This window comes from Gopherus flavomarginatus, chromosome 7, assembly GCF_025201925.1.
Source record: "Gopherus flavomarginatus isolate rGopFla2 chromosome 7, rGopFla2.mat.asm, whole genome shotgun sequence".
NCBI lineage: Eukaryota > Metazoa > Chordata > Testudines > Testudinidae > Gopherus > Gopherus flavomarginatus.
In genome coordinates, this window is record NC_066623.1 from 20,366,343 (window position 1) to 20,438,431 (window position 72,089).

Genomic DNA, 72,089 nt, shown 5'->3' on the forward strand with positions numbered 1-72,089 from the left:
TATCATGCACCACTGCAATGTGCTTTCCATCACCCATCCATAATGCCAGCTATCCCATACCTATTGACCTTGTGTATTAGCCTAGATATTGACAATAATATGCCAAACACTGAATCATGTTTGCCACTTCAATTGTCTGCTCTGCACATTAATTTTTTTTTAAATAAGAAGAGGGAAAGGGAAGACAAAGATACAAACTCCATAAGATCTAGTGACTGAGAAAAGTGGTTGGCAATGCCACAAGGCACTCTTCTTTGGGAAAGAGCACAACCCAATGTTGAGAAGAAAGCTTTTGACAGCTCTCCAGGTGCTTTAATCATGACAAAAGGTGCCACAGTTGTTCATTAAAGACAGCAGGCCAAATTCATGCCTGGTGCAGCTCCACAGACTTCAACAAGGTTGCACCAGGTGTGGATTTAGCCCCACATATGAGATTCCACAGAGCTGTAGGCCAATGTCATGTCACATTTCAATAATCATGGCAGATAAAGCAGCAAAGCATTCCCATTGCTCATAAACTGGCAAAGACCCTCTATTGGCAGTGTTTTTGTTTATTCTCTATACGGAATGAAACACAGGAACTACCATGCTGGAACAGACCCAGTGATCCACTTACTCTTACATTCTGTCTCAAGAAGTGGCCAATACATGATGCTTAAAAGGAAGGTAAAAAAAACCAAACCCATAATGCACCTTGGTCAACTGTGCAATATTATATCCTGCACCTGGACAGTTCTGCAAAACTATACCACAATTACTGTAATGTTGTACAATTTTAAGTAAAATCATTTCAGAGAAATGTCCTCTTGACACCAGCAGGTGATCTGCTCATGCCCTGAAGCCTGAGGATTGATATCCTGTGTCATTTCCTTTTTATTCTGACTAATCTAACTGCCGAAGCTATTTTTATTAAAATACATGTCATATCATCTTTGGATCCTTACTGTAGCCTGCAGCACTGGGTTCCATGAATAAATTTAACATGGAATTAAATGGTAGCTCCCTTTATTTATCTTCTTAAATGTGTTGCTTTTTAATTTCATCTGGTATCTTCTTTTATTATAGAAGAATTAACATAAGTTCCTTTCCCTGAGCTATTCATTATTTCTGTCCCTCTTTCCTTGTCTTACTTGTCTCCAAAATAATCCTGATCCTTTTAATTTCTTCCTAGAGAACCTCCCACCCCAAAACCTTTAATCATTTTTTTTTCTTTTCTCTTCCATCTTTGTTTCATGGTTTCTTGGACAGACGTTAGGGAGTCAAGGAATTTAAACAGGCAACTTTGCTTTAAACCAAGATTCTATTAATTCCTTGAAAATTATGATTATGTCCCACTAAAGTTAATGACACAAACCAATAAATCAGGGAAAATAATAAGACTAGAATGATAACATTTGGCTTGCTGTTCCTGAAGAAGGCCTGTGAAAAATTGGCCCCAAAAGCTACTGATACTAAAGCAATTAATCAGGTTCTCTCCAAACTGTAGATATTTATTTTATGGATGTGTCACTTTCCATTATCCAGAGGAGAATTCACAGGCAAGGGTTATTGGGTTTTTTGTTTTGTTTTGTTTTCTTTTGCTTGTTTCTTCATTTGTTGTTGTTTTTTGCAGACAGTGATTTTGCAACATATCACTTGATCAAAAGAAAATACAATCAAATCCACAATTTGTCCAATTTCTGCCATCCCTATTGAACAAGCACTGCATAAACTCTACAGCTCTGAGCCTAATGGAACATGGCAACCCCAGGACTTTCCATCAGTTAGTTAGTAAGGAATTTTTCCCCCTTTTTCTTTATTTTAAATCACTGGAATATGGAAACATTTAATTTATTCCAATTTTGTACTTATTTATTTTTAAAAAACCATTTTCAGATTAAGGAGTTTGGATTGCTGAGAGAGAGAAAAAAGAGTGTGTCCAGCCCAAAGCTAAAACATTTTAAGGACTAACTGCCTTTTCTGGCAACTGCACCATGTTTGTTGGTGATTAAATAGCATTCACACTCCTGTTGTGTTCTTTGCCAAGCTAGTTACCAGCCACAATGTAGCCTTGTGCAAACTGCACCCACCCTCTAGTGGGATGAGGAAAAACTGCCTCTTTCTGATGCAGAAAGATACTTTGAAGCTCGAAAAATATTCACTTAAGAGTAGAATGTGTCCTAACAAACACCCTTCCTTTCTTTCCACCCCCTCTCACACATGCGCCAATAAGCAATGCTAAGCTCTGAACAGATATATTTATGGCCCAGATTCATTTCACTGGCAATCTTTTGCTGCAATCTCCTCAGGCCCCTGCTTTGCTCACACTGATCAGATAAGGTGGATTTTAACCAGAATTTCATAGATGACCAGCCAGTGACTAGTCCAATTAATCACACAAAGATGGCATCGTATTTTTTTTTTAATTTCAGCAAAAGTTGGGCTGAGCCCATTTTTCTTCAATGTATTCAGTAGCTTGATGTCACTGAAACTGAAGAACAGAAAGTTAACGCTAATAAATTCTACTGTGATTGTAGTACAATCTGTGAAAAAGAAAGCAGGGGTGTAGCTAGATTCAAAGTGCGTTCTAAGTCAGCTTTATACAAAATAACAAGCAGGCAGTGCTTCAAAGGAATGTTTCTTGAACAGAAAAGGCCAGATTTTGGTCTCAGTCACATCCACATTAATTAGGGTGACCATGTGGCCCATTTTGGCCTGGACACTCCCTTTTTTAAGCCCTGTACAGGCCGCCCCAATTTTTTTGGCAAAAGTGGGCATTTGTCCCATTTGCTTTTGCTAACTTTATCAGTTGGCAAGAGCAAACCGGACAAATGCCCATTTTTGTCAAAAAAGTGGCATACGGAGGAACGTGAAGCAGGGGTGAGCAGCTATGCCAGCCCTATGCGGGAGGGAGGCAGGGCTCCGGTGGGGCCAGGCAGGGTTCGAGCAAGCAGTGACGCCAGCCCCAGCCTTTGGGAAATATGGTCACCCTATTTAGTACGTGTCTCACTACTCACCCAAGCCCTGCCTGCCGCCCGCATGGGGAGTGGGGCTTAAGCCAGCCCTGCGTGTGTGTGTGGGGGGGAGGCAGACGAGTGGCTCGGGCCAGCCCCATGGGGGAGGGGAAGAGGTGGGGGAGAGGCAGCGTGCAGTGTCCTGTTTTCCCTTTGAGAAATACGGTCACCCTAATGTTAATCCAAGTAACTCCAGTGAAATCTGCAGAGTCTGAAATCTGGCCCAGAATGAACAGGGAAAGGTAAGAAGGAAGACATACAATTAAGTAGAAATACCAGGAGCCATATCCTTCCCTCAGTTATGTCAGTGCAATTCCCAAGTAAATCCACTGACTTTGATTAAAGTCCTTAAGGATTTTAATCTACAAAACAGTGACGAAATATTCCAGACATTTTGTCCATGACATGAGTGAAGGAAGAAATAAAACAGCCAAGAGCACTTAAGAACAAGATGTGACCTGAAGCAACTGAACAGAAATGAACTACGATCTCCTCCTAAAAAGGATGCAGCCTCCAAACTCAGAAACACTGCAAGTCCACAGGCCAGAATGGGAACGTGCCAAACAAAAGGGGGAAAAATAAAGCCAACTTTCATAGATTGCCACCAGAAAACGAGGAAACGATTGGCTTGATCTCTCTCTCCCTGCCCCCCAACCCCATTTTCAGTCTTCTACAGAAAGTATAGTCTGTGTGCCCAGTAGGTGACGAAATCCCTAATACTGTATGGCACATGAGGAATTCAGAGGATTGCAAAACAGGATGCTTCATGGAGGAAATACAGCCTCAACAAGGAAAAGGTTCAAGTACGGTACATCTCACAATGATGTAAGGGCTTGATTATGCACCTCATTTAAAGCCCAGCTTACTGTGTTTAATTCTAGTAGAACTAATAGGCAACACCTGCTGCAATGAAAACAATTTCCGTCCCACAACTGCAACAGAAGCGTTTATCTTTTGAATCAGAAAATGTTTCTCTAATGTCTGAACAAGACTCCAGAGGCATGAACATATGCTCAGAATTGACATTTCTGCACATTAGATAGCCTATGAAAATGAGAATTAAAAAAACCTGGTCTGGTCAAACAGATCCTCCAATAAAGCCATTAAATACAAATTACAGTGAGGTCCAATTAATGTATTCATTTCTCTTTCCTTATTGCCTGTGCTCTTCTTTGCTGTTTTTCAGTAGCACAGCAGCAAAGCTCATTGGGCAAAATTCTGAGATCCTTACTCGGAATTTACACAGCCATCACTCAGGCAAAGTTACTACTGACTTCAATGGGAATTTTGCCCAGGTAAGGGCTTCAAGAGTTGGTCCCTTGATTTTAGTTACTAATTTTTTTATTAAAGGTTAAACAGACCTGTTGACAGCACAAGCTATTTTCTTATGTAAGCAGTGAAAGGGAGGGTGTCAGATATACAAGATAAAACAACATGGCAAAGTTAAGGTATAGGTCATGGGTTAAAGTACAGCTGGAGTACATACTGAACCAGCTCCTGAGCTCTTCCTCAGGCAGAACTTCCATTAAAATCAGTTGAAGTTCTGTCTGAGTAAGGACAGAGTAAAACCTGAGTAAGGACCTCAGGGCTGAAACCTGGATGCTCTTTGATTATAAGGAACTGTAGCTATTCAGCCCATAGCAAGCTGTATCTTTACATCTCTTACTTGGTAAGTCAGCAATCATTATAAGGTTCCTTAGGTAAGGCACTCATTGTCTTTCACTGAAACGATAAGGGACACAGGTCTCAGGCCTGATCAACAAGGCTGAACGTGTGTGAAAATTTATGCAGCTGAGTGATGAAATATTATTCATTTTGAATATGCGGGAATTGAGTTTGTTAAAATAATGTATTTGAATGGACAGTACAGATCTGTCCAATAAGAACAGGCTACTCAAGGAGTAATTAGAATAAGCTATTAAAGTTTGAAAGTGGTTTACATACTGATTGTACAAGGACCATCAAGTCTGATTGTTCAGTCAGACCCCCAGCTGTAGCTTATACACAGTCTTGAGCATTAGAATCCATTTGTTTTCGAGAACGGGAATGTCAGAAAGGACAGGTGAGGGTTTTCCCCATATTTTCTGAACAATGCTATAGGATTTTTTTTTTTTACTATCCACCTCCTCAGCCACTGGAAAGCTGGGTTTAAAATTTCAACCAAAAAGACATTAACCTAAAGTCTGATGTGAGTTTTCAACTTGCACATCTGATCAGAGGTGAAAATGCTCCCAATTCAGCTACAGCAGAATGGCACATTATTGATTTGGGGATCAGCCTGTATCTTCTAACTAAGTCAACTTCTTGGGAAAATCTGTTTTTGTTATATGAAATTACGCTTCAAGAGACACACGGTAGCTCCCTCTTAAACAGCAACATATATATATGGCACTCATCCATCTCAAAGATCTGAAGATTCCTTTTAGCTTGGCCTATATAACAATTCAGACACTTAACATGGACTAGATCATCAACTCCACAACAGTCAGAGTCCAAGACTTTTTACATAAGTGTGCTATGTCCTACACATTAGACAAATGTAGGATTTGATCCAACTTCCTCTGAAGCCAGTGGAAAGACTCCAGCTGACTTCAGTGAGAGATGGATTGGGCCGCAGGGATTCAGCTATATTTACTGTTAATCATGTAGCTTATCAGTCAATTAGAGGAACAATCTTCCTTATGAAGTCAATGTTTGTCTGTTCAAGGCTTTGGAATAGGTCCACTAAATATAGACTGCATCCTTTCTTCCTTAACCATCCTTTTTTCCTTGCATAAATAACTTAAAAGGACATTGTCAAGGTTAGTAGGCCTCAAACCTGATGCATTTTTGTCTTCTATTCACAAAAATCCACGTACTTTTTAAATATTTTTTTCCCCTTTAAACAAATGCTTCAGTGCTTTCCAAACAAACAAACCACTGTCAGTAGCTCAGCACTCACAAGCAACCCTACAGAAACAAGCCACAGGCCAGCTCTATTCATGGTATAAATAGTGTATAATAATGTCAGCAAATGGTCCAGCATATCTAACCCAGGAGTGCCCAGGACCACCCAGAGGGGGGGACAAGTTGGGCAATTTGCCCCAAGCCCCGGACCCCGCAGGGGCCCTGCAAGCTCTGGCCCAGCAGTGGTCCGAATCTTCAGTAGCATTTCAGCGGCGGAGGGCCCTTCAGTGCTGCCGAAGACCCAGAGCGACTGAAAGGCCCCCTGCTGCCGAAATGCCGCCGAAGACCCGGACCACCGTCAGGTGAGTACAAGCGCCGCAGCTTCCCCACTTTGCCCCAGGCCCCCTGAATCCTCTGGGCGGCCCTGGGTGTGTCTATTCAGAGTGGACGTTTAGTATGGCTCATTTCACTTGCAGAGCAAGAGTTGGTTCTGAGCTGATCTTCTTGGGAAATATCAGCAATAACAGCATAATCTCCCATCCTCCATTATATGCATAACATAAACCCATCACAAAAAAATCTGATGGGATTGACAAACCCTGTTCAAAATTAAAAAATAAATAAAGTTCTATACGCACAAGTGTCTGAGCTTGCAGTTTAAAATAAAAATGGAAAGCAGAAAGATAATGAAAGAGAGAGAGGTTACTGATATTACTGATTCTTGCTGCAGATTTGGGATGCTAAAGAATTAATGGACATAAGGACACAAACCTGAAAATACACACACAGACACTAGGATAGGAGCCCAAATGAAAGCTAGTTTTTCCCCAGACAGTTATGGGAGAATATAAAGTCAGGGCTTACATAGCAGAACAAAGCCTTCAACATGTTCCTGTTACAGCAGAAAGCGTAAACCTGGGAATAAGCAGAAAGAAGGAAACACTGGGCTTGATGCTAAGCCCAATGAATCAATAGAAAGGCTCCAATTGACCCCAAAGCCCACCCCTTCCACACACACACTTTTATTTTAGCATATGTTTGCACCTCTGCTACAGACTCTGCCCAAGGTGTAAGGAGACTCTTGGCAAAGAGGGGTGGGAAGGGATCGGTGCCTTGTGCAGAGCTCTCTGCTCATAGAGATGGGAAGGCAGCCCTTAGCCTTCCCAGGCTGGTTCCTTTTCCAGTCCCTCTGCAGAAAGTCCTATAAGGTTAGGATCGGTGCAGTTGGAGCAGCAGGCACATGGATTTGTGTTTCCCTCGCCCTGCTGTTCTCCTTCAGCAGCTGCATTGCAGAGTGATCCCCTTTGCAGCTGAGCTCTGGCTGGTCACTTCACTTCCCACTTCCTTCCCAGCGAGAGGCTCTGCTGAAAGAAAGTGCCATTGTGTGCAGTGCGGCACATCCTCTTATTCTGCATTGGTTAGATCCGAGGGGAGTGTCCCAAAGGGTGGGCTCAGTGAGGAGGAATGAGCTTCTCTCTGATGCTCCCTCCTGGGCAGATGCTTGCTGTATTGCAGAGACCTCAACTTTATGATTTGTGTAACTTGCTCTGCCAATACAGTCTACTTGAATTTGAGCCTGGGGAAGAGATATTTGGATCCTGATCTAGGAAAGCCCGAATCTCTGTCAGCCAGAGTTTTCATCTAACCACCTGGAAAGGTGTGAAAGTGGTCTGGGGAAGGAGGGAGGGCAAGGACCACAGAATAGGTGAGGAACTGTAGTGATCAGCCATGCAAAAGGGATTTCAGAGTCTAAGACTATGTCTACATTACACACTTTTCAGTGGGACAGCTGTACCACTGCAACTGCGCTGCTGTAAGGTATCCCTTGTAGCCACTCTATGCCAACAGGAGAAAGCTCTTCCATTAGCATAATTAGACCACCCCCAAGGAACAGCAGCAGCTATGTTGGCAGGAAAGCATCTCCTGCCGACATAGCACTGTCCACACCTGTGCTTTTGTCAGCGAAACTTAGGTCAGTCGGGATTGGTTTCCCCTACCCAACCAACAGAAGTTTCACCGACAAAAGCGCCAGTGTGGACAGCACTATGTTGGCAGGAGATGCTCTCAGGCAGACATAGCTACTGCTGCTCACTGGGGAAGGTTTAATTATGCCAACGGGAGAGAGGTCTCCCATCAGCACAGAGAGACTACACAGGAGACCTTACAGTGGTGCAGCTGCATTAGTACAGCTGTGCCTCTGGAAGGTCTGTAATGTAGACATAGCCTAAGAAACTGCTGAGGCCTGCTCATACCAACACCAGCGCTGATTAGTAATGAGACTGCAAGCTCCAGCTGTTATCAGACATAATAACCTAGTACTGAAAAAGCAAAGCTCATTAATATTCCCATAGGAAATGACAGTCTCCTTTAATGAAGAAATTGGTTTTTTTAAAACATCTAACTAAAATAATCAATATGGTTGTAAGTTAAAGTTTATAGGAGATTCTGCTTTACAAAAGGGAATAAACAGCTACTGAAAATACAGTAAGAGAACATGCTTCTCAGAGAGGGCCAAGTCCAGGGAATCGGCATGCAGCTGGAGCATCTGCAGTTCTCCCTGGGGAACCCTCACCCACCAGCCATGGACACACTCCGTGGCCACAACTGCAGCACCAATGCTGCAGTAACTCCTCTAAATCTTCTGACCTCAGACAGCACTAGACAGGGAATCCACAGAGGGTCTTTGGAGAGTTATGGCCCACAGGACCCCACACACACACACACAAAAACAAACAAAAATGCAGAACTGTACTGATTCTCTGAATTTAGGGAACTCTACTCCCACCTGAGATTTTCCTCTGAAAGAAAACGGCAGACAGGGTAAGAGTGCATGTACATGCACATGTACAAGAGAGACAGAGAGAAATGGTCACACCAGATGCTCTGGTCCCAACCAGCCTCATGTGCTAAACAGGAATGGACTGAGTCCATATTTGGATGGGAGGCCTCCAAGGAAGTACACCCGGATGCTGCAGAAAGGGCTGTGTTGGGATATGCCATGCTGCTAGAGTGGTCAGATCCTGAAAGAGATATAAAATCAAAGTCTTGACCACCGGTGGTCAGTAAAGATCCCATGGCACTTTTGGTAAGCACAGAGACATTAACCGAGTACTCTGGAAAATTCAGCCTTGGGTAGTTATGTTCTGCCTACCTAACTCCAATGTCATTTGGAGAGAGTGTACGGTTCCAAGTGGCTATGTTATTCTTCTTTTCCTGTGCTAAACTGTTATGAAATGTTGCTCTTTGCTGTTCGGCAGCTTCTTCCCCCCTCAAGAAGGTGGCTGCCTTTCAATGGTGGGTGAAGTGATCACTAACTTACCTTACAGGGGTGGTTTGCAGGTTAACCTGTGACATTAATGGGTACAACTCCCATTCACGTAAGCAGAGCTTGAAGCAACTTAAACCAGGGCTGAGTTTGGTTGAAGGCTTCTGAAGCACTCTGAGATCCTTTGATGAAAGATGCTAGCAAAGGGCAAAGTACTATTATTATAAAACCTTTCAGCAATCTTATCCTAAGGCCACCCAGAGACCAGGCTGACCACTAGTACACCTTACACCAGCTTCAAGTCTGTTCTAAGCTGTGCCCAGCTGCAACAACCCTCAGAAATGGGGTTTGGCAACTGGAAATTGCCAGGGTGCAAAGGTGCTGTGCCCAGCCTCCAGCACACTGCCAAAGCCTAGGACTGCAAGAGGACTGGCACAAAGCCATCATACTGGCCATACACCACCTGGTGAGCACTGAGTTATTCAGGTGCTTGAGCTGGGTATCTGGTTGCTTTGTGCCATTGGAGAAGGATCTGGCTCAATATTTCTAGTTCTTCAGTCAAGGGGCAGGTTGTTTGCCATTTTGTATATAGCATCCTGTGTATCATAAGAGCTGGGAAGTTTATCTGAATTGACCCTGCCTGCTGGGAATGCCACTTTTAGTCTCATTGATCAGCCTGAGCTAACACCTCCATGAACACCCCAGAGCTATCAGAAAAACTGCTGGGGAGAAAAAAAAATATGAAGGCAGAGGTGGCACCAGGAAGATCTGACTCAGCAAAACAAGCTAAGCACTATCTGTCCAAATAGGACCTTCTAGACACAAGAGCTCTGAAAGGAAAAGGGAGAGAGAAGGAAAAGAGGCCTGGGAGACAGGATAAGCCTACGGGCGTTGATGTTCTCATACCACACATTCCACCCCTGCGGTCAACTCTGTCTGAGCCACTTACCCAGCATCCAGTTTGTTCTTGTGGATTATCAGGAAATATGAACCCTGAAAGAATATGTACTGAAAGCCTAGCACACAATATTAAAGCTAATATCTATCATGTCAATTACTCTGTGTCTTCTTTATTCATTGTCAGTTATGATCATCTGACTATTAGCTACTTACACAGGATACCCTTACGCCTGTCTCCATCCCTGTCTGTCCTATCAACTGCTGTCATGATTTCATGAGTCTATCTAAAGATAAAATACCCAAAACATCTGTATTTTGAAACAATCTGTGTTACATAAGAATAATACAATATGCACTAATTAATATAACATATGGCACCTGATGATTGGTTGCTGAATATGGAACCATGATCAGTTGTATAAAAGACCATTGTCAAAGTATTTTATTATACACACACTTTTATCATTTTTATTTAGATCAAATGTAGGGCTTGATCCTACAGGCCACATGCAGGCAAAATTGCCATTGACTTCAAGATCAGACAATTGATGGTACATTTTATAAGATTAGTACTATGCAGCAGATTTTATTCTGAATTAGCTTTTGCTACTCTCCATGCCTCTGTTTTCCCATCTATACAAAGGGGATAATAATACTTATAGCAGGGAAGGAGGGTCAGATTGCTTACATTGGTAAAGCACTTTGAAGAAGAGAAGTGCTGTAAATTCACAGGGTTAAATCCTCTTCCTGCACCAACCCTCAGAAACTGAGCTTGTCACAGGGAGTGGTCCAAAGAGTTGGAAAAGAGACTCCTTATGCTTCAAGGCATGGAGCCACACAGTGACAGATGCTGCTGCCACAAGGCAACCCTTGTCACTGTTTGGCTCTTACTCCATGAATGGTAATGGAAACTGCAGAGTGGTTGTTTGCCAAGTTTCAGCCCTACTCCTTCTCCATCTTCCAAACCCCACTGCACGGGCACTCCCCTCCTCCCAGAACTCTAAAGTGCTTTAAACCAATTAGATGGCCTGTGAGGTGAGGAAGTTTTCTGGAACCCATTATACAGATGGGGAAAACAGAGGCACAGTGCAGTCAAGTGAGTAGGACAGTTAGTCTGTGGCAGAGCAGAGGAAGGTACTCCCCAGGTTTGGCTAGAACAGTTGGATTCAAGGTTACTGTTCAATGCTATTAACCAAATCCAAATGATGTGACAAAATTGGTCTTTTTGGATCTTTGTTCCAAATGGCTATAAGATGCATTCCTGTGCAGAAGATTGACCTAAGACCTTCAATACTGTACCACTTAAGGTGTGCATGTTGGGATCCTGGGCAGAGCAAAATGCAGAGAGGTCTTTGCACCACCTGTGCAACCTGGAGTGTCTGGTGGCAGGGAAAGGGAACTGCACTTACTCTATATAAGCACTCCGGAAGAAGGGCTACGTGAATTGTGACTACACAGGTCCAGTGGATCACAGCCCTTCATAGGGTGGGTGCTTGGATTCCAAGCCACAGCCTATTCATGGCTGGAGGGGGGGAAGGAAAATTGAATTGCATTCAAACCCACTTTCCCTGCATAAAAATCTCATTATTTCAGGGGAGGCAGGGGAATGGATTTCATCTTTGGAGAGTTCTCAAATGCAGCAACATTGGAATGTTCTCGTCCCATTTTGGGGACGGATTTGTAGTAGTTTACATTAAAAAAACCCTGAAATTACCATTTCTAGAAGTGATAAAGAACCATGTATGGTCCTGCACCAACAAGCCCAGCTGTAATCCAATCTCTACTTTCTGCTGACTAGCTGAGCTCTCGTGGTTTGTTATGGCAGTGGAACCCTTCAATACAATTATAGCCTTTCATTCAGCCCTAAATCACGTATTATTATGAATATTAAACCAGTTCAAATTGTCCATCGGTCCTGCCGTAACATTAGACAAAGCCTTTAGCAATTACCTATCTCTTCAAAGAATGTGTTTTCATTGGCATTAAATCGCACTGAAAGCAAGCATGCATGTGTGTTGATGTACTTTGCATAGAGTACTCTGCCATGTGCTTGGATAATGTATAATCAGTGTTAACTAGCACCACCATCACTTTAAGCACACTGAAATAAAAGGTCACCACAAATAGCTAAATGCCGTCATGGCCAGATGCCTCAAAATAAAAAAGTATCACAATGCAATTAGGAATATATATGGAAATTGATAAAGCAGAAAATGTCTATAGGTACAGCTGAGCTGCAAGCTACTATAACACTGGCAGCAAACAATAATTTGGACTTGATTATCACACACACACACACACACACACACACACACACACACACACACACACACACACACACACACACACACACACACACACACACGTAATTAATTTAAACTGCAATCTTGTAACTGGATCAGCAGGGGCAGACCCCCTGCATCCACGCTAAGCCCCAATGAAGCCAATTGATCCAGTTGCAGAATCAGGGCCTTAGATTTTGTTGTTTTTTAAAAATGTAAGACCTGTTCTGCTGTTGGTAAATGCCCATTCTGCATCCAGAAAAAGCAAGAAAATTCAGCAATGAGGCCTTAACGCCATGATTTTGCTCACCACATTCTGCTTTGGATTTTGCAACATATTGTCTGCAATTCCTGACCACAACTGACAAGACTAAAGAGATTCCCCCAATCCTAACTGCTAGTGCTTAACCAATAATGCTCTACCTATTTCATACTTGTGTAACTTGTATGCCTGGTTCTGGATTTTTTTAATTGTTGATTTCAGTTAACAATAAATCAATATTCAAACAGCAATACTGGTAAAAAACCCAGGGTCCGCGCATCTAGGTCATGGATGGACCTATGCGAGTGTTCTCCTAGCAGATAGGGTGTGCTGCATGACAGAGCTTCTGCCTTGACATCAGAAAGTAAGGAGCAAGGTGACTTTCAACATGAAACTGTGGCAAGGGCATAAGAGCAGTCAGCGCTGAGGGCGAGAGCAGACCTCACTTGCACTTAAAAATTCTGGGTGTGGAATACAGGTTTTCACAAAGGAGAGTTATACCAGTATAACTATACCTGTACATTTCCCCACATACACAAGCACTAAGGCTCAAATTTCTAAAGGTATTAAGGTGTTGTTGTGCTATGCATTGCAATGTCTAACTGATTTTTTTCCCCTTTATCTTCCCACACCCTCAGGTGCTTAGGACATCCGGTTTCTGCTCTTTATTTCAGTTTTGTGTTGGTCTGCTCAGGCTCCTGAGTGTCATGTTGATGCATTTGGTTTCTTTTTCTATTGTCCTGTATCATGTTTCTCTAAGACACCCTCTTTTTCTAGGTGGTGTCCATGTTATCACTTGAGCTGGATGTCATATTGGTGGCATCCTTAAAGCTTGTCCTAAATATGTCCATCATCATCATCTTACCACATTTAATGCTTTAGATTGGTTTGCTCCCTTACAATTTTCCATGTTGCAAGACATTCTTTCCAAGGAGCTCTGAAGATCTTTTACAGATATTTGCTTTGTAAAGTGCTGATCATTAGTGTCGGTCAGAGACTGTCCTGACTCTGAGCCATAAAGGAAGACAGACATGATGCCAGTGTTAAAAACTGTATGTGTGTGTCAGTGCCAATAGTGCTACTTCTTCACATCTTTTCAAGTTTATGAAAGTTGTTTGCTTCTTTTGATATTCATTAATTGACATTTAGCATGATCTCATCAACATTCCACATCTCACTCCCTAGATAGGTAAAATGACTGACTTCTTCTAGTGTTTCTCTGTCTGCCCTGATGATAGCTTTTGGGATGTTGGTAGCCACATATTTTGTCTTCCCCTTGGTGATGAACAAACCAACTTGTTTTGCTATGTCTGCCAAAAGCTGGGTCTTTTCTTCCATTAAGAAATGCGTCGAAGTAAGCAGGACAATCTCTTCAGCAAAAATGAAGTCATCCAATTGTGGTTTTTCATTTGTCCATAAATTTCCTCTTAGTACAGAAGAGCAAAGCAAAAGATGGGCTGATCATTCTGAGGCTGTTTTAAATAGACCAGGCCCAAGCAAACTACTACAAATATGTAATGAAGACCTGCTACCAGAGCTTGCTATTGATTTAGGAAATATTGCAATGGAAGAAGATAGGAAAGCCATCAGTAAACTCAAACATGGAAAAACAGCTGGAGATGATAACATTGGTTTAAGCATCTCTCCAGTAAGTGACAAAATGCCTAACTGTTTTAGGAGCCTAAATCTCATTTTAAAAGATATTTAGGCACTTAGGGGCCAAAATCCCATTGATAGAGGATGGGAGTTAGGCTCTAACTGCCTAAGTCATTTTGAAAATGACACTTAGGCTTCTAAATCAGTTAGGCACTGCTGCACTGACTGTGGCAACACCTAAATACCTTCAATAATCAGAGCCTAAGTCATGTTTTGCAGGTCTGACCTGGGCTTTTGGTAGTCCTAGCATGCTGGACAACAGCCTACGTTCTAGCCTGGATGCAAGTTAGGACTGAGACGCATGGAGGGGGTGCCACAGGGTCCACTCACCATTAGGGAGCCTCCTCCTGGCTGCTCTGGGAATTAACTCCTTCCGGGTCCAGTGCCCGCTTCTGCCACTCATTCACACACTCACTGCCTCTCTCTGTCTGCAACTCAAGGTGCTCTCTCTCCATGGCTTGGTCTTCCAGCCAGATCATGATAGTCCTCCTCTCCCGAGGTACCAAAGTCCCACTGGATGACTGTCCTAGGTAGTCTTCTGTGCAGCTGCCTGGACTGCACCACTTCCCCAGTGGTTGGTAGGGGAACCCAGGCCTGCTCCCTACTCCAGGTTCCAGCGCAGAAACCCTACAGCCACCAGCCCTGGTCTGCACTGTCCTAAAGCTTGATACTGTTTCCCTGGGCCACTTTCTACTTCATCTCTATGAGGCTTTTTCAACACTTCCCTCAGGATCAGGACCCCAGGGCTTCTATTTTCCCCCTAGTTTCCTCCATCCTTTCTCTAAGGCTTACAAGTGATTACAGGCCTCCACACTGCAGTCCCGTTCTCAGTTTCCTAGTTTTATACCAGCTCAGCCTGTTCCTGCCCAGTTGGGCTCCATCTTCGATTAGGGCTTGCCTAGCCAGCCTAATTCTCTCCCAGGTGCAGCCTATCAGGTTAATTAGCCCCTTCCCAGCCATGTTAACCCTTTCAGGTGAGGGGTGGAGTGAACACCCCATCACACAGGGTCATTAGAGAATGGGCAGAACAGAAACGGCAGGGAGTTGTAATCGGGGGGCAAAGGGGAAAAATAAATGCAGCAAAATTAACTAGACTCCAGTGGCAGCTCCCCCTTTTCTGTCTCTTACTGGCTGTAGCCACTCCTTCTCCTTCCCCGGTGACTCACTTTAAACTGAAGAATGTAAATAGGAACAATAGGATGAACAGAAGAAAAGGAATAAAATAGTCCAGAAAATCTTCCTGACAGTAAACTAAATTTCAGGGGGAATGGTGGAATCCCCTAAAAGGAGTGGAGAAAGCCCCAGGGAATAGGCTGTAGGGAACAACCGGGGACTGGCAAGGAGAACAACTAGATGGGACCTACCAGACCTTTCCCATCAGTAACTTCTATGTTATTCGCCCACATTGGAGAAGGACATTGGCTGTGTGTTTCTACTATACAGATCAGCCATGATGCTGTTAAAGCTATTTAAGTTGTTAGCATTGTGGTTCAGCATTCCTAGGACACTGAGATGAATGACGGCAGTTCACATCTCTCTTAGGGCTACTGTTTCAGTCTGTCTTCAGATTCCTGAAGGCAGCCCCACGCTGGGTCACGTTTGGAAGGTGGTCTCCCCAACCATAATGACTAGGACTCTGATCCTGTTAACACATGTTTAACTTGAACCATGTGATAAGTCCCACTGAAGTCAATGGAACTACTCACAAGCTTGAAGTTAGGCATGATTAGGTGTTCCTAGGACTGGGGCCTACACATGTAATTTTTCTTAAAATGAACACATAATTTTTTCAGAAACTGACAGGGCTGCCAGAGAAGGGCTAGGACCTTATTCCGGATCATTTTGAGCCCTGTTTTGCTTTAGAACATCATCTGAAAGTATCTCAAGTTCTGGCTAAAAGATGCTGCTTCCCAGCATCCTAATGTCTAGGTAAGACCGCTGGCTCCTTTGCAAGTTCTACTTTTCTTGCAGACACAGATACACACACACACAAAGTGACTGCCATGAGCAGAGCTTATTCAGTTATTCATTTCCTCTCTGCATCAGGCCAATTCTGATCAGTGGAGTACTTAGTTGGCAGGATCCAAGTGAAAGGAAATTATTTTACCTTTGAGGGCCCCTTAACTGCAGATAAAGAATGTTACAGCTTGTGGGAGTGCCAGTTAGAACCACTTATAACCTGACTAACCTGTGGTAGCATTAAAACACCTGATAGATCTCTTTTTGTCCTTTCAAGATGGAGATTGTTGCTTCTACACACATCCCTTGACATGAGAAGTTCACTCTTTTAAAGCAGCAGGATGTAGTGATTCATCTGGATAGTAACAGGCAGATCAGAGATTGCCCAAGTCAATCCTTACAACAGGTTCCCCTGTGTATATTATTTATGATTATTTAGGAATCTGGATAATGTTTCATGCCTTGCAAATCTTTTCCCCATTCTCTCCTTAAGAAATAACAGAGGAATCATTCCTAAGAACTTTGTATTACTGCAGATGGTGGGGAAGCTAGTATTTTGCCAATTCTCTTAATGGATAAGAGTTATATTGCTTGATATGTCTGAATCTGGACAACCACATTTTGAAGACTCTTTGTTAACCTTATTGCCAGCAAAGTTCCCATTTTCCTTCAGCTAGAGCAGTAGTTACTGAAATCATGCCTGTTTATCATTATCTGTCCCATACCAGTTGTAATCATATCACATTTTTGTTTGTATCCATAAGTAATAAAACCCATGCATATCTTAACTTTGACTTTAAGATTAAAGTAAATGCATAACTCTGGCAAATTGCTTGGAATTATGGTTTAATGGCATCTGGTTTAGATATTCTGTAGTAAATTGTTGGCATTAACACTGCCACTTTTTTTTTATTTGAACCAAAATGTTCTCAGAAACATGTGTTTTCTGTCCAATTTGCATGTAATCAGTTTTATAAATCCCACAAAGGTTACAAGGATTTTGAAACTTAAATTACCTGAATAGACAGGATTAATTCCAAGTATCTATTACATAGCTGATTAGCTAAGGAGTAAACACTGCTAGATGCAAACAAGCATGGCTGATGCTTTGTTTTTTGTTCACAAAGAGTTGTCTTTCTTGAAATATCTCCCCAGGTACAATGTGTACATTCCACTCCGTTTTGCTTGCAAATTACATACCTCTCTTTTATGTCAAGTCCAATATAGCTACACCAGTTTTTCTTATTCCACATAAAAAGTAACCGATTACTTCAGTAAATACCTGTTTTAAAAATATCACAGAGTGGTTTCCTGCTGCTCTAAATACTAAAATGTTCAGCAGGATTTCTGATCCTTGTAAATCTTTCAAACAGTTCATATTTTATCAACAAAGTAGGCATTTCTATAAACCCAGAATATAACTCCTCTTTGAGACCATTTTTCAAATATTTGACCTTTATATAAAACGAGCAGAAAAAAAGACATTTGAGTAATTTTAAATATCATTAACTCTGCCCTTTCTTTCATTTCATTCATTTTATTTTCTATAGTTTATAGTCATCTTCCAATCACAGATCATAAAACCTGTGAATATCGAAGACTCAGAAATAGTAAATCAAAGTTAACTGGGGGCAAGAAACTTAAAATTCTTTAAAAGAATACTTAAAACCTCACAACAGCCTTGATTTTAAAAGCCTAAAAGCTAATGTTGAACCCTATTTCATTCACTGCAATTGATTGTATTTGCATCATCCTAGAAATGTCTTGCAGAAATTAAATCCAGGTCCCCCACCTCACCCCACTGCCAGGAAAAGGTCTAACACTTTGGCTGATCTCCAAGGCCAGCTTTAGACACTGCTCCAACTCATGTTCTCACTGACCAATTCTCCTAGAAGTGCAGCTCTATGGTAGGTACACACAGACATGCCATTTGTAGTCAGCATCCTGATTTAAGATCCAAGATGGAGCAACAATGCAGAGAAAATGCAGCAGTAAATTCCACTATCTCACTTATTATCTCAGGTGTCTGACTGAATCACAATGTACAGCTCAGGCTATCAACTAAAGGTTACTTAGCTGTACACTTAAATTCACTTAGACACAGACAAATTCTCAGAATCCGTAACTCCTACACACTCCTCCATTAGATTCCCCTTAGTACCCATCTTCCTTTCTCAGTTAGAAACCTTATTCCATAGCATGCCCTATGCTTGGGATTGTCCTCTTTCTTCTGGTGCACCAAATTCTTCTTCTCTACATTCCTCAAACCTGACCTTTATGGCATGGCCTCTTATGGACACTGCACCACAGGAAAATCTCTGTGACTTTGAAATTGCACCCACATATGTGCCTGTTTTAGACTGTGAGCTCTTTGGAGCATTGATCTTCCCTTTTCTAGCTTTGTACATCACTGATGATAATCCTGTGAACTCCTGCTCCCTTCAGAAAACTAAAATAGGTAGACTCTTCACTAATGGCACAACAATACTTGCAAAAGCTCACTTTCTTATTTAGTCATTTCAAGTTTTATTTATAGCATGATACACTCTTAAAAGATAAAAACTGCATGTTTTTGCTAACAGAAATAAAGGCATGTTTCCTAAAGAAAATTGTAATGCAAAGCTATTAAAACTGGGTGCTTTCTGAAGAGTCATTTTTTAAAGCAAAAAGGGAATAATCTGCAAATTACAATAAAATGTCTGCAGGAAGTAGCTATCTTAGACCTCCCCATCCTGAAGTTAGATTCCAGTATGGGTTCAGAGCACCCACTGAGGTCAATGGGGCGGCCCACCTGAATCTGACAGCAGGATCAGTGCCCTACGGATAACTTAAACATCCTAAGTCTCCTGGGAACTAGCCACGAACAACTTGTTAGGACTGGTGGTTATTCTATAAAATTACCTGGCACTTGAACTGGCATTCAGTTATACTACCTGAGGATGACTGTTATGCTACCCAAAATATTCTGAAGTTGCTTTGTGTATCAGAAAGTGCATTTTTTGTGATACTATTCATCTTTAAAATACAACCACAGATTTGTTTAACTTTCTTAATGAAATATTGCCTGGGACCATGCCAATTAACCCCTTCCATGAAAAGACAAAAGAGTTACAATGAGAAATGTGTACTGAAAAAAGTAGGGACACACATTTTAACACCCAGGAAATCCATCACTCCAGCCAACCGTATTGGAAGAAGAGAATGGAAAAATGCTAAACATTTGTCTAAAAAATAATTCAAAAGGGATTGGCTAGAGCTGAACATTAGTTCATAAACAATATAATCAACCCTGATACAACAAGAGAACTCTCATTTGTATTTTGCTTTAGATTTTAAACAATCAACCTTTAAAAGTCACAATATTGTTGATATTAAGGAAATCACTGAAACAGCACAATGCATTACTAACAACTTTGGGGGGCGGGTCAGAGCAGGAAAAATTGTAAAAGCAAAGATAATTTGAGAAATGAAACATGAACATCTGACATATTAATGCAAAATCTACTTATGCATATCCAGATACCTGTAAGATCCCACTCTCTGATACATAACCAGACTTCTTCAGATCCTTTCCCATCTACTAGTTCTCTATAGAATGGGAGCCAATCCTGTGAACATTTACGCAGGTTAACTTTACTCACGTGCGTAAATATCTGCAGGATCATTCATCAGACCTTGCTGACAATAACTCACTTTATAGTTGCTGATACAGATCCATACCTTCAAAAAGCTGCTAATGTAAATCCAGACCCTGATTCTGCAAACACTTACACCCATGAACAACTTTACACATATGAGTAAGCCCACAGAATTCAGTGAGTTCAAAGGCACTTCCCAAATGCATAAGCATTTACACCTTACATCTGAATACTGCAATCTGACAAAATCAATGGGGTTCCAGACAGGTTCAGAGGTCGGCCCATGCAGACCAAGTTGCAGAATCAGGACCTTAGCTATTCACATATACCAACCAGTTTGTAAGAAACTGCTGGATTTTGTTTTAAGATTAATACTGTTCCAAAGTAGCCTATGGACTGGTTTTTAGGTAGGTTTTTAGGTAGGTTTAGGTAGGTGCATAAAGAGGTTTGAATTCTCAAAATCAAGTGGCGTATGAATTAGGAATGGCCAAAAAAATTAAGATATTTTTTGCTACTGTCAGAAACTTAACTATCATGCAGTGTTTTTGTAGCGAAGTTGGTCCCAGGATATTCGAGAGACAAGGTGGTTGAGGTAATATCTTTTACTGGAGCAACTTCTGGTGGAGAGAGAGAAGTTTTCTAGGTACACAGAGCTTTTCCTCAGGTCTAACCTGAGACGTTGGTCCAATAAAATATATTACCTTACCTCCCATGTCTATCTAGGATCCTTAACTGTTCCTAGTATCCTGTAATTCCACAACAGATTGACCAATTTGTTTAAAACTTTTTAAGAGCTTGTCTACACACAAATTTTGTACTGCTATAACTCTATCCATATAAAGGTGCTTACATCCATAGGGGAAGGGGAATAAGTTATACCCCAGTAAGGCACCCTCATACTAAAGCCACAAGATTACACCATGTATAACTATTGGAGTAAACAAATCACTCGTGTAACAGACATCATAATAACAATGCAACACTGGTGTGTAGACCAGGACTAACACATGAACCTTCTGGCCTGAGACACAGCATGAGAATGTTGAGGTTAAAAGGAGTTGGGAGGGACTCAAAACTGGCGCCTGGTCTACACTAAAAAGTTGGGTCGAAGGAAGCCGCCTTAATTCAACCTGTAAATGTACGTGTCTACACTTTACGCCGACCTAAGTTGCCCCTAATGTCAACTTCTGTAATCCACCTCTGCGAGAGGCATAGCACTTAATTCGATTTTCATGGGTCGACTGCGAGGTAGTGAAAACGCAGTGTTGTGTAATTTGACTTAATTGGCCTCCAGGTGGTGTCCCACAATGCTCATCTGTGACCACTGTGGAGATCATTCTCAACTCTGCTGCACTGCAGCTAGGTACACAGAAAACAGCCCCTGCCCTGCTAAAGCCCCGGGAATTTTTGATTTCCCATTTCCTGTTTGATCAGCACTGGGAGCATGCCAGCTTGAGCACAGCTGATCATGGAGACAAGATGTCACAAACATGCTCCAGCCTGGTCTGCACAGGAGGTGGTGGATCTCATCTGTGTGGGGGGAGAAGAGTCTGTGCAGGAAGAGCTCCGATCCAGCAGAAGAAATGCTGACATCTATGCAAAGATCACTCATGGAATGGGGGAGAAGGGCTACACGAGGGGGACACAGCAGTGCCATGTGAAAATAAAATAACTTTGCCAAGCATACCAGAAGGCTAGGGAGGCGAACAGTCATTCTAATTGTGAGCCCCCCACATGCTGGTTCTACAATGAGCTGCATGCAATTCTCGGGGATGGCCCTACCAGCACCTCCAAAAGTAACGTGGACACCTCACAGGTGTGTGAGTCTAGGAATAAGGAGGACGATATGGTGGATGAGGAAGAGAAGAAGGAGGAGAATGCGAGACAGGCAAGCGGTAGATCCATTCTTGCTGAGAGCCAGGAAATATTTTTAACCTGGAGGTTGCAGGACATCATGGTGGCCGACCGTAATGCTCGGGAAGGCACCTCTGATGAGTATACAATTACTATCAAAGTCCAGTTAAACTTTAGCGGGCACACACATTTGGTGGTATTGCATGTTTACTGTGAAGAAAAAGCGAGGTGCTGTGGTTCTCTGCTCACACTAGGCCAAGGGTCGGCAACCTTTCAGAAGTGGTGTGCCGAGTCTTGATTTATTCACTCTAATTTAAGGTTTTGCATGCCAGTAATACATTTTAACTTTTTTAGAAGGTCTCTTTCTGTAAGTCTGTTATATATAACTAAATTATTGTTGTATGTAAAGTAAATAAGGTTTTTAAAATGTTTAAGAAGCTTCATTTAAAATTAAATTAAAATACAGAGGCCCCTGGACCGGTGGCCAGGACCCGAGCAGCGTGAGTGCTACTGAAAATCAGCTCACGTGCTGCCTTTGGCACGCGTGCGATAGGTTGCCTACCCCTGCACTAGACCGTTCCAGATATAAAGAGGATGGCCCCCAGAAAAAACTGTTTATATGGACTGGGATAGCCTGGGAATCCTCCATGGATATCTCTAGGAAACTTTCATGGAGGTACTCTGCAAACCTTTGCAGAAGGTTTCTGGGCAGGGCAGTCTTATTTCTTCCACCATGGTAGGACACTTTCCCACGCAACTCCTGAATTAATTCTGCTGACATCATTGCGGTACACAGCACAGCAGCATAAGGACCAGGTCTATACTAAGACGCTTGCAGCGTCTCCTTCGTTTCTGCCTCTGTTACCCTCAGGAGACTAATATCACATAAGGTTACCTAGGGGAAACGGGGTAAGTTCTCATTAAAAGTGCTCATACAAAAAAAAAGGAGGGGCAAGTAAACTCATACCCCCCATTCCAGATCGCCAAACCACATGGCCACTAATGTGCCTTTACTGTGCTCAGCATGGGTTGGTAAGTAGTTTAAAGTGGCTGATAGGAGACTGGGGCCCCACATGAGAGAGTCTGCAAATTTGGAGTAAAAAGGTTCTCTCCCGCTTTGTTTATAAACAGCTTCCCATAGTGCTATGGGGAAGGGCCATTTTTCGATTAGCTATCTCTGCTCCCAACATGAGCCTGCCATAAACTTCAGTGACGGTGCAGTCACTCATGACCCAGCAGGGGCCTACTCACCATGGCTGGAGCAGCAAAATGGCACAGGGAACGGTTTCAGATTCTGATTATGTTATGACTTGCACCTAGTGTAATAAGGGTTGGGGTTTTTTATGAAAATGGCCTTGCTATGGAAAAATTTTATTCATGTATAATGACTCCTTTATTTTCTCCCATGACTGACAGCTGGAAATGTGTCCTTCGGCATTAGGGTGACCAAATAGCAAGTGTGAAAAATCAGGACAGGGGGTGGGAGGTAATAGGAGCCTATATAAGAAAAAGCTCCAAATATTGGGACTGTCCCTATAAAATCAGGACATCTGGTCACACCTGAAAGCAGACTTTCTCTGATTAGAAGGAAGAGAAAGAGAACGCAGGAGGACATGTTCACCGAGATAATGAGCGCCTCTGGGACAGCTGACACAAAGCTGAGAGTGTGGAGGATTTCATTGTCTGAGAAGTTAGACATGGACATGGAGTGCAGGAAAGCTTCCAATGAGCAAGATGGTGTGGTGCAGGATGAGATGCTTCAGATTATGAGGAACCAAGCAGACATGTTGAGGCATCAGGTTGAACTGCAGGAACAGAAGCAGGAGGGTAGGGTCCCTCTGCAGACCCTGTTGGACAGCCAGTCAGCATGGCCTGGCACACAATCACCCTCCTCCACACGTTCCATGAGGCGTGGGCGAAAAGTCCATTATTCCTTTCACTAACTCAGGGGAAGGGTACAAGGAACAGAAAGTGCCCATACACAGACTTTTGATGGTCTGGAATGTGGTGTTATGTTACACAGCTGAAAATGTTCCTACCGTTCCAACTTTACAACCCTTCTTCCTCAATTACCTTTTTTTTTCTGTTCTCCTTCTTTACTTATGTTTGTTAAATAAAGTAAATGGATTTGAGAAATAAATGTTCTTTATTGAGTAGAAGCATTGGGCTTGGGCGGAGGGTTGGTGTGATGGGTTTGGTCACAGAGACCCCCTTGGGACTTTCATCTGATGTGCTAAGACTACCTCTGAGCCCGTTTTCTCTGCCAGTTTGGGCCTTCAGAACCCTGCCTTGTTGAGCCAGATATGCTAATCTGCTGCAACACAGACCCAGGGACTGACACACATCCCCAAAGCTGCACCTGAAAACAGTTTAGCAAGTGCTCCTGTCTCTAGCACCCTGACGCTCAGCTCCCAACGGGATCCAAACCCCAAATAAATCCATTTTACTCTGTCTAAAGCTGATACGGACTAAACTCATAAATTGTCCGTCCTCTATAACACTGATAGAGAGATATGCACAGCTGTCTGCTCCCCCAGGTAGTAATTACTTACTCTGGGAGTTAATTAATAAGCAAAAGTGATTTTATTCAGTATAAAAAGTAGGATTTAAGTAGTTCCAAGTAATAACAGACAGAACAAAGCAACAGGTTTCAGAGTGGTAGCCGTGCTAGTCTATATCCGCAAAAAGAACAAGGAGTACTTGTGGCACCCTGTGGAGAATTGTGACTTTTAGGTCTTTAATTGAGTGACCAGTAAAAGAAGTGTCCTCTGACTGGTTTTTGAATGTTATAATTCTTGACGTCAGATTTGTGTCCATTTATTCTTTTGCGTAGAGACTGTCTGGTTTGGCCAATGTACATGGCAGAGGAGCATTATTGGCACATGATGGCATATATCACATTGGTAGATGTGCAGGTGAACGAGCCTCTGATGTTCTCTGTGTATATATATTTTCCTACTGTATTTTCCACTGCATGCATCCAACGAAGTGGGTTTGAGCCCACAAAAGCTTATGCCCAAATAAATGTGTTAGTCTCTAAGATGCCACAAGTACTCCTAGAACAAAGTAAGTTACCAAGCAAAATAAAACAAAACACGCAAGTCTAAGCCTAATACAGTAGGAAACTGAATACAGGTAAATCTCACCCTCAGAGACATCCCAATAAGCTTCTTTCACAGACTAGACTCCTTCCTAGTCTGGGCCCAATGTTGTGGCTTATAGCCTGGGTCCAGCAATCACTCACACCCTCCGTAGTTACAGACATTTGTTCCAGTTTCTTTCAGGCATCTCTTTGGGATGGAGAGGCCATCTCTTGAGCCAGCTGAAGACAAAATGGAGAGGCTTTTAGGACCTTTTATATTCACTCTCTTGTGGGCGGAAACCCCCTTGTTCTTCTGTGCAAAATCACAGCAACAAAATGGAGTTTGTAGTCACCTGGGCAAGTCATATGTCCACGAATGATTCAGCTTTTAGCAGGCTGATGCCATTGTTTACATGGTAGTTTGAACATTCCTACGAAATCTCAGATGTGGATTGGCATATCCCAAAATCCATTGTCAGTTAAGTGTTTCTTGATTGGGCACTTACTCAGAATAGTCCTTTCTCAAGAAGCTGACCAAATGCTTCACTGATGCTAATAGAATTAAACACATTGAGATACAAGTGCATAGCCACTATTCATAACTTCAAATACAAAAATGATACCCACATACACACAATATAATCATAACCAGCAAATTACAACCTTTCCATAGACACCTTACTTGACCTCCTTTGTACAAGATTTGGTGCAAGTATAGGACCTTGGTTGCAACAATTATTTATATGGTCACAGTTTATATCAATAACATCACAGTTGGCTTTACAGGGACAGTGATACAAGCCAGGTGAAGGTTTGGGAAAGCACAATTCAGACAAGCAGCTCACATTACTGTGCCTCGCGGATATGCAGCACCCCTTGCCGTGCTCTTCTTATTGTCCTGGTGTCTGGCTGCTTAAAAATGGCTGCCATGCAATCTGCCTCAACTGCCCCCACTGCAGAAAAATTTCCCTCTTTATTTCACAGATATTATGGAGCACACAACAGGAGCTATAATGATGGGGATGTTCTCTTCACTAAGATCCAACTTTGTTAGTAAATTTCTCCAGCGCCCTTTTAAATGACCAAAGGCACATTCAGCCACCATTCTGCACCGTTCCTTACTGCTGTCCAGAGGGCCAGTGTATGTCTTCATGAGCCATGGGAGCAAGGCTGAGTCCCTCAGGATAACTATAGACAGCTCAATGTCGTCAGTGTTCATTTTGTCGTCTGGAAAGGAAGTCCCGGATTGCAGCTTTTTGAACAGACCCGAGTTCCTAAAGATATGCGCATCATGAACCTTTCCCGATCATCCTACGTTGATGTTGGTGAAACACCCCTGTGATCCACCAGCACTTGCAATACCACTGAAAAGCATGGCTTTCGGTTTATGTACTCTTTGGCAAGGTGGTCTGGTGCCAAGAGAGGGATATGCATATGCATGCCATCTATCGCCCCACCAGAATTAGGTAACCTCATTGTGGCAAAACCATCCACTATGTCCTGCACATTTCCCAGACTCAGTACCCTTTGTAACAGAAGTCGATTAATAGCCCTGCACACTTGGAGCACAGCAGCTCCCAGAGTTGATTTACCTATTCCAAATTGATTCCCCACTGACTGGTAACTGTCTGGCATTGTAAGCTACTTGCTTCTCCACTGTCAGAGCAGCTCTCATTTCTGTGCTGCTGACCTGCAGGGCAGTGGAAAACTCTGCACAAAGTTCCTGGAAGGTGGCCTTCCGCATTCAAAAGTTCTGCAGCCACTGTTCGTCATCCCATACCTGCAAAACGATGCAGTCCCACCAGTCAGTGCTTGTTTCATGTGACCAGAAACGGTGCTCAAAAGAGTGCAGCTGCTCTGTGACTGCCAGCAGCAACTGTGAATTGTTTTTTAAAATGGCTTGCAGCAGGTCTGCTTGCAGGACATCGCTATGTTCTGCACGGCGGACCCTACTTCAGCTCTGGAAATACTGCAGAGGAACGAGGGAGGTGTCTGAGATGCTCACAGCAAGAGTGCACACAATTGAGAGGCTCCATGCTTCTGGGGTTATGGCGTATGTGCAGCAGTTTTAAGGCGTAAAAACTATTGCGTTGTTTGCCATTGATATGAGGGAGGGCACACAGTGCATCATGGGATGCCGATGCAATGTTCCTATTTGCCCCTGCGACAATGCTTTGGTCCCATTAGGCATTGCACAAACTTCTCCAAACACAAGGCAGCAAGTTGCATTTTGGGACAGCTTCATACGATGCACTACTTTGTGCAACAATGCAGGCACTGCTAGCGAGGACACACTTCATCGAGACAATGAGCATGGTATGGCCACGCACAATCGACTTAATTCATTCAGCAGCTCGATGTCAACTTAATTTTGTAGTGTAGACAAGCTCTGGGTCTTAGCTTTAACCACGGAGCCATAGTCTGGTGTCACGACCTTCCAGGGAGACCCTCACTTTAGGAGGTATGAGTGGATTTCCTCAAGTGCATTTGGACAGCTGTGGGGAAACGGATCACTGCTGCAGCAGTTGGGGAAATTCCTCACTGTGCACCCTCACCGCTCCTTCCTCCCAGCCCAGGGTAGCAGAAGCAGGCCGGCGAACGGTGCCTGTGCCTCCTCCCCCAGCCACATGGCAGCAGCAGGCAGGGGCTCTTCCCAGCAGCTCGCGCGCCTCTCGCAGTGCTAGAGAGAAAAGCTGCACGTGGCCCGCGCTGTCTGATGAAACATCTGACGTGTATTACCGCAGCTGGGGAAGAGGGGGTATAGCCCCCTGCCCTCTCTTCCCGGATCACCTGCTGGAGCCCCCCCCCCAGCCACCCAGACAAGAAGCAGCCAGGCTGAGAGACTTGTTGCAGCGGCTGCGGGTTGCGCAAAGAGGGATGTTTGAAAGGGTGCTCCGCTCTCGCGCTCCTTGCGCACCCCAGGCTCGGAGGGCGTTGAGGGTGCGTGAGGAGTGCAGGATCGAGCCCTGGTTGAGAGCTCAATGCATAAGAAGCCGAGTTCATGCAACTCTAATGAGTGTACCCCAGGGATTAATTTGGCCGAATAAATATCTGCAAAGATGCAAAATAAAATACCAACGGGGGGGCAGCGCCTAAGAAAACGTATGTCGCCGCTACTTAGTGCACGATGTGAATGTTTTCAATCAGCTCTCACAACTGAAGTGTCCATTCAGTCCCACAGTAAGAAAAGACACCGGCGATCCAAGTGACTTCACGGTACGAGCGAGAGGGGGCGGAGGGCGGTGTTCCACCCCATTGCAGACAAGCCATTCAAAGTGATGGTTCAAGAAAGTCAGCCAAGAAACACAAAGTGAGAAAGGCAAAGATAAGTGTGGTGGTGGGTAGATTTGGAAAGGTGGCAACGTGTGTTTGAAGTAGATTAAAGTTGCATTCCAAGCCCAGCAGCTGTGCGGGCTGGTGATCAGCTCCTTTCACTGACTAGAGGATCTCTGGGGCTCCCTTCTCCTTTTTACAAAGCAACACATGGGAAGATTACAAACATCCAGATTTGTTTGCACGCCACCGCCCAGCACCCATCCCCGGGCACCACTCGCAGGATAGGAATCCTCCCGAGCTGTGGTCGCTGCCCGTCTCACCCAGCGGTCAAGCTAAGGTCTGTAGCCCACAGCGACTGGATCTACACCCGCGCAGGGAGTCAAGCTTAAAGGAACAAGCGGGGGAGGGGAGAGTTTTGTCATTTGGCAAAGATGATGTACCCCATTCCAGCCTCTCCCGTGGAAACCCCCCTCCCCCTCTTCCTGGCTGGCTCCCCCCAACATTCTAATAATCATTACAAAGTGTAAATTCTCCTCCAGATGCCTGCTCAAGCAACGTGCTTTAAATGTTCAAAGCCTTTATGAATACAAAAGGAAAGAACAGAAGGAGGGGTGTACTGGACCTCAGAATCCCCTCTTTTCTCAGCCTCCCGGTGCTGCTTCTGAAGCTGCAATGGCTGAGATTTTCCTTCCGAGACGCAAGATTTTAACTGGGTTGCAGTCTGTTCCTGTGTTTAAATGCTCCTGGTTGCTCATGATCATTATTGTGCAGTTTGCAACCTGCTGATGCAAGTTTCCTCACATTTTGTTCTACGGCGTGTAGTAGTATAGAACGAGCACCGCCCACTATGCGTGGTGTCACAGGGGGACAGGGCTCCTATTGGTCGGGTTGGTGGACAACACCTGCTCGACTCCTTCATTCAAGTGACACCAGAGCTTCCAGGGATATTTGAGGCACCATCCTTTCCCTTTCTGGCCACTTTGAGCACTTGCACGAGCCCTGATCACATGCTATCCAGCGAGCAGATTACAAGAAGAGCAGTAGCCTCCATTTATACACGCTTTGAAAAGAAACAGAGGTGGGAAACCCACCAAGGTCTCCAGTGTGGGGTTGCAACCAGGACCATGTGTGCAGAGCTGTTAAGTAAATTAGTTACCCTGGCGTTGGTATTTGCAAGCTTTGATCCAGTTTTGGGCACAGAAGCCACCAATCCGCCGGAAGGTCCCCAAGAGAGAGCCCCTCAACAGAAAGGGCGGCTGTCTTTGCAAAATACAGGTATGTGATCTAAAAAGGGGGGAATGCTTGAAGAGACTGGTCTAATTAAACTCAAATGCAAATAAACTGCATGTTAAATATTGCTCAGTAAGGAAGTAGTTATAGCGAAATGGTGTCTTTCTGTTGTATTTACAGAGTATTGGATAACTAGACGTGCAATAATGCCATATTTTTTGTGTGACTGTCAAACATAAATCATGAGGAAATAAATGTTTACTCCTAATTACCTTTAAAGCCCCAGCTAGCCAAGCACGTGCTGTCCTTTCAATCGCAGAGACAAGTAGCTCGCTGCATTTAATCTCTGCTAAACAATGATGAAATCCGTATAGAGATCAGTTTAACGGCAACTGGAAAGTTATTCCACGTGATCATAAATGGTGAAGACGCGATTTTTGTTTAAGATTAGAGTTACTTGTGGCACCGAACCAGAAAAGTGCCATGGCGGTCCTTGCACACTGCAAATCAGTCCACTTCAATCCTTTTAATTTTAAATAATCCAACCAGTCTGGAGGCAAACAAGAAACTCCACCAGGTCAGACGCAGGCGATTTCTAATCCAGGAGATGCTGTTTGAACAGAGGTTTAGATTTCGTCTGAAAGAGAAGGTTTCTCTATGCTACATACAGTTAAAACATGGGGGTGGGGTGGGGTGGGGGGAAACGTGACTGAAAATTACTAGAGCTGCTGCCTGCTTCTCTTGCGCACAGAACCAAGTAATGATGCAATTGGCCATGGGGTTTCTCTTCTCATCCCTCCTCGTGTATTATCTGCCTAGTAGAAAGAACCGAGGCGTGAACATTACTGGATCTTTTCCCAGGCAGGGAAAGAGCGCGAGGGAGCTGCACACTTTTCTCTTTCTCTCTTACTTTTTTTTTAACTGTCTCAATGCTGCAAGCCTTGTTTAAACACACACACGAGCCGGAATGCACGAATGCCCATTAGGGACTGCCACATGTGAATCACAGCACTGTGCAATTCTCAGCAAACTAGGAGCCAGAACATGTGATCCGAGAACCGTCTGCATCCAAATGCCAACAGAAGCACTACAGCTGGGCTTGCAGACCCAAAAAAACCAAGATGCAGTTATACAACGCTTGACAAAGAGACCCCTTTTCGGTTTGTGTGCCTCTGTATGTGCAGCTTTCCACGTGGGAATAACACAATGCCAGGTTACACTGATCAACTGATTTCCAACTCCCCTGGGTTTTGTAACTGCAAAGCCCCATGTGGCTTTTCCTGCCCTCCCCCGTCTTTTCGCTCTCCCCTGCGCATCCGATAGTCTTTCTTTTTACCTGAACACAAACTCCTAAGACATCGTCTGGGTCGTTACTACACGGGATTTGCACATATTAATTTTCTTGTTGAGATATATTAAGAGACATTCCATTATCTCCTAACTCACCACTTTACATCAACATTTTGTTCTCTTTGCCCTAAGTGAATTAAAATTAAAAGGAAAGTTGCTGGAAGGGATTTCAGATGGCAGCATGTCAAGGAGGAAGGCTGCAGATGTTTTAAAAGCATGCTGCGGTTTAGAGAGGGATTAGGGCTAGATCCCAAAAGTGAGCTTTAATTAAAGGTGCCACTAGTAAATGAGTACAGCAAATTCTTAGCATCCTCAGTTCTGCTCTAAAAGCTGCCCCTATTTGACTTTATCCTTAAGCTTCTCAGCAACCACTTTCCTTTTGGCAGCATTTTTTTTTTAAGGAAGGGCAAGGAGCTGCCTTGTTCAGATTTTGATTTGAAGGTGTCTGTCCAATGTTTGAAATAAAACATTATTTGCTTCAATATTGTACAAAAGTTTAGAAGGGAAAAAATAACAGATTCAGTGTGCATATGGCTGAAAGGTCTATTTGACTGTTGCATTCAAATAATCTGAATTTTTGGATAGTAAGGCGGGTGATGGGGAGTGGGCTCATGCAACAAGCGGTTCTGTCCCCCATTGAAAATTAGTGGGAGTTTTGCCATTGACTGCAAAGGCAGCAGGATTTGGGTCCCCAGTGGTCAGCAAATAGTGGTGTGTTAATCACCAGACACTGGTTCAGACAAAACAAATGTTAGCCTGATCCTGCAGTTCTCACTCAGGCAAAATTCCCATTCAGGTTAATGAGGGACTTTGCAAGAGTAGGAATTATAAATCAGGCCCATCATATGCTCGGAAAGAATGAAACAACATTAGATATTTTCAAGTGACTATGGCTATGATGTAAGTGGAGTGAATTTGGCATATACTTTTTGGATCTCATATTCATAACAAAATGCATAAAAATGTTGGCGTAATTTCTGCAAAAAGTGGACATGTGGTGGTTACAGGAACTGTTGTCTCATGTGCTTTTCCTTTTGAACTGATGATCTTAGCAAAATAACTCTTCTCTCTCCCCTCACCCCCGTTTATGAATATTTGTACAAATTAACCATAATCAATGGTCATTTTAGCTGAAATCCAGCACTGCCTGGTTAATGCTGGCGATGTGGGATGTGGAGTGTTTGAATGTTTTGAAAACAACTCTTGTGAGATCCGAGGCTTACATGAGATCTGCATGACTTTCCTACACAACGCTGGAAAATTTGATGCCCAGGTAACCAAAAAAAAGAGGAGGTGGGGTGAAATGCCCAGAAGTATATGTTTAGAAGGTGCTATATTTAATTTAATGATTTTTTTTAAATACATCTTTAAAATAAGGCTTTAATTAAGGACCAAATCTTCTCTTCCACATGCCCAACTCCCATTTCCTTAATTAAGAATTGGATGCATACAACCCCATTGACTTGAATGGTATTGCATCAAGCCCCAAGAACAGAATAACATAAGCATCGTGTTTAAGTTGTCTTATGCAACAGACATTCTGTTTCCTACCGAGCTGTACCTCCACCTAAGAATTTTTTTCTAGTGGACCTGTGATAACAAAAATGGAATGGTGATGATGCCATGAATGGATCCTGCAGTCCTCACTCAGACAAAACTCCTGCTGCATTGATTAAGGACTATAGGATTGATCCCATTGACACGAATTGAAATATTGAAATATTGTAAGTTCTTAGAGGCACAGAGAGTATTGTGTATGTATCATTTTACTACTTAAGTGACATATATATATGATGCTGAAAATATCTCTATATCAACACTTTAGCATTCCCTATGCAAATCTGATCAAATTAATTCGAGTGAGTTGATGGATACACTTTTCCAAACCATCTAAGTGACTTAGGAGCCTAAGTCCCATTTTCAAAAGTTACTTAGGCATGTTTGAAAATTTTATCCAATGTGACCTTGTTAAATTGTTTTCAAGAACTACACACAACTAGCACAGGCATCTCCAAAAGCTGCTGTATTCAAATAGTCCTTTGGCTCGAACACTGACAATAAAATACATTCTTTAGGCAGCATGCGGTATTAAGTTTGTCTCCTTCATTTTCTCCCCAGACCATTTAGGCATCACTGAAGCATCCTGTTATTATGTCTCGTAAACCTACTCTCCCATTTCAGTGTGGAGAGAAGAGAACATTACAACGGGCCAGCGGCATTTGGCTTGACGCGTGCAGTTTACAGCATAACTTTACTGAAGTCACCCAGCTGTAGCCTAATGGCACTTTATACAGCATAGTAGAAAGCAGAGCTGTCTTGCAGATCCAGCTGTTCTATTTAGTTGGGTCCTGGGACCAGACCTAGCAGAAAAACAAATTCCCCTGTGCTGGAGATTTTAGGCTGAGATTTGCAAAGATACATAAAGGATCTGGATGTCCAGTAAAATTGATGGGAACTGTGTGTCCAGATCCTCTGGGCATCTTTGAAAATCTCAGCCTTAGTTTCCAGGCAGCTGCCAGAGAATGATAATTGGAGATTATTTTATTTTATACATTATATATTATCAACAAGCAAAAAGTTTATGGAAGTAAAGCCATGGGAAAACCAAACACATATGAAATTATTGCATAAAAGCCAGCAAATAATTGCTCCATTGGACTGTTCACATCTTCAAAGAGAACAGGGGCTATATTACATCCAGATTGTTTCTACTGCAATGCAAAGACACGGATCCGTGGGAACAAATTGTCCTCTAAAATATACATGTGTAATTCCCATTGACTTTAATTTCTTCTCTTCAGTTTCTTTTACTGGCCTTATCACTATAGTATCTGAGCAAGTTCCAGAATCCTATCTGACATGACTAGTGTTTGTCACATGTGATCCTCTCTTTTCCTTACCCCACTTTTTTTTCTCCAGTGGCAAAAATGTGAGACTGGGTTTTTTAAAACATTATTTCTTCTGTGTGTACACTAGTTAGTTAAAGTCTACTGTGCTATATGTGTTTGTTACTGAATGCAAGGTCAAAGAAGTGCACCTGGCACTTGGAATGGAAGGTAGTGATGTTTGACACAGTACTTTGATCAGTGGGGAACATGTGTGTCTCACTCTCAGATCTGTGTGAATCTGGTATAACAATTGATCTCAGAGTTACAGGGGTGTAAATCTGGAATCAGTGAGAGCAAAAATCGCCCCATTGATCACCCATCAGCTAGGATAACCTGAGGCTAATAAAAACTGGGGCAACACAGGATCGCTACCACCCAGCTGTCACTCAACAAGGAGACGAAAGCTGAGCATAGCTGCCAAGAGAATTGTGACATACATATATAGTAGGACTAGCTATAATATCTAATGGTGGACAGAAGAAAGGATAGGGATGGGCATGCCTTGACTATTCCTCTGTCAAGCAATATGAGGAGAGCATGGAAGATGGTTTGGACATCGCCTAAATAGCCTTTATTGTCTTCAATTTGCTTGTGAAGGCTTCAGGTTAAAATGTCTTCCCTCCAGCAGACACAAACATCAAGATGTTATTGTGGGTGTCTTATGAGAGTGGGCTGGTGGCATTGATTTGGAGAGTCTTTTATTGTGAGGATAGGAGAGGGAAACAGGAAACACCGAAGCCAGTGGTTTCCTTAAGGGGACAGGGAGTGCTTCTATAAGAGCTATGTGAACTTTGCAAACTGATAAGGAAAGGCAGTTTTAGTGTGACTGACGGTGAATATCCCCTTTGTGGTCCTGGAGACTCAAAACACATTCGGTCACTCTCATCAGTGATGTAAGCCCAATGTAGTCCATGGTGACAGACCAGGAATGAATTTACTTCATTAAGTTGGGCTCTCTGTTGTTTAGAAATGAAGCCACTTCTTTCTCTCCTAGACCAGCAAGGACAGGGGCTGTGGTAGAGGCAGGGCACTCAGTGATGGGAGGAGGCAATGAAAGCATTACAACCATGGAGAAAACCAGACACAACCAGCCTAGGAACAGCATCCAGCCCTTCTAGAATGGCAGGACAGGACAACCTGACGTGGCCTTTAGGAGCAAAGAAATAAAACGGGGGGAGACATTAACAAATAGCCTTAGCAGTCTAATAACCCTTGACTCTGTCATGTGCAGGAGTGGCTAGTTGAGCATAAATCACCCGATGTGCTTAACGGACACAAATATAGAACTACTCCGTTTCTTATTTTCTCAGGGAAAATCGTTCATTAAAGATGCTCTGAAGTGTAAGGCTCACGCCCTGAGACACAAATTCAGCTGCATCAGTCGCAAGTGCCCTGCCATTAAAGACATGGTGTTCCAGTTACAGCGGGAGTGCTACCTGAAACACGACCTCTGCTCTGCCGCCAAAGAGAATGTCCAAGTCATTGTGGATATGATTCACTTCAAAGACCTGCTGCAGCACGAGTAAGTATGAGTGTGCAAGGAGCCTGGTATTGTAGTAAGGGCGAGGGAAGAATTTCACCTAAAAAGACATGTCATCTACTGGGTTGTATAGTCATTCCCCCAGGAGACAGGAAATCCTGAGTTCCGTCCCATCTAATTGTGTCCTTGAGCAAGTCACTTAACTATTCTGCCTCAGTTTCCCATCTGTCAAATGGGATAGCTCTTTTCGTAGAGGTGCTGCAAAGACTAGTTGACATTTTACAAAAGTGATGAGTAGTATGTTACACAGACATGACCTTGGGAGGGGAACAAATGTGTTGAAGTTGGATCAAATTGTTTTTTTTAAGCTATGGCATTGTTATTTGTTTTCGGAAGTACCCACAATGTGCCAGGCACTTCCCAAACAAAAAAGAAGGCTCAGTCCCTGCCCCAAAGATCTTCTATTCTAAAAGAGAAAACAAACTGACCGAAGAAAGAGGGAAAACATAAGTGAAGTGGTATTTACACTAGGTAATAACAGTTTGATGCCACGGTTCTATTTTGTAAAGAAATAGATTATCCCCAGGTATCTGCAGCTGTTACTGAAATAACAGATGTCAGACTCTCCCCTCATCCAAACAACATAATCTTGCATGAAGATTAATTGCAGTCCATTTCTGATTTGCTTTATGAAATTCCCAAGTATTCATATTCCTAAAGCATCTTGTTGTTGCTGTTAGTCACAGAAACTGCCTAGACCGTCATGAAGAAAAGCCCCATACTCCTGTTCTCATCAACCCCATATGCTTGCCAAGGAAATGTCTAAGGACACAACTGCATACAAAATGGAACATTAGAGTCTAGATTTTCAGTAGTTCCCCTCTTTTGGGAGTACAGTTTACACCTGCAGTGAATGGCCAGTATTAGTCTTATTAATAACACATCTAAACTACCCAAATTGCAGGAACAAATCAGGCACAAACTACTGTGGTTTGTGCCCACCCTTCATTTGCTGGTGCAAAAATGAGAGAATACTTTTCTGCAGGTGGAAATTGCACCCAGAAACAGGGATGCTTAGCCACAGGCTGTCAGAAAAATTATCACTGGACATCTTCATACCATACCCCAATGATTTCTCATTCTCTGTTGAATAACCAAACCCTCCAAACCCATAGACAATGACAGATGATAACACCCAGCTGTTCTATAGCACTTTTCATCAGAAGATCCCCAAGTGCTTTACCAAGGAGGGCAGTATCACTATCCCCATTTTACAGGTGGGGAAACTGAGGCACAGAGCAATGAAATGACCAGTTCAACTTTCAAAGTAAGTGTTAGTGTTGCATTCTTAGGCACCAAGGCCTTTGAAAATCCCAGCCTAATTCCCCTAGGTTCTGTTAAAATCCCACACTTAAACTCCAGGTTACGCTTAAGGAGAGTGGAGCTGTGACACAAATTTACTCCATTGTTAATTACAGTTTCACAAAGTGAACAGGGCGCACTGAGAGCAACTTTCCTTCCATGAGCATGGACCTTCCTGAAGCTAGGATCAACAGCATGGCTGGTGTCCTTGCGGTTGTTTTTTGCATTGCCATTTCTGGTCTCTGTCCTCGTGGTAGAGGATGAGTGTGTTGTGGAGGCACCAGCATGCCAGGCTTCTTCTGGGATAGTGAGGGCAAGCAGTGCATCACATTGCACACCAGCACCAGCATTTCAGGAGCTTCATTAACAGGCTGTAAATTGGTGGATACTTGTCTACAAATAAAACTTTTTAGCTCCATAGATGAAAGATGCAATAAGAACAGAGTGCTTTGCCAAGGTGAGTCAACGTTCCCCACTTTACAGAGTGGGTAAGACCAGAATTCTCAAAAGTGGCCTCAGTTTTTGGGTCCTCAGCTCGGTACACCTCCTGCCTGGTCAGCTAAGCTCTTTTAGAGCTGTGAGTGCTCAGTGCCTCTGAAAATCAGGCCCTGCCTATCCCAAGTTGGGCTCTCAAAATAGTGGCTCCCAAAATCAGGACAAGTTTTGAGAATTTTGGACCTAGTGACTTGCCCAGAGGCAATCAGCAAGTGGGTGGCAAAGCTGGGAATAAACCCAGGTCTATTGACTCCGTGTTTTGCTCAGGTCACTAGGACACAGCTATCCTGTAGGCAGGATAGCAAGTAGGATGAGGAGAGTGTGAAGTCAAGGAACGGAGAAGAGGCACTCCTCAGAGCTCTGGCAGACTATAAACACCTGTAAGGGCACAACTGACAAAGGCTTCTAATTGTACCAGGAAAACCACACCACCATTTTTCAGGTGATTTTGTAGAGCCAAAGTCCAATTTTTTTAAAGGATGTCAGTAAAATTCTCAGTGGCTCAGTTGACAGGCATATTAAAGACCGTGTCCTGTTCATTCACAGTTCCTGTTTCAAATAAAAGACAAAACTTTAGACCAGGAAACATTATTGATGCTCATTCTCACCACCTCCTCCTGTACTATTCCAAAATGAGCAGTCTCTTGTTATATTATTTTTACCAGTGTCTCTTCACGTGTAAGCTAAACAGCACCTTGTGGGCCGTAAGGGCACCTCTTGGGGAGCAGGTTGGGGGAATGGAGGTTTGGATCTATTTTTTTTATTATAATGGTGAAAATGGTCAGAACAGTTGCACTTCCAGGATCTGTTACGCTTCAAATAACTAAAAAAGTCCCAACACCACTACCCCAGTCAGGAATCCAAAGATGGATTCTTTATTCCTTAAACTCCTTCCTTCAAAGATGTTGCATCACCAGACATTAGTGATTCCATACAAACTTCAGTTTAACAACAGAGTAAAATCTTGGTACTTTCATCCACTCTACTATCCTCGTTTGCTAGCTCTCCTTATCCCTCCCTGTCTATTTTGCCTGTTTCAAGAGGATAGCTTCAGGTACAGGGCTCATCCGGCACCCAGCACTATGCACAACTGGTCTCCACCGAAGATGACATCTGCAACACTCTGTGTCAGATTCAACCCTGGTGTAAGTGGGCTGGGCACATCACTGAAATCAGTGGAGCTGCCACTGCTTACACTATGGCTGAATTGGGACCCTTGAGAATGCTAAAGTTGCAATTCAGTTGGTTCCTTTGACTAGAGACTTTTAACTGTATCATCCTTCTGGGCTCTCCCAGCCTGTCTGCTAAGAATCTGCTCTATTGGTGATACTGCCTTACCAGATGTGCTCCTGCAAGTGTTCTACTTGCCATCTCTGACACTTCGCTAAGTAAGCTGGGTGTTATCCATTCACTGGCCCTGTTGTGTCATGTGAATGCAGCACCACAGGATGTGACTCAAATTAAAAATAGTCAGTCAGTAGTTTTCCCAGTTGGTGGATGATTGCCAAGTGTGATCAGAATTCTGCTGGTGCTCTCAGGCTAGCCCAAAGGCTTTGAGTCACTTGCCATAGAGTGGCAATCCTCTTGCTATCCGCCTCAGTTGGGTGGGGGTGAAGATAGTTTCAATCCTCAGTAACCCCGTTGGCAAAGAAATGGAACCAAATAAGTCTGGAGAAGAGAACTCAATATGGTAACAAACTATGCTTTCAAGGTGGATTTCAAGTCTCCTAGCTACATAGAATTAAATCAGTGGCCTATTGATCCTGCTTCCAGCAGAGGCAGAAACTTGAAGCTTCAGATGAAGGCAAATGGAAGTGATAAAACCCAGAGAAACCCCTAGCCTGTTGCGCAATGCTGTTCACCTGGGTGGGGAAATTCCTCCCTGACCTAGGCAGGTGATCAGTTTATGCCCTGAGGTGTGAGATTTGGTTACTGTTATGTACAATAATATGAGTATCTACCACTGTTACAATTAAATAGCGTGACTTTGCAAGTCAGTTTTCTGTAATTAGCTAGATATTTTAGGAACTCGATAGGCCACATGGGAAGGGAATTCGCTAATTTTAAGGTCCCATATTTCAGCTGACGACTAAGAGGGAGGTGGGGGGAAGGAGACAGAAGGGTGGCCATGCTGAAACATGCACAGTCACAGAGCATTAGGTCAGTGGCAGATGTGCTGACAAGGCTTTGGAGAAAACACTATCTAGGTATTTATACTGTGCTGACCACTATAGTATCTAATGATATTAAAAACATCTCCTTAGCTCAGGGCAAGTTTGCATATTTCCTTTTTATGTGAATGGTGTGTCCAGTAGGCTTCACTATTCTTTTTCCTTGTAGGATATTTTCTTGCCACTGCCAATCCTTGCCCCTTCCCTCCCAGAAAACATAAGCAGGGTGATGCTTTGATAAATCGCCACTAGGTCAGTTAGGAGCTGCCCTTTTTCAGCCCCCCGCATCCCAGCTATTCTAGAGAGCCGAAGATTCTGCTTTCAGTCCCAGCTTTTTCTCTCCTGTAGTCCCAAGGAGTAAAGGCTGAGTCCCGTATGGGCTCCCATATGACAGTAATTTGTAGAAGTGAATAAAGTTTGTAGAGGCCACGTGTAGGACTGATTTAATATCTGTTAGAGAAGCATCAGGAAGCAATATCCTACCCTGACAAGGTTTGGATTCAGTCGTGTAATAGGTGTTTTCTGGCTCTAACTGCTCTGAAATCACAATTTCACAATTCGCCTAAGGCTATGCCTACACTCCAAATTACTTAGGTATAACTTAGGTCGTGGACAGCACTATGTTGGTGGGAGAGTTTTTCCTGCCGATGTAGCTACAGCTTCTCCCAGAGGCAGGCGTTATTAAGCCGATGGGAGAGCTCTCTCCTGTCAACATAGAGCATCTTCAGCAGAAGAGCTACAGCAGTGCAGCTGCATCGGAGCTGCTGTAGTGTAGACACAGCCCAAGTAAATGCAGGACTGGAGGCAGTCCATCTCTGGGACAATTGGTGACAATTCTGCCTCTGCTACGTATATGTTTTTTATTTTCAACTTAAAAATAAATCTTGGTGCTTGTGGCAGCCAAAAGCATCACCCCTCAAATCTATGCAACTCTCCAGCCCATATCGACTCAGGTGCGGGGGGGGACAGAAGAGAGAACGGGCATTGGGTACAAAGTTCATCTTGACTCCTCAAATGGGTGAGCTGTTCCCAAGCATGCAATTGACTGATCAGACATCATATAATCATCCACTTTTTTGTGCTAAAATACATAAGCAGTATTGATTCCACACAAGCAGCAGCCCAGGTCTCCTGATTCCTATTCCTACCCCCTTGTTTTGTCCACTAGACAATTCAACATTCTGCATCTGTTGCCCATCGTAACCCAACTAGCCATGTCTCTGTTGAAGCCATGCCTAATGTAGCTTCCAGGTGTAGGGGGACGGGACATTATTGTTCACTTGGTGGAGATGCTGCCAAAGGACTCAAGTCTCAATTGTAGTAACATATAGGATATAAAATGTGGCTGCCAGATGAGGGAACTCCTGTACTGTATTTATGTCTTCTATAGCATCTGGCCACTAGCTGACAAGTACAGTCAGCCCCAAGCAGATGCTCTGGAGTAAGCAAGAGGAGAATAAGGAACAGTGATCTCACACCCACTTGCTGATGTGTAACCTTCTTGCAACACGATTCTCTTTTAACTTCCCCTTCTGCTGTTTGATTTACTTCCAGGCCATATGTCGACCTGGTGAACATCCTGCTCACATGCGGGGATGAAGTGAAAAAGGCTATCACCAGGAGCATCCAGACCCAGTGTGAACAGAATTGGGGAAGCCTATGCTCCATCCTGAGCTTCTGCACCTCAGTCGTGCACAGCGACTCCACACTGGGTCCTGAGAGGAAGCCAGGTGAAGCCACCAAAGCCTCTACCAGCCGTGGGGACATACTAGTCCACCCTGAGTCTGACCACAGGGAGAGCTCACGAGCTGCCAAGGGAGAGAGAGGTGGCAGGGCTCACTTGAACACCCAGCCCCGGGTTAAAGCTGGAGCTCACAGCCCCAAAGGGGCACACGGGATCATTGAGCGGGCAGAAGAACTGTCCGACTTCTCTGACATCCGAAGGTGAAAGGAGGCACCAACTCAACCCTCCCCCTCCACCAAAACTTCCTCCATTGAGTCCATCTTATTAGCTATGGACATTCCAAAACCTTTACCATTCAGAGGGGTGATGTCAAGCACAGGGCATTGTGGCATATGTGGACATCAATGATAGTGTATAGATTAGTAGAGGGAGAGCAGTGGTTCTGGGTTATTGATTGTCTCCAGAGAATTGGACACTCATATAACCAATGGGTGAGACAAAAATTTTACTACCACCACCCCTTTTAAAAACAACAGAACAAGTGGATATTGTTTTCAATTTGCCTTTCTTCTGGTTGGGGAAAAGGGTGCAGGGAGGGCTCAGCCAGCTTTTATTTTGGCCATTCTCAGCTCACAGCTCCACTATCCTTAGGGGGCAGTCTCCAAGCAAATGGCAGAATTCCAAACGGATTTTCTCTGCCCATGGCTGTGACTGTAAGAGTTCAAAGTGGGCTGCTGTGACACGCTAATGAAATAAATATCCAGTTTATTGCACGGGGAGATTGATGTTTTGAGCTATGTCATTTTCTCGTAAGTCCTGAGCCATTGTTCCTGTCTGGGTGACACTACGACTTAAAAATGCCCCCTTGTATGTATTTTAACCACTGCTTAACTTTACTTTATTTATCCAGTTACTCCAAGATGTCAGTGGCCTAAGTAGCCAGCTTTGTGACCTGCTTAGTATCAAAATGAGCACATTTTCCACAGACCTCCAAAGTCCCCAGGCATGTCCTCTTTCAGAACCTGTGGCTGTGCTCACAGAGGAGCATTTGCTTCAGCAGCCTCCCCACTTGTGAGCATCCCAAAATGTGGGGCTTAGGCACAAAGTTGATGTGTCCTTAAGCTTTGAGGGCTTAGGGAGTATTGTGGAGGCCTGTTGAAGATCTATCCCTTCTATTGTCTTTGGAAGCAGCATTATGGAGTTTGCAGGGTTGTAGAGACTGAGTGTTCTAAATCTGGCCACAGGCCATGGTTTATCAAAGTGCCAAAAATGACTATGGGATAGTGAGAGACAGTTAACTTTTTTTTTTTTTTTAAAATTAGCACACTGGGTAGTGACCTCCAAACCCTACAGAGTGAGAGTGAAATGCAGAGTGATAAGATGGGTTTGGAGAGCTTAATCTTCTTGAGTGATTTAAAGTTAGGGTGAGATGCTATGGTGCATCCTTTCTTATCCTCATATGCAAATGTGACCTTCAAGTTGCATTGCTGCAACCACCTATGCTAGGATGTTATTCTGAAAATATTGGTTATCGTATCCAAAGGCAGAGAGGGGTGGGAACTTTAGTAACATCTGTTGGGGAAGGATGAGCTTTCTTGCAAGACAGTATCACACCAAGGGTCTGAGCACTGGCCTTTTGCTTCAGGAGGCCTGGAGTCAAATCACCAGTGGCGGGAAGGCAGTTTGGTACAGACTGAACTAACACAGGGAACTGACCTATATCTTTGTCACTTGGTGGGAGTGGAGGTGATTAGCACCACACGGGATCTAGCTATAACTCCCACTGAGTCAAATTCTGCTTCTGGATATGTGTATGTGGCTTCCAGTATCTTCAGTGGGAGATTTGTGCATATATCCCTTAGCAGAATCTTGGGCGTTACTCTTAATAGAAGACATGTGGGTAAATCTCATTGGTTGGGAGGGAGCAAAGAACAACCATTAACCTGAAGAGTTACACTGTTATGCAGCCATCAACCTCTTGATCAAAAAAGATCCCGATCCTACTCCCATTGAAGTCTCTGACAAAACTCTCATCTGACCTCGGGGAATCTAGGATCAGGCCAAGAGCCCTTGAGGAGTGGGCAAGTTCCTTCTAGTATGTGGACAAGATGACTGATTCAGTCATGGCAATGGTGGCCCGTGGCTCATACACACAGAAGGTGCAACTCAGAGGGACTGTAGTTCCCTAGCTACTGTCAGTGCACATACACCGCTTCCAATGGTTTGCTTTGAAGGACACCCTCCCTGCCCCAAAACAAAGTGTCTTGCTGCTGGTGATGCAATAGGAAAGTCTCTGGTCTCCCTCACTGTGAACTCCTCATGAGCATCCCACTGCCCCATGATGACGCATAGGCATAGTAAAGGACGAGCTCAAACAGAAAAGAGAACCAAACCCTGACAGCAAAAAGGATTTGCTACCAAGTTAATATTCTTGCCTAACTCCATTAAGGTCTCTCTCTCTCTCTCTCATTAAAGGTCTGATTCATCTATGAGAACCAAACGTATAGCGATATATATACACTCTTGAATGTCTTAGTCAACATATCACCTCAGCATGCATACAATTTACTTTTATTCATTCATTCTGCATGAGGAAAAGTATATATTCCTCCATCTCGTTAATTCAATGAAAATTTCTTTATTGTTTCAAGGGGGCAGGGATTTTGTATATGGCATAACATTTTTTTCCTCTGTGTGTGAAGATTTTCTGTGTTCATCTACTGATTCCACATATGCTATTATTGTAAATATTTAACATTTCTATTTATTATAGTGTCTCCATTTAAAAACCAAACACTGCTGGCTATGGTAATTTAAACGTATGTCATGACCTGTGTTGTATATATTCATGCCACTAGTATGTTTTTGTTGTTGTTTAAAGCAACTGTAAATGTAATTTTATACAGTTCCATAATGTTATTGACAGCACAAATCATTTATTTATTGTTAAACCTTCTTTCATGTCTAACAAGTAGGGTATGTTTACCTGAGAGTATGTTATCAAGACATCTACATAGCCTTAATTCTTTGTGAAATCAATTTTAAAAAAATCTACTGTCCCCTTAGAGACCCTATGATACGTTGATCAACAATCCTCCTGAACCTGCTCTTTACGAAGGAGGTTTAACTTCAAAAACAAGGTCTAGATATTTCTCTTAAGCTTTGCATCTGAAAAAAAAACCACCCATAAGAGAAACTGGGAAAAGTAAAATGCTTACTGGAAAATACAGAAATAACCAATCACCCCACAAAAACACTGTCCTGTTTTTAAAAATGAAGTTCTGAAACATAATTAAAAAACTGTCCTTAAATTCCAGTTCTCTGGGAGAAAAACATACTAGTTCTATCTCATATAGAATTTACAGCCAAATAAGCTTGTAAACATTGCATATGGATTTAGACAAAGCTCTGTATCTTTTCACACTGCTATTATTTTTCCTGAAACACTAATAAATGTTTTGAATAAGTCTTGCTGAGATTACAATTATTATTTTTTAAGTGCGGTTCTGATTCATCTATGAGAACCAAACGTATAGCGTTTAGCTATGTTGGTAAGAGGTAATAAACTACGTTGAAGCTGGGCTTTTAAACAACATAGATACATTCAATGGGCTAGACCCTGAGGTATGCCTGAGCTGCACTTGGCTTACCTGAGAAAGGAAGAGGGCTAGTCCCTTCCCCCAATCCTGAGGGCTAATTTGACCTGGAGCAAGTTAGAACAGCCTCAGGGATGTTCTAGTTTGCACCAGCTGGAAGGGTGCCCTAGAGTCATTTGCTCCAACCACCTCCCTCCTACTCCCTGAACACATCCTTATGTCAGGGGAGCAGGAGCAGGAGCAAGTGAAGTAGACCTGACTGCAACAGCTGTGTGCAATCTGGGGATTCCCTATGCAAGCTATGGACTCTATGGCTGGTTCTTTAAACCAGCTTTCTGGCCACTTTTACACTGTCACAGTGGGGCCAGGAGCTGGATCTTTGTTTACTCTTTTGCAGTAGAGAAAGCCAAACAGCAGATCTTGACTCCATCATTGTATTATTTAAAGGGCCTGATTCTGGAGTCCTTAAACTAAGCTCCCATTGATTTCAGTGGGAGTTGTGCCTGAGCAAGGATTCAGGGTTGTGTTATTTAGGTACATGTAATACCACTGTATAGATAAAAGAGTCCTGCTCAGTCTTAGTTCTGTTTTTAAACTGTTTGTCTTGATAGGTGAGAAGCAGATATGGAGATACATTGGTGCTCACAGATTCACCTTTCATCTCTGGAGCCTTGGGGTCAAATATTAGCTGCAATCAAATGGGCACATGAGGCTTGTTGAGTTTTATCCTAGTCCTCAGTAACTCAGATCACAAAGCCATTTCCACAATTTGACATCACTGGCACTTCTTGCTCAACAGACTTAACTGATGGATGAAGCTCAATGGACCTGCAGGATTTAGTTTTATGTTGCCAGAGTCGTATAGAGGAACCCAAGACTGGTGCTGCAGTCAGGATTGAGGTGCATCGGCAGAGCTGGGTAGCAGGGTGTAGGGAAGCTGCCTGCATTGTCTCCAGTCCATTCTGCTTAGTTCTTCATTTTCATGACTGCTAAATTAACTCATGTATCTTACATATGGGACACATTGCTTAAAGATGTGACAGTTGCTGAGGATTTGTATTCAGAGGCAATCCCAATGTGAGTTGCTCTGTTAGTCATTTCAGCAACAGTCTGAACGTGCAGCTGTAAATAAAATCTTAGAAATCTGCTGGTCCCTGAGCAAAGCAGAGCACCTAAATCCCAGGATTTAAAGCAAGCAAGCAAACCCCAGTTTGAATGGTCTCTATAGCTGAGATATGGGAAAAGCCAGGCTGGTGACTTGAACTGGAGACCAGGCCCGGAAACGATTTTTTTCCCTTCTTCAACTGGGATTATTTATGCGGCAGGGGGTGGGGAAGGGGGAGAATTACGAAAGAGCAAACCCAGGCCCTAAGGCAGGAATTGTTTATGGCTGTTTGCATTAAAAGCACATTTTTAATGCTCCTTCTGCGAGGTTTAAAAATAACTAATCCAATTTAAGCCTTTGGATAGGATGGACTTCACAAGCTTAAATGTGATTTGCAGGAATCCATGACCTGTAATATTTCTTTGTTTAAGGTGCATTGCCACCTAGCAACAGCTTGTGCATAATCCTGCCACCGATTATCTTTAACCACTGTGCAAAGGGAAAGTGCATCTTGCCAGCAGTGCAGTGACAGCGTTTAGCAGGAAATGGCCCCATGCCAAGCTACAGTTTGTACCAGGAGGCTTACAGATAAGATATAAAACGAGATTCTGGCCACTCATGATCATTAAAGATCTCACTGCATTCATTGCAAGCTGGCCAAAATCCAGCTCAGGTAATTACGTTCTGCCAACTACCATTCTCCCTAAAATTTTAGTTAGTAAAGTTATTTTCCATGTCCTGAAGCATAGTGCTATGGAATCGCATTCCACTCCCGGCATGGCTAAATGTCAGTGATGAGTGATATGATCCTGGCATTTCCTGAGGGGGTCCAGTCTTATAAAACCCAGCAAAGCCTGCGTAACGAGGGGTTGTGCTGACATAAAATGTATAAACACAAAGAGAGAAAGGGATCCAGATCTAAAATGAACTTCAGAGCAACCTCACCATGTAACTGGCCTATGGACACCTACTACTATGAATGAGGGAGAGGGAGCAGTAGATTTAGCCACCTTCTTCCCTCCTACATTTGTTGTAGCCCTTATAGATTTGCTCTGTATGCACTTCACTAGCTACATCACAACACACCCACTTCCACTCCCTTGTATTGAAGACAGTCTGTGATAGTTTGGTATGGACCATTCCTGCGTGAGCTCCTTGCAGCCTGACTTTCTAATGAGGCAGGATTGCAGCCACTGTAGCATCATGTGTGTCAGTCAAAACAAATAATTTATTCCAGGAATTTCATATTATTTTTCCAGTTAATAAACTGCCTAGGCTGATCATAAACTCACTTACATATTAATTTGTGAAAGTCTTCAGCAAATAATTCTGCAAGTAACCTGTAGTTTGCAATCAAATATACAACCAGAATTTATGCCACTCTAAATAGACATTACACAAGTCACATGATATTGTTCCTTTTTCCTGATTGGAGGACTTATGGAACCAAACAACACAGTGCAAATGATGAGTTCTATATTTGGCAAATTTTCAATCCACTCTGTGGTGGTCAGCACATATTATAATTTTTACTATTTTTATTTATATTACACTACCACCTAGAGGTCCAAATAAGAGCAGTGTCCCATTGTGCTAGGTGCTGTACAAACACATAGCAAGAAACAGACCTTCCTCCAATGAATTTACAGTCTAAATAGACAAGACAGGTAAATAGGAAACCGAGCTGAAGTGACTTGTACAAGGTGCCACAGCAGATCAGTGGCAGAGCCAGTCATAAAACCTGGCTTTTCTGACTCCTAGCCCAGTACCCTGTCCATTTCCAGGGACCATGCTGCCCAACCAACATTTGCGTTGGTGAATATTGGAACTAAAAAAAAGTCATGGTTTGGGAGTTTTCATGCTAGAAAAGCTCAAGTGCTCAAATATTTGCAGTAAGCGAATATAGTTGAACTGAAATTTATTCTGAGTTCAAACACATAGCCAATTTTCCCAGCAAATTGTTCCATTGTAGTTTCCATTAGAATCGTCTCATCTTCTGAGGGACTGGACTCAGCTTGTGCCCTCTCTTTTCATACTGCAGTTAGAAGGGAAAAACACTTATTGTAGCTTAGGAGCAGCCCTTCCAGGAAAAAATGAGAGTCCAGCTGGGTCTATCAAAGTATTTACAACAAGGGTGGGCAAACATTTTGGCCCACGGGCCACATCTGTGAATAGAAATTGTATAGTGTGCCATAAATACTCACAAAATTGGAGTTGGGTTGTGGGAAGGGGTGAGGGCTCTGGTTGGGGGTGCGGGATCTGGGGTGGGGCCAGAAATGAGGAGTTCAGGGTGCAGGAGGGGGCTCCGGGCTGAGGCAGGCCATGGGGTACTGGGGGGGGGTGAGGGCTCCAGCTGGAGGTGTGGGCTCTGGGTGGGGCTGGGGATAAGGAATTTGGGTTGTAGGAGAGTGCTCCAGGCTAGAACCAAGGGGTTCGGAAGGTGGGATGGGGATCAGGGCTGGAGCAGTGGGTTGGGGTGCAGGAAGGGGTGCAGGCTCCAGCTGGATATGGGCTCTGGGGTGTGGCTGGAGATAAGGGGTTTGGGGTGCAGTAGGATGCTCCAGGCTGGGACCGAGGGGTTTGGAGGGCGGGAGAGGGATCAGGGCTGGGGCAGTGGGTTGGGGTGTGGAGGGAGGCTCAGGGGTTGGGGTGTGGAGGGAGGCTCTGGGCAATGCTTAGCTCAAGCCACTCCTCGAAGCAGCGGTATGTCCCTTCTCCAGCTCCTACATGGAGGTGTGGCCAGGCAGCTCTGCACGCTGCCCCATCCACAGACACCATCTCTGCAGCTCCTATTGGCTGGGAACTGTGGCCAATGGGAGCTGCAGAAGCGGCGCTTGGGATGGAGGCAGCGTGCACAGCGGAGCCCCCTGGCTGCCCCTAAGAGTAGGAGTCGAAGGGAGGCCATGCCTCTGCTTCCAGGAGCCGCGTGGAGCAGCTCCCCACTTTGCTTCCTGGCCGGAGCGCCGGAGCATGGCAAGCCCCACACCCTGCTCCTCAGCAGGAGCTCAAGGACTGGATTAAAATGGCTGGCGGGCCCGCAGGCCATAGTTTGCCCAGCCCTGATTTCCAAGGTATTTAGATGGTATGTGCACTTGGCTGTTGCAGACATGATTCAATGGCCACACAATAAAAGACAGTTGTTGTCAACCTGCCTCTGCCCCAGTGGTGACAGTAGTCATTGTAGTTACAAACACATGGAGCAATGTTAAGCCAAAGGTTACAGAGGGTTTGCTAATTTCTGAATATTCCTGGTAAGTATCTGGACAAAATGGTAAGAGAAATGCTCATTGCCTTTTTACTTCTGCTGTTCTGCAACTGGAACCATGGTATGAATGGAATTAGAACAAACCTATTGTGAAGCCTGTGCTGCTATATAGGGGTAAGATATTGGGAAACCAGTGGGATTCTCGCAGTATGTAATAAGGTTGGAAGTAATTGTGGAACATTTCTGTTGAGTTGTGTCTGATTTGTTGATCTCAACGGTCTTTTTAGGTTGAGAAGGAGTTAAAAACTGCTGGAAAACCATCCGCCAGTATTCATTAAAAGCAGTCTCATGCCAGGTGCTACCAGAAATGAAAATTCCATTGAATTTCCACTTCAAATTCCAACGTCCATCATGGCTTCCATCGTGCTTGCCAGTTAGAAATGGAATGGCTGGCGGGGACAAAGGTCTTTCAGATCTTCAGCTTTCAAGCAATCCCAGGGGACATAGGACCATGCAGAACTACTTGCAGAGCTAGTTATGGAATAATCTTATGCTGCTGTTATCCATGCTCACCTGACCAATGGACAAGCTTCAATTACAGAGCAGCTTTGGTAGCACTAATGCCATCTTTTCCCAGCATTAAATTAATTTAAAAACAAAGATTTTGTTTGCATTGGTGGGGGCGGGGGGGGAGAAGAAGCATCTGTACCTATGTTTCACAGCAAAACAACATTATGGTCTTTAGGTCTTTAGGGCAGGTCTCTTTGTTGTTCTGTACTTGTATAGCAAGGAACTGAATGGGTTCCTGATCCCTTGGTGCTACCACAATACAAATAATAATGATTATTATTAACCTTGAATACTGCATGCTGTTCTGGTTGCCCCATCTCAAAAAAGATATATTAGAATTGGAAAAAGTATAGAGAAGGTCAACAAAAATGATTAGTGGTATGGAACAGCTTCCATATGAGGAGAGATTAAAAAGACTAGGACTGTTCAGCTTAGAAAAGAGATGACTTGAGGGGATATATTAAAGGTCTATAAAATCATGAATAGTGTGGAGAAAGTGAATAAGGAAGTGTTATTTACCCCTTCACGTAACACAAGAACCAGAGGCAATCCAATGAAATTAATAGGCAGGAGGTTTAAAGCAAACACAAGGAAGTATTTCTTCACACAACACACAGTCAACCTGTGGAACTCATTACCAGAGGATGCTGTGAAGGCCAAAAGAATAACTGGATTCAAAAAAGAATTATATAAATTGCTATTAGCCAAGATGATCAGAGATCATCATCAGGGATCACCCATGCTCTGGGTGTCCTTAAACCTCCAACTGCCAGAAACTGCGAGCAGATGATGGGATGGATCACTTGATAACTGCCCTGTTCCGTTCATTCTCTCAGAAGCATCTGGCACCGGTCACTGTCAGAAGACAGGATACTGAGCAGGATGGACCATTGGTCTGACCCAATATGGCCATTCTTATGCTAACAGTTAACAATATACTTACATCTATTTTTTTCTGTACATTTTCCCTAGTGAAAGATGTCCATGCCAGCGTAAAATGGCATTTCCAAATCAAAACCTCATGATTTCTTGATCAAGAATGTAAACTCTGTCTCGGGCATTTAAAGACAAAAGAAATTATGGGGAAGATAGAATTCCTATCTCCTAGGAAGCTGCCGGCTGTTGCCTTGAATTATAACCTTTTCTTGCTTGTAAAAATGTGGTTTGGAGTTTATTTAGGAATTCTTTAAAAACAGAGGGAGCCTTATGAAAGTGTGCTCTGAAGGCCTCAGTGCAGAGAGGGCCATGGCTCTGACAGAGAATAACTTAGAAAAAAATAAAACTTGGTGTTCTTCCAGAGCTGAAAATATAGTGCCATAGGGCACTGCTGCTGTGGGAAGTCTAAGGAGCTCTGCTGCGATGCAGCAATTGGTATCTGTGATAAGACAGGCTGCAAAGATCAGGGCTGTAACATAGTTCCGTAGTATGGGTAAAACAAGGTCTAGCTTGGTCTGCGCAGCAAAGATCAAACAGTGTTATAGCAAACTCCCCTTGTGGTGTACACAGGCCCAGTGCAACGCTAGCTGAGGTCAATGGAAAGAATAAGGAGTATCATGCTAAGGAAAGCACTGGAACCAAGATTATTAGATTCCCCATCTCTCAACTAATCTTCATTTTGTATCTAAGAACATTTAAAGTGCTCCGCCCTGTCCCATGCTCATGCTGAAGCACATTTGTCACTCAGCCTCTCCCTTGTGATTCCTGCTCAGATTTCAAGGGCTCTGTCTCCCCGGGATATAAATGCAGCAGCGAAGTGCAGGGAGTGAGACTTTAGATGAAGCTGCCAGGCAGTGGGAGGCTGGGAAAGGCCTGGAGGAACTCACATTCAGGAGTCCTGTTACATTGGTAGTCCGTTTGATGAAGTACAAAAGAAAAAGGCGCACTCTGCAGTTTGCTAAATTGAAATGAAAACAAAAAATAAATGGAAAGACAAATGTAGGAGGGCTGAAAGTTACTGCCGTTAGGTTGCTTCAAAATATTATTATTTTGTTTATTGTTGTGGTAGCGCCTAAAAACCTACCAGCTCAGGCCCCGTGGTGATAACCACTGTACAGACAGACAGGGAGTCCCTGTTCTAAAGAGCTAACTATCACTGTCTGTAGGATAATTATACAGGCGCAGTTTTTCTAAAGTGTGCATGTCACATTGCAGATATTTGCATACATGTAAATCTCTGGTGCGCACAAACCCTCATTTTCATAGCCATTGTATAGTAGGTGTGCATGCAAATCAAAGTTTGCACGCACATCAGCCCCCAGTTGTATCAGTGCAGAGCAAAATGTGACTGTGATGAATTTGGGCCCCTGGCTTTATATCTGAAGGGTTTCACTACCCCTCTGGGCCTAGATTTTCAGAAGTGTTCACTCAATTTGCGGGCCCAACTTTAGCCAATTGATTTTTCAGAGCTGCTGAGTGCCATTAGTGAAGCCAACAGGGGTGGAGGATGCACAGCGCCTCCAGAAATCAGACCGTGGATACTAATATTGGGCAAGCAGAAAAAAGAAGCACTCAAAGTTAAAGGCCTTTTTTGCAAATAAGAGCTAGGGTGTTTAGGAAGGGACAGTTCATTCTGTGTGTTGGATTTGTGGTTCTCATTGCAAAATAATAAATGCATAAGAGCTAAGGGACAATTCATTCACACTTGTCTGACCTTCTGAACAGATGAACTGGACACTGCTTGTGTCCCGGTACAAGTGAAGGGAAATGATTAAATCGATACGTTGTATTGCCGATGACTGGCCTGGGCATTCAGAATTACTTCATTTAACAACATTCCTCAGAACAACAATTGTGTGTATTGTATCTTTTTTCCACAGTCCTAGCATCGGTATTTGTTGGTCCAAAAGGGGTGTATGAACCAAAGCAGGAGGAAGGGTGAAAATATAATGCGGGAAGAAGGCGTATGTGACAACAAATCTGGAGAGGCCAATGAGAAAGACTTTGGCTAGCACAGAAGACGAGTCAGAGCAATCGAGGCTGCTTGGCAGTTCTTGGAGCATTCTAGAGATCGTCACCAAGGCAGCTGGAGAAAGGTCGGCACTGCTGAGAAAGGCCTTTCAAAGGAACAGAGGCAGGTGAGGGTGGCAAGCTCAATAATGCTAAACTCTCAGAAAGGGGGAAATGTTTTCATGGAGAGAGTACTGGTTGGCTCCCAGTGTTACAGGGAGCAGTGAAAAGCTGGCACATTCTGGAATGTAACATTAAGTAATGAGCCCTGGAAGATAAATAAAGGCCTAATCCTTATTTAATTGAAGTCCATGGTAAAATGTCTATTGCAATAATGGGATATCAGGATTGGGCTTTATGGTTGGGCTTAGGGTCCATCTAAGGTTCTGGGATGATCACACTAGCATCAGGTTTTAAATATTTGCTATGAGGTTAGAAGATGGAGAAGGGCCTGCTGCAAAATTCTGGTCCAGATTTCAAGCGACCCAAAGTTCAGGGATGCCTTGATCTGATTCTTTTTTTTGCAGGGTGGGGACCCCTTGAAGATGGAGCCCTTTTCAAAATCTGGAGCCTGCTATGGGTTCAGAATTCAGGGATGTTTGGAACTAGTAAACTGAAAACAGTATGATGAGCAGAATGGTGCAGCTAGGGAGATTTCAAACTATAAGGATAGTTAAGTACTGGAATAGATTTCCAAGAGAGATTGTGTAATCCCTGTCACTGGAGGTTTACAAGAATAGGTTAGGAAAACACTTGTCAGGGATGGTCTAGGCATCCTTAGTCCTGCCTCAGCATAGGGGGCTGGACTAGATGACCTCTCGAGGTTCCTTCCAGCCATACATTTATGTGATTCTATGATATCTAGAGTAAAGCAGGCGAAAGGGTAATTAGAGAAGCAACAAAACACGCCAAATGTCATTCTGCAGAGGATGGGAGCTGGGTAAGCTGTGTGGGCAGCAAAAAGAATGCCCCTCTGAATTTCTCAGTTCTGGCTGGGACTTGGGGGGGGAAACCACTATTATTATTGATTTTTACAGTATCCAGAGTTGCGCCAGGCACATTAAACTGCTTTGAAGAGCCTGCAATAGAGTTTTAGAACAAATAAGCCGGGTGACAAAAAATAGGTCGGGTTGGAATCAGGAAGGACCAGGGCACAGCAACAAGAATATGATGATGCAACTTAAGCAGAGGGACATCTCAGTGGGTTAGTTAGAAAAGTTGTTCTTATGGTATTTTCAGATTCAGCAGAAAGAGGAAATCCACTAGATGATCCAGTTGACCACTAGGATGGTCAAATCCTCTCTTATGAAATTTCTAGCCAAATTTGTGCACATATGAAAAGATCAGACAAGCATCCAAACATTGGGAGCTGATCAGACTGGGTTTCTTTTGAAGATCCACCTATCTTTTCTTCTGTCTTTAATAAGGATTCAAAGCGGAGCTGTCTAAGGAGCGGATCAGATTTTCTGGCAGGGTGACACAGGGATAGTGCAGAGAACAGGAGTGGCTGTATTGAAAAGACTGGGCACTCCTATGTTGGACAAATCACACATTCAGGCAACATGCATCCCTGAGTTGTAAGGGAAATGAGAGTATTTTTAGGCCTTCTCTGCTGACAGATTCAACTTCCGAGGACAGGAAAGTAGGTGAAACTGACAACATCCCTCAGAAACGGGATCATGAGATATGGCAAGTAATTATAGACCAGCTATTGCAGCTGAACATTACTTTGGGGGGGAAACAGAAAGCACTGAGTGAGCAGACAGCTTAAAAGTATCATTTGGAGTGAGGCAACCAACAGCAGGAGCAGTGCTAGTTTGGGACTGTCTCCCACCTTAGTGAAAGATACAAGCATGGTTCTACTCTGAAAGAGACTACGTAAATATCGCAGCCTTTTGCTTAGCTGATCTACCGCCCATATATATTCAGAGTGAGTTATATTCACTCTGTGAACATAGTAGGTTTTTACTACTATCAGGCCTGCAGAACCCACACACAAGTCCTGGGAGAGGGTGCTGGATTCCATTCTGTCTCCTATGTCAGCAAAAGAACTGAGTTCCAACTGCAGAGTCACCAGTGTAATTGCACTGTCATCAAATGATGCCCTCAATGACACCTGTGGAGCCCCACTGACAGAAATGCAATTGCACAGATGTCATAGAAGGCAGCACAATTTTTATTATGGTTTTATTATGATTGATGGCACGTGAGCTGGGAAAACACAGCATGACTCTACGGTCTCAGGTTGAGTTTACAAATCTGGCAATTAGATAAAACACTACTAGCAATAGTAATATTACAGTAGTGCCAAAAGAATCTAACTGGGATTGGAGCCCTACTGTGCTAAATTCTGAACAAACACACAGTAAGAGACAGCTTCTGCCCCATAGGACTTACAGTCTAGACAGATCAGATGGACAAAAAGTGGAAGGAGAAATACAGGTGAAGAGACTCCAGTACCCTATCCCCTAGATACAACTGCCCTTCAAACATCTTTTTACTTGTGAAGTGAGCAAATTTGAAAAGGAATCAGAGAAAGAGAGAATCTATGACCCTACAGCGACACAAGTTACAGCACTGCAGCTGTGCCGCTGTAGCATCGTTCTGTAGACACTTCCTATATCAATGTTTTTTCCAACAATGTAGTTTATCCACTCCTCTCAGAGGTAATAGCTAGGTCCACAGAATTTTTCCATTGACCTAGCCATGTCTACACCAGGGGATAGATCAACCTAACTGCGATGCTCAAGGTGTGAAATTTTTCACAGCCCTGAGCAAGGAAACTAGGTCGATCCAATTATTAAGCGTAAACTGGCCCTATGTAGCAATCCACAAAGCCACTTTCATAGAATGGATCCACCTTTTAAGGGCCATGTCTTTAATTCTCTGCCTCCTTTTGCACAATAACTGCAGGAGTAGTTTTACTCTTCCAGTTGTGTGCAGGTACCACTGGGTTCATTTAGATGTCTTTCTACCTAATACATGAATGCAAACTGGTTAGTTAGGCATCTAATGACAGTAATCATGGCTGTAAATAATTAGATTCAAGTGTATGAGAGGAGGAATGGATGTACATGAAGGAAGGACATGAAATGGATGAAAGGTTGAAAGGAAATCATCTGTGGAAAGGCTGGCCCTGCACTAGGCTCAGATAGAGATGACCCTACCTGTGGAGATTAGATCTGAATTCAAACTTCTTCAAAGTCCAGGGATGTTTGGAATCAGGGTTTGTTCCCAGGGTAGAGTTGTATTTAAAAAGCAAACACAGAGAGGGAAATGCATCCAAAAGAGAGACAATTCAAAGCAAGATAAAAGGGGCTGGATTAGACACTGTCTAGTATGATGCACTCAGTCAGTCTGGGTCTCCTTTTCCTGAGCTAGGTGGGGCTTGCCATGGACAGAGTGCCCTGGAGAGCAATGGCAATGAGCCCAGGTCTGAGGAATAGTTGTTAAAGCTCACTCTCAGAGGAGAAGAGAAAAGACTTGGAAGCAAACTCATGGAATTCAAATTACTAGCTGATAGCTTTTCAGTGGCCTCCGTGTAATGAATTGGGAGGGGGAATGTCCCAGTCCAGCAGTTAACAAGCACCACTGACCTTAACTGGAAGTCCAAATAGAGAGGCCCAGAGATGAAGCAGCCACAGGGACTGACATGTCATTTTAATTCTGGTTTTGTGCTTCAGAAATGTACGGGGTTAAATAGTCTTTGATTCATACACTCGTGTTGTTGCTGACACCAGGTAAACATGGCATCTCTCCTTAGCTCACCCAGGGCCTCTGCCTCCACCATCCCCCTTTTGGAAAGCTTCAATGCCTGCTTTATATCTGACAGCAGCACAAGAGGGATGCAAAGCTAATCGTATAGAGAGGGGAGCCAAGGAGAGATTCCAGCAGCTTGAAAAGCGGAGGAGAATGCCAGAGTCATGGTATCTGCAATCGGTATCTGGGACCCTGAATTTTCCAAGAAGTTGCAGTGATAAGGTAGTTCTGTCCAGGTGAAAGATAACAGTGAAGCTGCTAATTGTAGCTGCACAGACTGTTTCTCATGGCAATGTTGTTATCTCCCCAGATTCCAGCTCACAGAGGCTGCTGTCACTGCTCATAATATCCAGCAACTAGAGAGAGGGAGAGAGAAGGAGAAAGAGGGAAGGAAGGGGAAGAATAACTGCTAACGAAAGGGAGGAGGAGGAGAGTAATGAAAGGAGAAAAGGGAGAACGAAGAGCAGATAAACAGAAATAACTGGGAACAGAAAAGGGAGGGAACTGAGGTGGTAGATAAGAGAGGAAATAATAAAAAGAAGACAGAATAGGAGCTGCCCCAACAGGGACCTCCTATTGGCCCTAAAATCCCCTCTCTGGGGAGTTTATCAGTGAGGAATGGCTGCAAAAGTTAGTGCTGAATCCATCAGTCTTCACTTCTGAGCAGGATCTTTGTGGGGTGGTAGGAGACAGACCTCCACGCCCCACACACCGCATATGGGGCTTTTGTGGGCTCCACAGGGAGTGGAAGAAATGGTACAGCCGAGGACACATGCCTCCCTTCTGCAGGGGGCTTGCTGCAGGGAGAATATGGGGAGGAAAGGTCAGAATAATTGCAAAAGAAATGAAGGAGGGAAGATTGATGAGGCTTTCATGAGGCTACGCCTGCGTGCAGGGTGTAGCTCAGAGAGGTGGTTGCTCTGGGCACTGACGACTCTCCCATTATGAATGGAGGAGTAAGGAAGGATGGGAGAGGAGAGTATAATAGCAGCACTTGTACTACCAAAGTGTCCCCCACCATCACCACGCCCGTCTAGCCCAGCTGCTCAGGGCTGGTGCAACATGAAAACCATTCTGAAATATATACAAAAGCAATGGGATAAAAATCCACCTTCATTCAAATGTAATGGGGAAGGGATGTGGAGGTCTGATACACTAATAACAGGAACATTGTTGTTATCATTATTGTATAGCTCTTACAGTCCCCAAGCAAGATTGAGGCCTTACATGCTAGGTCTCCTGTACACACACATAGAAGTGGCAGCCCCAAAGAGCTCACAATCTCAACAGGCACGACAGACAAAAGGTGGGAGGGGAAACTGAGGCACAGAGAGGTGAAGGGACTTGCCCAAAGTCACATAGCAGGGCAATGTCAGACCCAGGAATAAAACCTATATTTCCTGACTCCTACGCTAGTGCCCTAGCCACTGGGCCATGCTGTCTCCGCACTAGGTCATTCAGGAAAAAAAAATTGTTGTGTGTGGGGGAATGGTTTCAAATGATTTTTAACAATGGGGAGAGATGGACTGAGATCTCAGGGGAAGGAATCTCACACCCTGCACAGCAAAGGTCACAGGATCTCTTAAAGGCAAGCAGTGCAGGGGCAAAGATACCTATTAGAATTAGGACCAAGGACATGGTCTTGAATCTAGCCAAGGCTAACGCTACTAGAGGATTTTAAAAACAACAGTGCCAGCATATAAGCAATTTGCCATGATCCAGGCAGACACAACCTGGGCAAAATGTGCTCATGAATGGCCAGGCCAGAGCAGCTGCACGCTGGCCATGTTGCGAGGTACTGAGAAGCACTGCTAAGAAGAGCATGATAATGCTGGAGCTTCATGGCCAGCAGTGAGGATCTGCCAACTTTGTCCTGAACAGGAGATATGATCAGTGAGGACTGAGATGCAACTTATAACCATCTCCAGGGTCACCAGCTTCACTGGCTCCTTTCTCATTACTGCCTGAGGGGTTCTCCACAGTGCTGTCCAACAGTGCCTCCCCTGCTGCTTCATGGTGGTTCTGGGTGTGGAATATGTCCATGGTAGGGCTCTGCGGGGCAAATCCAGCAACAGTGCAAACGGTGGTATAAATGGATCAGAAATTAGGTGTAAGCTGAATAAAACAAGTCAGACTTACAAGTTAAGGGGGCAAAAGGTGGGGAACGGCAGAAAGAGCAACTAACACAAGGAAAATGCAACACAGCAGAGGAAAAGCCTCTACACCAAGCATTCATTTGACTGATGAGTGCGTTACACAAGACAATTCAACACTCCATCGACACAACAACCTCCAGTCTCTGTCAGCAATACATATAATCCATCCAGAACAAGGCTCTGCAGTATGACTGGGTTGTCCCCCACATTCATTTTTCATTACCTAGGTCTGCCTGTTACACCCACAGCTTACAGCAGACATGCAATTTACTCCATCTTGTATCAGGGTTGAATCTGGCCCACGGTCTTCCAGAAGGGCTGCACCCTTACACCAGGTCTAAACGCAGCCCTCAATGTCTAGCAAGCGATCTGATTACAGATCTCATGCACATCCTTTGGTTACATTGCTTTCCTTTCCTTTCTCCCTCAATGACTGGCACAGTCACTTGCTGATTGCTGTAGGGAACCCATCTTATTGCTAGAATATCTACTGCATAAAAGTATCTCTGAGGCCGGTCCATCTTCAGGCACAGGGCTCATTTCCCTGTTCTGCAACGCCATCTTGCAGCAGTATGGAGGAAAGCACCTTCCAGAACAGGAAGAAACATGGAGATGTGCATCTAAGGGACATCACAGCTTGCATGGTAATTGAAATGAAACAAAACTATGTAATTGGTGATGATTGCAGTGATTTGATTTCTGCTAGAGAATTCAGGTCTAGAGACAAGTCAGTTGTGAAGTCAGCTCTGGGATTCAGCCCAACTTATAACAATTTGCAAAGCTTAGCAGCCTGTTGCTATCCCTATCCCTCATAACTGTTCACTACCCAACTTTCCAGCTTGCCACAACCCTTCCACATCCACTCAGGAAAGCACTTCTGCTCCTCCAGCTGAACCCAGCCAGCTGTCAACATTTGCACTTGCACCATCCCTGTGACATTTTCCCCCAACCTCCTCCACAGTATCCAAACACCACCCACTTATGGGACATCCACCTACAAAAAGCTGGAGGGGATCTGGAGAGGAGAAAACAAGTGTGAATGCATGAGGGAGCTATGCAATGGCAGAGACATCAACAGGACATTAAGAAGCCAGGGCTGAGGGACATGTCCTCCATTTGCTCCCTACAGTGTTCCCACATCTGCTAGGACAAACCATCTTCCCAGCTGCCAAAATCATCCTGCACTCTCCTCCCATGCAAATCAGATGCAGAAGGGACAGCCAACTCCTAGCTGTAACCATGACAAAAATAAATCACCTTTTAAAAAGAACCACACCCCACTTATAAATCTTGCTTCTGTGTGAATGTTTTTTATTTTCTATTGTTACAAATAGCACCTGAGATTGCTAGGACTGAAAGAGATCAGAGAAAACGAAGATGTTTCTCTGTTTTTTCAATTTTTATTTGATCTGTACATTAGACAACATTTTGTGCATAGTCAATTTCACTTTTTCTCCTGTAGTGTCAATCAGTTTTCCCTCTTATTTGTGTGGGTTTTTCACACAGCAACAAGGGAGAGAAAAAGACATTTTAAAAAAATAGGGAAATATGATTGCAAAACCATAAGAAGTGGCCAGAAGACTCAGGGACATGTGTAAGACCTGAAATAACTTTTAACTCTTTTTTTAAAATGACTAAATTTTAACTTCCCAATTGTCCCTTTAATAAGATAAAGTTTGTTTGAATTTATGTTCACAGAACCTGACACTTCTTTTTGTAGTATTAATTCCAAGGCAGGTCACTTTTTTTCAAGAGAGAAATGATTCTGCCAGAAAAAAATAATTAGTTCTCACTACTGATCTGGTTTTAAATACCTGGCTTGGAAGAACAATAGACAATGATGTGCAATTGTAACTGGAAGAAGAGCTCTTGTAATTCTTATTACTCTGTACTCAGGATATGTTTTCTTCCTCTCTGCTGTAAATCACCGGTGTTAGCACAAAGAAAAATACTCTCAGTAAAAATCTGTGAGCTTAACCACAAAAAAAGACGTGCCGAGTCATCACATCTCACTTTGTCAGTTGTGGGTCTGGGTAGGGAGATGATGGGATAATAAAATAGGCTTGATCTCATCCTGGAAACCCCAACCATTCACACAACGCCCTCGATCAGACACATAGGTAAGTGGTTGGAGAGGAGTCCAAATTGCTTCTAATCTCAGTCTGTTCTGTGAGAGGTCTCTAGAGGCCTCAAATTGTGTGGAGATTATTAGGGCTGCAAAGAGATGCCAGAGCTAGTGTGTCAGTATTGTTGATCCCCATTTTGTTTGTGTTTACTAGCTTCCTCTCCTGCTCAGGGCTTTGCCTGTCCTCCTTTTAGTTCTAAGAATAGTTCCCAGGTCTGCTACTATCAATTCTGACGCTCAAAGTCTCTGGCTCTCCCCACCCTGCAGTACTCCTCTGTTTTCACTTGAAGGCAACATTGTGCCACGCATTTCTATAGAAAGAAACAGGCTTTCTATGGAAAGAAACAGGCTGGGAAAGGGAAAGCGCCACCACTGCTTCTTTCCCCAAATAGTATTCCACATTCTTTAGGATCCAACCCATTCATCTGCAGGTGGAGAGAGAGACAGTTTCAGGCTAGGTGGGGAAGGGATGAGAGAGAAATTCAATTAAAGCACTGAGAGATCCCTGATGGAGACAGCAAAATCTCTCTCTGCCTCTGACAAATGGCTATGGGTGCCTGCCACTAGAGAGGCCCTATTACAACCATTCTGCTTCAGGGCCGCCCAGAGGATTCTGGGGGCCTGGAGTCTTTGGCGGTGGGGGGCCCCCGCTTCAGTGGTAATTTGGCGGCGGGGGGTCCTTCCGTTCCGGGACCTGCCACTGAAGTGCCCCAAAGACCTGCTGTGGGGACCCCCCGCCGCTGAATTACCATCGAAGCAGGACCCGCCGCCTAAGTGCTTCTGGATTCTGGGGGCCTGGAGTCTTCGGCGGCTGGGGGGCCCCGCTTCGCCAGTAATTCGGCGGCGGGGAGTTCTTCCGCCCCGGAGCGGAAGGACCCCCCGTCGGTGAAGACTGGGAGCGGAAGTTCCAGGGGCCTGGGCCCACAAGAGTTTTCCGGGTCCCCCGGAGCGAGTGAAAGATCCCGCTCCAGGGGGCCCAAAAAACTCTCATGGTGGCCCCTGTGGGGTCCGGGGCCTGGGGCAAATTGCCCCACTTGCCCCCACCTCTGGGCGGCTTCATGTTCTGCTTCATGGCCACATATCTCAGCTACCATTTTTCTGGGAAAGTTGTCACCTTCTGAACCTGTACAACTCTTCTCCTGAATAGTTCAGAGAGGTGGTTATTAATAATAGCAGGCTGATACTCTGCTATGTGAATTATTCCTCAATAGGCAGTAGGAAGTAGAGCTTGGACTCACAATTTTCTCATTTGTCCCCGAGGGTAGGGGACGATTTGCCACCTACTCCTTCCCACTGCAGAAGTGTTAGGAGATTTGCCACTCATTTGAGGCTGTGCTACTAGGAACAGCCCCACTGGCCACTGCCCCTAGAAACAGTGCTTAGGGGTGTAGCACACACTGCAGTGAGGACCTTGCTTAAATTCATGCTTGCTGAGGTTGGCATGTAGATGTGGTGTGTGCAGAGGATATAAGCTCTTTGGGGCAGGGCCATCTTTCTGGTCTGTGTTTGCATGTCACCTAGCACGGTGTCAAGTATCAGAGGGGTAGCCGTGTTAGTCTGGATCTCTAAAAGCAGCAAAGAATCCTGTGGCACCTTATAGACTAACAGACGTTTTGGAGCATGAGCTTTCGTGGGTGAATACTCCTACTGCAAGACAAACCCAAGAGAGAAACAAACAGGACTCCACTGGCCATCACATACAGCCCCCAGCTAAAACCCCTCCAACGCATCATCAAGGATCTACAACCCATCCTGGACAATGATCCCACACTTTCACAGGCCTTGGGTGGCAGGCCAATCCTTGCCCACAGACAACCTGCCAACCTGAAACATATTCTCACCAGTAACTGCACACCACACCATAATAACTCTAGCTCAGGAACCAATCCATGCAACAAACCTCGATGCCAACTCTGCCCACATATCTACACCAGCGACACCGTCACAGGACCTAACCAGATCAGCCACACCATCACTGGTTCATTCACCTGCACATCCACCAATGTAATATACGCCATCATATGCCAGCAATGCCCCTCTGCTATGTACATCGGCCAAACTGGACAGTCTCTACGGAAAAGGATAAATGAACACAAATCAGACATTAGGAATGGCAATATACAAAAACCTGTAGGAGAGCACTTCAACCTCCCTGGCCACACTATAGCAGACCTTAAGGTGGCCATCCTGCAGCAAAAAAACTTCAGGACCAGACTTCAAAGAGAAACTGCTGAGCTTCAGTTCATCTGCAAATTTGACACCATCAGCTCAGGATTGAACAAAGACTGTGAATGGCTTGCCAATTACAGAACCAGTTTCTCCTCTCTTGGTTTTCACACCTCAACTGCTAGAACAGGGCCTCATCCTCCCTGATTGAACTGACCTCGTTATCTCTAGCTTGCTTGCTAGCACACATATATATACCTGCCCCTGGATATTTCCATTACATGCATCTGAGGAAGTGGGTATTCACCCACGAAAGCTCATGCTCCAAAACGTCTGTTAGTCTATAAGGTGCCACAGGATTCTTTGCTGCACCTAGCACAGTGGAGTTTTGGTCCATGAGTGGGGCTCCTAAGTGTTCCTGCAATTCAAATAATAATAATAATAACAACACTGCATTGAGCAGCTGTCTTCTCACACAACCCCTTTCTTGAATGCTGCAAAATACCCACAGAGTGGATTCTGCAAGGGTGATTGGGGGGAGGAGAGAGATCATGCCATGAAAGGATGGACTCATTTCTTTACTCCACCACTTCCATGATCAGGACAAAGCATTTATGCCAACAATTACATCTTACATTTATCTCAAGACTTTCACCCCAACGGAACCCAAAGCATGCTATGAGTCCTACACATCCAGAAATCAAGACACCCATCGTTAAAATGCAGACAGTGTTGGGGTAGAACATAGCAGTGGTTTAGCCATATACAAGAGCAGGGCCAGCTCCAGGCACCAGCATTCCAAGCAGGTGCTTGGGGCGGCAATCTGCAAGGGGCTGCAGTCCCTGTGTTTTTGCCCCCAAGCAGTGCGCCGAATTTCCGTCCTGGACAGCGGGGGCAATCCGTGTGCCCTTAGGGCAGCACGTGCATTTCCGCAGCAGCAGCAATTCGGCGGCAGCTTCTATGTTCGGCTGTTCACGGCGGCGCAGCTTCTGTCTTCCGGCGCTGCTTAGGGCAGCGAAAACAGTAGAGCTGGCCCTGTACACGAGTTTAGGACAGAAAGTGAAAACACACTGTATCCAGTTGAAATTCCTGAGGGAATTTAAGACAAAGGGTGCAGTCAATGCCTAATATGCTTATGGGGGGATTCTTAGCTTGCAAGGGCAATCATCTTGAGCTTCTGCATAAAAAGACACATTGTGTAAGACTTGTAGGTAATGTTGATTGTAGCTATCTAATTGGTATTCTGAGTATCAGAAGTTAGAATCAAGTCCCCCAGTGGACCTTGCACTAGAGCCAGTCAGGAAATTTTAGACAAAACATCTTTTCATGCAATATGCCAATTTGTCAACATTGAAACTGTTTCAAGAAAAGATTTTTTTTATGAATTTGCCATGTAAAAAAATTTTTAAAAAAGTTTTAAAATGATCTAAAAGTCCCATTTTGACATTTTCAAAACAAAAAGGTTCAGTTTTTCAGGTGGAAATTATTTTTCATTTTGAAATTTAAGTTTATTTACAGTAAAAAAAGTTTTACAAAAATTAAAAGTCAAAATCAAAATACAATGTTATGAAATTATGAAAACAAAACATTTTGACCCAATCTAAATTCTTTTTCTGATATTCAGTTTGTGAAAATTTTCAAGAATTCAAATACATTTTTTTGAAATCTTGAAAATTCTGATGGGACAGGGAAACCATTTCCTGCCTAACTCTATCTTGCATATAGGACAGCAGGAAAAGCTCTTTGGGACAAATTCATCGCTGTTGTAACTTCACTGACTGTCAAATCCCAGTCTCAGTTTTCATGGGACTGACAGTTTGAAAAACCATCTTTTCCCTTGTAAACTGAACAGATTTGATCTGAGTCATTGAGACATACTAGCTCAAATTTTCAAAGAGTTTGGGGGATTTAGACACATTTCTTCCATTAATTTGAATTAAAGAGACAATATCCACTAATATCCCAGTGGGACCAACACGGCTACAACAACACGGTAAATATCAACCTAAATAGAAGCTGCATAATTAAATCTCCGATACTATTTTTAAAATACCGACCATTTACATAGCAGCCCACAATGTCATTATTACTAAGTTACTTTTCAAAGTAGAACCATATTTGACATTTTGCTCTTTTCCTTTTGCTCAGAATAGCCATCTGGCGATAAAACTCCTGGAATAGAGCCTTTGCTTGAGTTTCTGTTTTGGGATATTTTGTGCCAAAGTCTCCAGCAGTTAATATGACTTTAGGAATGCAGAATGTGGTTCTTGTCTGATACGTTCATATTCATATAAGCCAAATCCAGCAGCTAAGAGGACTTGTGAAGTATGGTTTGGGTCAAGATAAAGTTTTCTGTGTGCACATGCAATGCATCAAATGGAAAAGACTTGCCTGAAAGTTTTCATTCCTGTTCAGACAGTCTCACACTTGCAGAGTTAATTACTCACATTAGCTACTGTTACTTTACTCATAACTGGAGATATGAAGCTTCCCTTAAATCAATACCATCAAACCAGACTGAAGTTTCAATGCAAAGTCCTACAGTCTGGACCCTCAATGAAGTTAGTGAGTGCAACTTCACTGCTTTAGTCTGGCTTCTTAGGCTAGCAGGGGTGAGCCGGTCTGCAGAAGTAACTTTCCTAAGGGAGGAGAGAGTCTGGCAGCTCCTGGAGGAAGTAGAGCTTCACTGCAGTGAAAATTGCAGAAAAACTGCAGTGTGTAATGCAAGTGCTCCTGTATTGCAACAAATATGAGAATCTAGAGAGACAGACAAAGCCAAACCAAGAATCTAGTCACAATACAGAAGAGTGACTCACAAACAAGAATTGTGGGCCTTTCCTGAAGTCTTTGTTCTGTGAGTCAATCCATGACAGTGAGACAATTCCAAAAACAGTTTTGAAAGTTCATGTTAAATTCCTGATGTTTTCCTTTAAACATCTCAAGGCACTGGGGGGAGGATTTTGAAAACTAGACACTTCTGTCTGGCCTGGAGGCACAAATGACAAGCACAACACTAGGCAGCAAAACAGAGGATAAACCCTGAGATACAGTACATAGGGGGTGGAGCTAGGGCTTCTAGACTGCAATGCTTCAGAGGATTAGAGAAGGGACAGTCAGTGTCTCTCTGGAGAACAGGACAAGCCTCTCGGTATTTCTCCTGGGGGTCTCAGTGAAGCAATCTCACTACCTGCCCCCCCCTTTTTTTGAGGGACAGTATTTTTAGGTCCAAAATGTAGGTTGGGCAGGGGGAAAAGTTTACAAAATTTAATGTTTAAACCAAATTAGCATTGAAAATATTTCTATTAATTACAATGAAAACATCTGGGCTTTTATTGTTTGGATTTAAACAAGTATCTTTGCCCAAAACACTGCAGCAATGTATTAGTGCAAGGAGTGGAAGGGGAATCTATTTGCTGTAGCAAGGTCGAGTGAAATGCAAAAACAAACAGCAAAAATAGTGAAAAATTAACTCTATTTTAAAATTCCTCTCAGGTGTTATAATCTCAATTTTTATTACTGTTTGTTAGAGCTAGTAAAAAAAAGTGTGATTTTGAGAGGGGAAAAAAATCTCTGTTTTTCATGAAAATATTTTGCTCATTTTCAACCATCTTAGAGAGTGGTCAAATTTATCAAAAAAAAATTTTGTCTATGTTCTGAATTTTTGAAATTTTTCACCACTCTGTAACTGTTGGAAACCAGTGAGAAATTTTCAGGAAAAATACTGAAAAAAATTACCAAGCAGATGTGCTGAAATTTTGAAAGTTTTTGACCAGCTGTATTATTTATTAACTGTATCACAGGATCAGGGGTCCATGGTGCTAGGCACTGTACAAACACACACAAAGATATTCCCTGCTCCAAAGACCTTGCAATCTGAATAGACAAGACACCCAAAGAAAGTATTGTTATCCCCATTTTACAGACGGGGAACTGAGATACAGAGCAGTGAAGTGATTTACCCAAGTCTGTGTCAGAGCTGGGAACTGAATCCAGCTCTCCTCAGTCCTATTCTAGTTCCTTAAATACTGCATCCCTCCTATTGATGATATAGAGGGAAGAATTGTGTGATTTTTAACAATACTGCATGATTTTTGACATTGATCCTAGACATATGATGAGCTGAAATCAAAAGCCTTGCTACTGTCCTGTCCCTGCTCCAGCTATACCAGGTAAGAGTCCTTTATGTTATCTGGTGGTCAGCTGAGTAACATGCATCTGAAGCAAAGGTGCTGCTTCCCCACTTGGGACTGTAGCAATGGTGATATACGGGGTGTGAAAACATGTCAGCTAACCCTACAATCCAGATAACAGCAGCAAAATCACAGAGTGTTAAATTGGAGAGACCAAGCTTTGAATTTTGGGGCAGCTGCTGGATCTGCTCCCACTAGCCAACGTCACTAGGAGAGGGATGTGTAGATTTTAGCCACAGATACAGCTGTTGTGTTTTTTCAGTGTAAATCTTTCTCCCTATTTAAATTTCCTCCTTTGAAGGGGAATTGTTAATTGTTTCAGTTTTCAGTTTTCCCCTTAACTCTGGCAAACCTACTCATATATATAAACAGCTGTCAGACCTGGCCATCAAGAAAGCAAGCAGGCTGTTGAGCTGGCTTTCTGACCACTTCTCAAATGTTTGCTGCTGCCTTTTGCAGCGGACGTGAGTATCTACTGCCAAAGAGTAAATAAAGGCTTCTCCCGCCTCCAAAATTTATAGTAGCTCGTTTTGTCTCCCTGCCAGACAGGCTGTAATCTAATCGCACTCCTTGAGGCTTTACCCAGCAATCACTCTTTCCCTCACACTGTCACATATGCCATCACATTGCATCACAGATTCCTCAACATCCACAATAGGTACAGTATGCTGGGGCCTTTCTCTGCAACATATCCACATATTTGCAGGGGCAGGCTTTGTTCTATGCATTCACAAAGAGCAAAATAACGAGAAGACACACTGGGAATACTGGATTTTAGCTATTAGGGTGCATTTCTTTTTCCATTAGCCACTATGTGTTAACAGGCTACACCATTTGGTCAGCAGACTGCTGCCTTAGATGTGGGTGCAAAATGCCAAGAGGAGTTATCAGTTTAAGCATCTCTTGAAATCTAGGTCTAATTATGGCAAATCAGCTAGCTGGTATCTCAGCTATGCTAGCATGTAGGATGCACACAGAGAGTCCAGAGAGCATATAGGGGAATTCTGCTGATATATATCACAATATTTAACTCATCCAAAAGCCAAAGTATAAAGCAGAGGACCATTCAGATAACAGGACTTTCGTGTTAATCAGGTGGAAAACTGAGGATCTGAATTCATGTAGACATTGGGTTAAAAAATTAATCAAAATACAGACAACTGGCAAAGAGAAAAGGATGAATTTTGGTGGAGGAGGGAGATCAGCTAGTTCTGGTGCTTTGGTTTAGTTTGTTTGAGAGGAGAAATCCAATGTGATTAGCTTATCTGTCTGCCAGGCTCGGATGGGTAAACCTCCAATAGGCACAGGCGACATGTGCCAAGAGCATCACTGTTGTCACACAAATAACATTCGTTCTCAGGGAGACGTTAAAAACAGCCAAGTCAGATGGAAAGAAGCCAGGCTGAGGCTGCGGAGTCTCGAAAGTAAAATCAGTAATGAACCCAGCACTCGGATATCACAGTGATGAGCAACCATATCTAGAAACCTAGATACATCCTCGTCATTCAAAAACAGACAGATGTTATAGGCATTAACTAGCCCACACAGCATCTCCAAGTGCTCAGGTGGGGGAAGCCTTTGCGCACACCATACCTGGTACCAACCAGGGGTCTTAGGCCCTCACCTTCCTGAGAATCATATTCAGTTCAAAAAAAGAAAATAAGGCAACTCTTGCCCAAAAGTTTCTTCAAAATTTTGTTGAAGGTTTTAAGCCAAAGCACTGAGGCCCCTCTCCAGAAACCAGAGCATCCTCTCAGTGATCTTTGAAATCCAGACCCAAAGCAGCCTTCCACCTCCCAGTGGATTCCCATGTGACACTGAAACCCAGGCATCCATTTCAGAGACTGCCTTTCTGGCTGGCTTTGTTTTGGTATCAGATTAACCTTTCTCAAGGGCAAAATACAACACAGAGCAATGGACTGGTGGAGTGGGGGTGTCAGACAAACCTTGCCCAGCTGGGGGGTTCTGTGGTAACATGCCAGGAGCTGGAGAGTTGCATTAAATTTGCTTAAAACAGAATAAATCCCAACCATTCCAAGCATTCCCCAACCCGTTACTCCAAGATGGATGTGCAGATCAACACAGACAATTGCATGCTGAGACCAGTAATCTGCACAAGCTACACCTCTGCATTACAAGAGGGAAGAAGTATGGGTTGCACTGTAAAACTGTACAGACTACACAGGACCTGCAGGCAATGCTTTGGCCACAGTTGATCTGCAGCCTGCTTGCCATGTCCAATCTCAGATACCCTGTTGTGGTGGGAGAAGAGGAAGAACTGGGCAGTTTTTTATCTTGGCAATAACCTTTCACAGTGAATGAGATTCGTTCAGCAGCGGAGAACTGCATGTTAAGCTACTGCCAAAAAAGATCGCAAATAGCCACTAGCATCATCAACCCTTAGCTGAATGGTCTCCCAATAGCATGAAGGATGACAGATTCATACCCATTCCAGTCAGCAATGGATTATAAATACCCCACCAGCCAGCTGCCATCTGATAGGATAGTCCTTGAGCTTGCAATTGTGTGAAGGAGTTGTCGACTCTAAATTTACACACGGGCACATATTATATAAAATATATTACACTGCTCTCCTTGGGCAGAGTAGAGTGACCAGATACCAAGTGTGAAAAATCGGGATGGGGGTAATAGGGCCTATATCGGGACTGTCCTTATAAAATCAGGACATCTGGTCACCCTAGGGCAGAGTCTCATGCTTACAAAACAGCCTAGATAAGCTATGGGAACCTCCTTCAGCCAGGGCCGCCCAGAGACGGGGGAAAGTGGGGCGATTTTCCCCAGGCCCCAGCCCCCACAAGGGCCCCCACAAGAGTTTTTCTGGGCCCCTGGAGCGGGGTCCTTCACTCACTCCAGGGGTCCCGGAAAACTCACACGGGCCCCAGGCCCCCGGAACTTCTTCTGCTCCGGGTCTTCGGTGGCAACTCAGCTGTGGGGGACTCCTGCTGCGGGTCTTTGGGGCACTTCGGCAGCAGGTCCCGGAGCGGAAGGACCCCCCGCCCCCGAATTACCGCCAAAGCAAGGGCTCTCCGCCGCCAAAGACCCCAGGCCCCCTGAATCCTCTGGCGGCCCTGCCTTCAGCTCCATCTTGCACAGAAATGAGATCACAAAGGAGTTGGGGGACAGCTATATCAGTGATGGGACAGGGAGTCTTTAACCTCTAGATTGCAATCCACTTCAAATCTAACCCAGCTTGGTAAGTAACCAGAGTTGGTCCCATCTGACATCTTTTTGATGGACTAGATGAAATGAGGTAGTGGCCTCAGTCCAGTTCCTAATGGACTACTGTCTCCATTACAAAAAAGTGTCAGCACATTCGACACTCTAAGTAACCTAGTCCTAAAGTGGCAATACATTCAGGTATTTACAGAGTTAACACTGAAGCAAGCATACATGCTAGGCCTGCCATTCTTGGCAGTGTAGTAGGCTGAAGGATTCTATAAATGGAATCTTCACTCTAAGAAGATCTGGAGGGTCTTAATTATTGTGAAGTGGAAATTAGACATAAGGAGGACTAATAAGAACTGAGCATGGGCAGGAAAACCCTCTCAGTCAATCAGAGAGATTCAGTTGTTTCCTAAATTATAAAGTCAATATGTCAGGCAAAATTAACTGTTCAAATTCCACTTCAAATATTAGCACCAGACGACCTGGCTTTGGACTCAGTTGTGTGGCATCTTCTCATTGGTTTTACACGCTGGATCTCCTCATTTGCTTTCACTGCCCAGTCCTGTTTCCATACCGTGGGTCAGTGTGTCATTTACAGTCAAAACATGCTTTTGGTTGCTTCTGGCTTTAATTCTGGGCCCTTCCAGTACTTATTCAATTTGTGGACAGGCAGGATGTCCAGAGAGGCAGCTGAGTGAAGATCTCACATCTTCAGGGATTTAGCATGTCACTTACATTTAAATTATAAACATGCATGAACGAGAGAGACTCCTAGTAACAAGAAGCATAGCGCCTGGCTGCTTCTGCATCAGCAGATAAATCAGGGGCACCCAAAATGACTGTATGTACAGCACACCAGCAGCTTGGCTCAGGGGGGAGGGATAAGGACTCAGTGGCTTGCACATTGGCCTGCTAAACCCAGTGTTGTGAATTCAATCCTTGAGGGGGCCACTTAGGCGTCTGGGGTAAAAATCAGTACTTGATCCTGCTAGTGAAGGCAGGGGGCTAGACTCAATGACCTTTCAGGGTCCCTTCCAGTTCTGTGAGATAGGTATATCTCCATATATATATATATTGGCTCTTATAATATGCAGTATCTGATTTAAGCCAACAAGGGCAAAGGAAATTCAGAGAGAATCTTAAACTTCCCCTGTGTCTAAGTATTACAAAACACCAGGGCAACATTCAGTATAGACCATGTAATTAGAGATTGTATCACAATGCAAATACACAAAAGGGATAAATTAAGGTTTCATGAGCACCTTAATTCTAGCACTTCCTAACTTTTGAGTGCTTGATTCTGCAACCTTAATATTCTTTTGAGCATAATTTTTGAGTGTAATATAAAATCAATTCAGATTGGCTCCAACCACCAGTCATTTCAGATGTCAAGTATAAAATGAAGATTTATTCCAGAACTGCTGGGGCTTATCATGAAAATGTACTCAGAGCCAACATCCGTTACTCATGTCAGAGTGGAGGATGTAAATCTGTATTTCAGGACATTTTATCCCACTGGAGTTTTAATCCAGAAAATGCTAACAAATCTTTCAGAATAAATGCATTAGGAATGAGAATGAGAGAGAGACTTCCTGCTCTAAGCAGATGGCTAAAAGATCTCTTTGTTAGACTCTATTACAGTTTGAAAGCTGTACCAATGATGGATCCCTAAAATCTCAGAATTGGTGCAGATAGACAGAGATCTAGCAGTGACTTTTACATCCATGCCCATCTTGAATGTAATATTATAGATGTCCCATTTTCATTGGACTTGATCTTCTATTCCTTATTCAGGCAAAACTCCCCTCAACTTCAGTGGAGAGTTTTGCCTAAGTAAGGACTGCAGGATCAGGTGCATATTTTGTGAATATTATTTTTATAGGGCTGTGTGCTGGGCTTTGTCATCAATGAGAGCAATGATAGAGGTTAGAATATGACCCACTGGCTGCCAGGATAGATATCTGTCAAAAACCAGAAAGACAGACAGAAAGTTTTGAAATGTGGTTAAGCACATTTTTTCCCTCTAGAAGCATTTAGAGGTTTGCTGTTTGCTTTGTTTCTATCATATTGGGAACTAAGTAAAATCATATTTTAGATAAAAAATGCCCTTGCCTTTCCTTTTCAAATATTGAAAATTATGAGAGACAGAGATGGTTGCATCTTGGGCTGCTCTGACAGTGGCTTCAACTGACTGGATCTTTAATGGGATAAAGAGCACTTGTTTCCTTCTGGCACAAAGAATTTTTTTTTCCAAATGTTGTTTTTCAATCTTTTTTTTTTTATTATTATTTTGAAGGAATGGTTCAGTTTTACTTCTTCTTCTTAAGAAAAAAAAAATCACAGATAGACTATGAGCCTTCAGCATGTAGCCA

General features: G+C 43.6%; 1 protein-coding gene across 1 annotated transcript; it reads left to right on the forward strand.

The window, feature by feature from the left end:
- The first annotated feature begins 29,008 nt into the window (after positions 1–29,008).
- Positions 29,009–44,151, forward strand: STC2 (stanniocalcin 2). Its single transcript, XM_050962790.1, has 4 exons — positions 29,009–29,328; positions 31,764–31,906; positions 34,832–35,043; positions 40,584–44,151. The coding sequence occupies exons 1-4, from the start codon at positions 29,061–29,063 to the stop codon at positions 40,975–40,977; spliced, it is 1,017 nt and encodes a 338-aa protein (XP_050818747.1). The 5' UTR covers positions 29,009–29,060; the 3' UTR covers positions 40,978–44,151.
- The last annotated feature ends 27,938 nt before the right edge of the window (positions 44,152–72,089 follow it).

Excerpts from the sequence above, each read along its gene's own strand:
- STC2 (XM_050962790.1), top strand. The coding sequence starts at position 29,061 with ATGCTATCCAGCGAGCAGATTACAAGAAGAGCAGTAGCCTCCATTTAT. Across the intron at positions 31,907-34,831 it reads CTGGAAAATTTGATGCCCAG|GGAAAATCGTTCATTAAAGA; the intron begins GTAACCAAAAAA and ends TTATTTTCTCAG. Across the intron at positions 35,044-40,583 it reads AAAGACCTGCTGCAGCACGA|GCCATATGTCGACCTGGTGA; the intron begins GTAAGTATGAGT and ends ATTTACTTCCAG.